The following is a 72,089-nucleotide window of genomic DNA, read 5'->3' on the forward strand; positions in this document are numbered from 1 at the left end:
CTAGGGATGTAGACTAATAGAGGAAAATATCCTCTACACATGAAAAGTTAGAGGATTTAGAGCAAGAGGAGAATTAAGAATCAAGCCCAAAGCCCAAGGAATGGAGACAGCACATCACTGGTTAATAGTGGAGTAGCCTCTTTCCCAATTGTCAGGTGACTGACCAACTGCAATCTTATTGCCATGAGTTCATTGCCATGCTACCTTATGATATGTCCATCCCCTCCAGATGTGATCATTAGAGAGTGTGCTCAACATATGTAGGTTGCCTTCCCATAAACTACTTCCCTCTTCTCACACCAGGAGTATTCTGCCTCTTCCTTCTCAGCCAGGTAGTTTAGGAAGGGTTGAGCATGATGCTACAGAAGTCAATCGGCATCATCCATTGCCAAGAGGCGGTCAGTGGTCCAGAAGTGGAAGGGACAGCCAATCAAAACAAGGGAATCAATAAGAAGATGCAAATTCTAGGAGAAGAAAGCTCCTTCTTTCTGCTTTCTAAAAGTGAATGAGAACATTTGTCAGCCATCTTGAAGATGAGAGGAGGGGCTGAAGCTGCCTCAGACCTGGACCCGACAGTGGGGTCGTTGCCAAAAAGGGTCACAGATTCAGATGGAGAGACCAGGTCCTGTCCACAATGGTTATACCTTGAATCTGCCCTTTCCTGAAGTTTTCCCTACCTCTGGACTTTTTAGTTAAGTGCACCAGCCAGTTTCCTTTATTACTTAAGCCAGTTTATTTTTCTGTTGCTTGAATATATATATATATATATATATATATATATATATATATATACACACACATACATATATGTATATGTATACATATACATGTATACATATGTATGTATATGTATACATATATATGTATATGTATGTATATATATATGTGTATATATATATATGTATATATATACACACACACACATATATATCCAGTAGAGATGGTCTATGCTATTCAAAGTTATCTATAAAATAGAAGCATTTTGACAGAATGCACCTCAATTTTTTATCTACATAAAGACCCCAATTTTTCTTCAGGTTAACTTCAGAACAAGATTCTTTTTCTATAAACTTCACTACAAATTGGACTGATGAATTCCAATACTTGTTTCAGATCTGAGGTATCTCAAAAAAAGAACTTCAAAAGCACATATCTTAAATTCTTAAAATCTAATTTTAATTTCAATTTTCCACCCTTTTATAAGAGTAATATACACACACATTTGGAAATCAGGAATAGAAGAAGGGGAAAAAACTGTCCACATTCCTACCACCTAAAAATAACAACTGCCGATATCTGGTTGTTGTGTTTTGTTTTTTGTTTGTTTGGTTTTTTCTATTCTTTGTGCAATGCTTTTAAAAAATATAATTGGAAGGGTGCCTGGGTGGCTCAGTCAGCTGAACATCTGACTCTTAATTTCAGCTCAGGTAATGATCATAGGGTCTTGGGATCAAGCCCCATGTAAGGCTCCATGCTGAGCATGGCACCTGCTTGAGATTCTCTCTCTCTCTCTCTCTCTCTCTCTCTCTCTCTCCCCCCCCGTCCCTCCCCCACTTGCACTCATGCTCTCTCTCTAAGATAAAATCAATACAAATAATTTTTTAAAATAAATAAAAGAAAAATATAATTGGGTCCATTATGATTTTTAGTATAACCATTTTTCTTGGTTTAAAAAGTGAACTTCAGAGGAAGCCATCAAAATCCTCGAGGAGAAAGCAGGCAAAAACCTCTTTGATCTAGGCTGCAGCAACTTCTTACTCAACACGCCTCTGGAGGCAAGGGAAACAGAAGCAAAAATGAACTACTGGAAACCTCATCAAAATAAAAAGCTTCTGCACAGTGAAGGAAGCAATCAGCAAAACTAAAAGGTAACTGACAGAATTGGAGAAGATATTTGCAAATGACATATCGATAAAAGGTTAGTATCCAAAATGTATAAAGAACTTATCAAACTCAACACCCTACCCCAAAAAAATAATCCAGTGAAGATATGGGCAAAAGACATGAATAAACACTTCTCCAAAGAAGACATCCAGATGGCCAACCGACACATGAAAAAATGCTCAACTTCACTCATCATCAGGGAAATACAAAGCAAAACCACAATGAGATACCACCTCACACCTGTCAGAATGGCTAACATTAACAACTCAGGCAACCACAGATGTTGGCGAGGATGCGGGGAAAGAGGATCTCTTTTGCATTGTTGGTGGGAATGCTAACTGGTGCAGCCACTCTGGAAAACAGTATGGAGGTTCCTCAAAAAACTAAAAATAGAACTACCCTACAACCCAGCAATTGCACTACTAGGCTTTTATCCACGGGATACAGGTGTGCTGTTTCAGAGGGACACATGCACCCCCATGTTTATAGCAGCACTATCCACAATAGCCAAAGTATGGAAAGAGCCCAAATGTCCCTCGATGGATGAACAGATAAAGAAGATGTGGTATATACATATACAATGGGGTATTACTCAGCAATCAAAAAGAATGAAACCTTGCCATTTGCAACTACGTGGATAGAACTGGAGGGTATTATGCTAAGTGAAATTAGTCAGAGAAAGACAAAAATCATATGACTTCATTCATATGGGGACTTGAAGAGACAAAACAGATGAACCTAAGGGAAGGGAAACAAAAATAATATAAAAACAGGGAGGGGGACAAAACAGAAGAGACTCATAAATATGGAGAACAAACTGAGGGTTACTGGAGGGGGTGTGGGAGGGGGGATGGGCTAAATGGGTATTAAGGAATTAAGGAATTAAGGTATTAAGGGGCATTAAGGAATCTACTCCTGAAATCATTGTTTCACTATAAGCTAACTAATTTGGATGTAAATTTAAAAAATAAAAAATAAAACAAGTTATATAAATAAATAAATAAATAAATAAATAAATAAATAAATAAAATTATTTTTAAAAGACTAAAGAAAGTGAACTTCAGGTCAATATGAACATATTTAAATGATGTGGAACATTCTACACACACAGACACAATCTAAACAAGTAGACTTGCTGAAGAAAATATTCCAAAGTAAATATATATGCAGGTTTAAAACCTAGAAAGGGAAATCCCCAGATGTGAAAACAAAGGGAGCATCAAAGTCAGAAACAGTAGGGTAAGGACATAGTGTCTTCCTACCCTCCCTCTGGGGGCAGAGAAGCTCTGTTTCACGAGGCAAACACGGACAACTCTATGAGCATCATTTTGAATAATCTAGCTTTATAAATACCATCAGAAAATCTTTCTGTATTCTGATCACAAGTCGGGCTAATTTAAGTTTTCAAATATGTTTTTTTTTATATTTTTCTCTATGTTCCTAGTAGGAGGAAATCCAGAGAAGCTGCTCAGTGGATGGTTGTCAGAGTTCTGTTAACTAGGAGTTCAGAATTAACTTTAAAATTGTTCCTACATATGTACATGGGCCTTTGCTTTCTTCTATCAAGTAGATCTCTATGTATAAAGTGAAATCTGTATCTCTCTGCTCTTGCTAAGGTTAACAGTGACTTCCATGTTCCTAAATTCAAGGTCTACTCTTCATCCACATCCTGCTTGACACATCGGGAGTATTTAACATAGCTGATCCCCTGCCTCTTCATTTAGCTCCTGACACCACTTTCCCCCACGGTTCCCCCGCCTCTCGGAGTGTTCACCCTCAGGCTTCTTCGCTGTCTCCTCCTCATCTCCCTCACCTCCTAGCATCAGACAGGCTGGTGTGCTGGTCTCAAGGCTTTATACTTGCATGCTAGATGGATGACTCCAAGACTTATATCTTTATATCCTGAATATAATTCTCCAGACCAGACCTCTCTCATAAACTCCAGACTCTTGTTTACTTGACATCTTCCCTTTGTTGTCTAACAGGCATTTTGATGTCTCACGTCCACAAACCGAACCCCTACTCTTCTTCCCATGAGATCTGCTCCCTTGCAATCTTACTCATCTCATTTAAGGGCCACTCAACTGCCTCAATTTCCTAGGCCCAGAAACTTAAAGTCATCTTTGGGTTATTCCTTTTATCACACATTACATCCAGTTTGTAGTGCTCTTAAGTCTACTCTTAAAATTGATCCCTTTCTACCCTGGTCCAAGCTATTGTTACCTCTTCTCTGGATCATTATAGTAACTTCCTAATCAGTAATCCTTCTTCTAATGTTTAGTCTATTTTCCAACTTAGCTGTCAGAGTGATCCTGTTATTCATTCCATGATGATCTTGGTAAAAAATAAATCATGTAGCTCTCCTGCTCAATACTTTGCAAAATCTTCTCTCTCCTAGGACTAGAAGCCAACATCTTTTTTTTTAATTTCAATTCCAATATAGCTAACATACAGTGTTATGTTAGTTTCAGGTGTACAAAATAGTGATTCGACAATTCCATGCACCACCTGGCGCTCATCACAAGTGCCCTCCATAATCCCCACCGCCTATTTCACCCACGCCCATACCACCCTCCCCTCTGATAATCATTGGTTTGTTCTGTATAATTAAGGGTCTGTTTCTTGGTTTACATCTTTCTCTCTCTTTTTTATTCTTGGCTCATTTGTTTCTTAAATTCCGCATATGAGTAAAATCATATGGTGTTTGTCTTTCTCGGACTGATTTATTTCACTTGGCATTATACTTTCTAGCTCCATCTATGTCATTGCAAATGGAAAGATTTCATTCTTTTTACAGCTTTTTACAGCTGAATAATATTCTATTATATACATATACCACTTCCACTTCTTTATCCATTCATCTATCGATGGACACTTGGGCTGTTCCATAACTTGGCTATTGTAAAAAATGCTGCTATACATATAGATGTGCATGTATTGCTTTGAATTAGTGTTTTTGTGTTTTGGGGGTGAATATCCAATAGTGAAATTACTGGGTTGCAGGGTAATTCTATTTTTGACGTTTTGAGGAATCTCCTATACCAGTTTTAGAAGCCCACATCTTTTAAATGACCTACAAAGACCAGCATGACTTGGCTTCTGTGCAGGGAAGTATTAAGCTTGATCAAAGAAAGCATTGGCCCTTTGCCCCCCAGCTCCTGGGAGGTAACCTCTAAGCCCTTGGAATGTTCTACCCAACAAGAGTATCTTTGTTTGCCTGGACGCTTTGGACCCTGCTGAATGGTGTATACTAAATGTATGGTTTATAGTGAGGCCTTGGGCCACTGGGAATCCGCTCATTCTTCACATGGACTGAGCGCCAAGGTCACCCATGCAGGTGGTCGGTGTATCTATAGGGCCCATCTCCAGCGAAAAGTCTGGAGACCAAGTCTTGGGTAAGTTGCCCTGGCTGACAATACTCTGTCCATATTGTCGCACACTGTTTCAGGGGGAAATGTGCTTTCCACATAACTCCACGGGGACAAGACAACTAGAAGCTCTAACTGGTTCTCCTGGACTCCATCCTGGGCCCCTTTTCTCAATGGTGATTTTAATCTGTATCTTTTTGCTGCAATAAACTATAACTGTAAATATAACGCTTTGCTGAATTCTGTGAGTCCTTCTAGTGAAGCATATATATACTCTCATTCTAGGCCTTTACACATACTGTGCCCTCTGCCTGGAGTATTCTTCCCCCAAGAAACTCAGGTGATTGTCCTTTTCACCTCCTTCAGATATTTATTCAAATACTGTCTTCTCAGTGAGGCCTTACCTGACTAAACTGTTTAAAATTGTAACTGTCCACTAACACATACACTCTCCCTTCCTCCATGGTTTGTGTTTCTGCAGAGGTCTTATCTTTTCTAAAATGTTACATACTTTATTTAGTTAGCTCACTGTCTACCTCATCCTGACTAGAATGAAATCTTCAAGAAAACAGGGAACTTACTGCTTCTCTCTGTTTTGTTCATTGCTGTGTCTCCTAGAATAGTGTATAACACAAGTGAGAACTTAGTAATAGCTCTTGAATGAAAGAATGAATCTGTGTATACTGGGGAGGAAGTAAGGTAAATAGTTCAACCAAAAATTGACACAGCACCCAAAACAGCAAGGACTGATTAGTGGCCCTAGAAAAGAACTTCATAAAGAGTGCCACTGATGAATTATAAAATAAGGATTAGTAGATTTGGCTACATGAGCCTGATTTTCTATCTTCTAAGAAACTGTGTTTTGGATCACCCAACATTCTAAACGGGTCATGAGACATAAGAGGGATAATATTTACCCACATAGGACATCCAGAAACCAAGAACTGGTGAAAACAGAGTAAAAAAATGGTAGGTCCTTGGAGAAGAAGTGGTTTTGAGGACCCGTTCATTGTCACTGAGGCCCACTCAGGTTCCCTCAGGCAATGAAACCCCTTGAATGGAAAAGTGTGACCCTACTGTCGCTATTGCCCAGTCCCACCAACACTGAGTAGTATAGGTCTGGGTGTTTCTCAGGATGTAAAGCGTGGCCAGAATAAAGTGAGAAACCCCACAATGACTCAATGACCTAATGATACCACCAAGGTAGCATCCTCTAACTGCTAATCTCCAGCTGAAGAGTTTCTTAGTTACAGGCCAGATTATTCCTGGGAAAGTCTGATCTATACCAAGAATAAGAGGTCTAATCAGAACTCACAATCATCCATAATTACTGTGTAGAGAGAGAATCCTTTAGTGTATTTAGGATAGTGGGTCATCTAGGAATCCCAACAGGATGGCTGACCCTATAGATTTGTCTCCCATCTTTTGGGAGATGACATATAAATGTTATAATGATATGATGAACCTCTTGCAATGAGATAAAAACCAAAAATGATCAGGACAAGAGTAAACCAAAAAGGGCTAGCTGATGGGATTGATGGACAAGGGGTAGAAAGGGGAAGAATTCATGGTGGAAGGGGTGATAAAGAAGAGACCCATGGCTCTGTAACATTGGTTCATAAGAACCACATCTAGGAGAAATGAGGAATATGCCCAGAGGGAAGACCATGAGTATCTTGTCTGGTCTCTGTAACTCAGGACCCCCTTGTGGATAGGGCTGCACAGTGACATCACAGAGAACTTTCTGGAGGAAAGTACAGTGACGCCTTCATGAATGCAGTGAGGTAAATAAATGAATGAAAAGTGAAACAAGATGAATGTCTGAGGAGAAACAAAAATAAAGTGGGCTTATGACATTATGATAGGTATGAAAGGCAACTTCAAGGGTCTTAAAATGCAACCTATTTCCTATGAGAACAATGTTGTCCCCAAGTACCACTATCTCAAAGGAGGACATTGGGAGGCTTTTAGTAAAAAGAGAAAGGTAGGAAGTAAATGGCAGGAGACTATGGGTGGAGAGTCTGGCGGAGCAATTCCTTGTATCGGATAATCCAGCTGATTGTCAGCGAAGAATGAAGGCTTATTTGTTATACTCCTGCCTAATAATTCATTTACTCAGCAAATGTTTACTGAGTTCTACACTAGAGACTAGACTCTAGGGATGAAGCAATTAGCCATACAGATAAGATCCCTGTCTTCCTGGGGCTCACACGCTAGTGGGAGAGACAGACATTACAGAAATAAACAAATCAGAGTGCTAAGAGAAAAAAAAAACAGGCAGAAAGGAAGGAGGTACTAATTTGATGAATCTTAGAAAGAAGTTACAGTGAGGATTCAGCTCTCGGGAAATTATGCATGGAGGTGCCAGTCATGCACAATGGTCATCTCAGGAGCAATGACAGCTCCTTTTTAAAGCCTTAACCACCTTCCAAGTGTATGTGTTGTCATTGTGTGCTGAATTATAGAGTGCTGCAAAATTACAAAAGCAGTGACCTGTTACAAACCCTTTCAATGCTAAAGCAGAGCTTAGATACCTAATGAGCTACACATTCTACACCCACACTCTTCAATTGTCAGAGCCTCTAAAACATTCTGCCTTTACAAATTAAAAGGATTATCATGAGGGAAAAAATAGACCAAAGACAACTGGGTCAAAAACTCCTTGCCTAAAGATAGTCCATATACCCCACTGGGCACCTGAGTTTCCCTGGCTGCTGGGCAGCTCACTACCTCCTCCTCTCCCACAGCGGGCTCATTGGGACCTTGGGCCAGAATCCACGCCATCCCTCTGGAGACTGTTTGTGCCAGGCCCCTCCCTTTGCTGCTGCTCCAGTCTTTTGGAGGTGTCTCTGGGCCCGTTTCCTTGGTACTTGCCTTTGGAGCTGGATAGCACCTGCTTGACCCTCCCAGCCCTCTTCGCTCTGCATGTCTGTGCTCAGAGGGCCTGCCTCCAGTTCCTGGTAACTCAACAGCCCCACCGCCAGCACACTCCCCTCAGCGGATATGCTGAGCAGAAGAACACAGATGACTGAATTTATGTGGGTCAATTAGGTCCGTACGTCTTTGAAATCCACCTCAGCCTTGGACCTAAAGTCCAAGATGAAAAGGTTGTGGCCCTTGTTGGGTAGCTGCGGAAGACATGGGCTTGGACGCGGAACTGGGAGCAGTAACCAGCAGACTGTAGGACAAGCACAGCAATTAGGCGGCACGACAGCACCACCTCCCAACCCCAAGCAGAAATTGCAAAGAGTCACGGCCCTTTTCCCACTGACCTCCTCCCTGAGCTAAATTTAATTCCAGCCTGAACTGCTCCAGATTGACGGAAACTAAAAAGACATGACAACTAAACTGTGATCCTAAACCGGATCTAATACTAGTGGAGAAAAAAAAAAAAATTGCTTGTAAGGGCATTACTGTGTCAGCTGACGAAATTGGAATACAGATGTATACATCATATAAAAGTAGCATACCATGGAAATATAACTGAAGTTGGAAATCGTGTAGGGGTGTATGTAAGGGGTAAAGGGCCATAACATATGTAATTTACTCTCAAACTTACTCTCTTGGAAAAACAAATTGGGAGGTGGGGGGAGGGGTGCAGGGAGCAAGCACGGAAGAAAATGTGCAAAGGTTAACGCAATTGGGGCAAAATCTTCACAATATGTTAAAAAATCAAGTGCCTAAAAATTCTTTGTACTCTTCTTATAAGTTCCTGTGAGACTGAAATTAGTTTCAAAATAATTTTTTTTTTTATAATCTGGTTTTAAGAACTAGGTAGGTTGTCTAAAAATAGCTCCTCTACTACCTGGACTGTCATGATTAGAGGTTCATTTCTTTGGATGTGACATATTTGCAGACCACCGCAATTTCTCCACATCAACTGGGTCCGCTTTGCTTTCTCCTTTTGAAAACAAAATGTCCTTTTGCTTCATAATTGTTTGAAACACAAAGACTTAGAACATATCTTCATCTGAACATTGGCATACATCACAAGATATATAACTGAAATCTTAGGGAGTATCAATTCATAATTAGCTAGGGACAGGCAGAGGAATCACTAGAAAAGAAGCTAAAGCAATAGGTGTGGAGAGGTGTCCCATATAAATGAAAATGAGCCATGAATACAGAGGAGGAAGGGCACCATTATTCCTCCACCTCTTAATTTGGTGCTGAGCCAGACCTGAGGGGTAATGTTCTATGAACTACACCGCGGATTCTAAGCTAGCCTTCTCTCTGACAACGCTGATGACACTCTCCTTCCAGATTCCCTACACCTGCTCCATCTCAACTGTGCAACAAGGTGCCTGCAACCAAGATGGGGCAAAAGACATCAATAGAACATTCTCTAAAGCAAGGCCAAGGAGGTGAGGCGTATGCCTTTCTTTTCTCCACCAGCCATGCCCCAGAGGTTTGTGGTGGGCTTCAGAATCCCCCGTGTTGGAAACTCCCAGACACAGAAATTTGCTCTATCAAATATCTAACTTATATAGGTTATAATAACATAGGTTTGCTATGGATCAGGGCTTCTCAGAGTCCTGAGAATATGCTGGCCATAATTTATTTTTTCTCGCTATAGGACATTTGCCACGTGGTACCAAAAAAGATACTTCTTAATTTCCAGAATCAAGGAAAATATGCAGATTAGAATTTAAATTCTGGTCTAGGATTATCTGGGGAAAGTGTAAAGATTTCTGCGAGCTGTGGTTAAGGAACCCGGGGGCTTCATTTTCTTTATGAAATAGCGCATCCTAGTGGCATTCTCAGAAACTGCAGGGAAATTCAGAATTCTTCCCCCCACCCCTCCCCCACCGTCCCCTCCCCCCCCCTTGAGTGAGTACATATTGGACCTACAGTAGCTCCTTGGTCAGAAAAACCAGGTCTTAGTGCTATTTCTTTTTTTTTTTTTTTTTAAACCGCCATCAGGAATTTCTATATGAGAAAACGTGGGTTCATATAACCCACTCTTGTTCTGGAGCCGTGAATTTCAAATGTTTTTATTCAGTTACATAAACAAAGCAACTTTTCCCTTGGAAAAACACAAGTGGAAATTTCAAAACAGAACAGAAATAATATTTCAACTCCAAGTGGCACGCATCTCTCACTTTTGCTTAAATTTTAAAGCATTTTCTATCTAAACTGACACTTTTAAAACCTACTTATTTTAGAACTTGTGTTACATTCAAAAGGAAATAAACATTCTGCTCCATTCTGAATAGGCCCCTTTCACTAAGCCTTTGAGCCCCTTCACCAGCAGCCTATTCAGATTTCAGGTCATCACACACGTTCTGGGTCTGAACCATCTCCCTGTCACTGAAGTTCCTCCAGAAATGTTGAAGCCAGGAGAGCCACAGAGGGCTCAGAGCAAATTAGCACAGGCCTCGCGACTGACCAAAATTAGGCCAGTCTAAAATAAACCATGTAGGCTTTTTTTTTTTTAATGTAGAAAATATAACCCCCTGCACAGGGAGCATTTATTAGTTTTTATTTATTTATTTATTTTTTAGCCTTTTAATTTTCACGGTCATGGCCATAGCTCCTTCTCAAGCATGTTTGAGTGTGCCAAGCATTTTGTGAAAAAAGTAGGTCACGGGAATGCATTGCAAAGGGATTTTGTTTGGGGGTTAGAAGTGGGGGGCTGGAAAGAAGACAGTGAGTTCAATTTGGGAATAGAAATAATTTTCAGTTTCTACGCTGTACTATGGAAATGATGAAAAGGAGGAAGAGCAAGATGGAGACAGTCTTTCCTGAGTGCCCACTATTTGTGCCTTTACATGAATATTATTATCCCGTGAAGTAGGGTTTGTTTTCATTTTATGGGTAAGGAAGCCAGAGATCAAAGAAAGAGGGAAGAGGGAAGGTGGACTTCAAATCCCGAAGCTGGGACATCATCTTATCACTAGGACAGAACCCAGGAAAAGGTTTTCAGAGTGAAAATAATTCTACTTGTCCTTAGAATCTCCATTGAGAGACCAGTGAAAACTATCAGTTAACGAATGCTCTTAGTCACTTTGCCCCACCTCTTTGAGAAAGCAGTCGAGTGAGTGAGATTTCTCTCTAGCTTTCCTATCCTCTTCTTCAGTTCCTTCCCTCCTATGTCCCCGTACGTCAACTTGTAGCTCCGTACCTGTGCCCTGACACACAAGCTTTCCTCTTGATCTGGTCTAGAAACTTTCTTTCTGCCTTCTCTGTTTTCAGGTCAGGTCTGGCCAATATCTTGTCTTTGCCTCGGTCAGCTGCCTCTTAGCTTGGATTAATATTTCTATTTTAACAGCACTGATGCCTCTAGTTGGAGAACATCTCAGATACTGTGGCAAGCTGATGGGAGAGGTATTGTGGGCTGGTGTGAGTTTTGGGCTTTTAACTGTATTCTGTTTCAAATATTTCTGTTCTGGCCACAATGCTAGGCACTGTAAATACACAGATTGATAAAAGATTATCTATCTTCATATACACCATTTGGAGAGTAATTTATTACAATGCTTCATGAAGCTGTTTTGGGCTATGCGTGAGGTGAAAGGAAAAAACCCCACATTTTCCCAATAGATCCTAAGGACAGCTTCCAACAGAAGAAAAAATTGTAAAAGCAAGTGAGGCAAGGAGGGTGGTAAGCCCAGTGTTTTGCAAAACTCAATTTGTAGGTGTTATTTTTGCCCCCTCTTTGTTAGATACATTGTTACACACATTTCCTTTCAACCCTCTGGAAATTGACTACATCGTGGGTTCCCAAGATTGGCTGAGAAGGAGGTTGGAGCAAGAGAGCTCAGTCTCCCGCTCCCGCAAGGGGTGAGCTAAGCCATGTGTGACTTCATTTTAGTCTTACAACAGTGTTGTAAGGTAACTTCAACTGGGTCCATTTTACAGATGAGGAAACTGAGGATCAGCAAGGTTAGGTAACATACTGCGTCTAAGACACAGGAGCAAATATGAAGTTAGAGCACTATTAGTGGGGGAAGGAGAAGTCCCTACTTCTTGCTCTTTAATGTCTTTCTTTCTGCTCCCCAACTTCTAAATAGATGCACCCCAGTCAAGCAAAACACATGCACTGAGCACTGTCAAAGGGAGGATTGCAAAATATTATAAGCTCTGGTCCTTGGTCCTCAAGGTAACAGCAACATAATTTTGAGAATAAGACATACACACAGATACACACATACACACACACACACACACACACACACACACACACATAACTAACAATCCAAATCTATGTGGAGCAAAGACAGGTCATTCTGTGAGAGAGAAGACTGTGAGTTGGATTTGCCTAGGCAAGGAGGATGTATACGAATATTCTAGTTGCAGCAAGTTATGATGAGTGGAGACCCAGTGGTCCAGGGCAGGGCTGGAGGATCCGTGTGCAGAGCAATAGGACCGAAGCAGGTTGCAGAGCAGAGCAAAAAAGACAGGTGACCAGAAAAGTAGACTAGAGCTTGTGAATGTGACCGGGACTGCAGCATGCCCAGGAAGCAGTGTGGGCACACGGGTGTGTGCACACGTGCATGCATGGATGGGCATGGGCTGGGATGGGAACTAGGGGGCTGGGAATAAATATGGAGAGTGTAGAGAAAGCACTGGACTGGGTCCCGAGGTACAGGGGTTCTCGTCCCAGCTTTGCTGCTGGCTGCAAATGCAACCTCAGGCTAGTCACCCAACATTGCAGCCTTGCTTCTCTTCAGCTGTAAGACCAGAAATTGGAGATCATCTCCAAGATCTGTCAGTAATTTTAAGACGTCCCCCTGCCTCTCCTTTTCTTCTGCTCCTTCTTCACCATCAGCTCCAGAATATGAGAAGTGTTCTCTTTGGTTTGCAAATAGCATAACTTTTTTTTTTCAACTTGAGAAACAATTAGTTCATTGCATGAATCTGGACAAGCCCTGTTACTGTAAAAGAATAGTGAAAGCTGCATCATCATTAATAGGGAATTTTTAAAGTGTAAATAATCTCAAACTGATGTTTCTATTAAGCCAGTGTCATTTCTTCGCTAGCCACCTGCTTGCTTTCGCTGAATTATTTTTTGCGGCAATGCCACTGTTAATGTTAGGGGATCCACAGTAAAGAGCCCTAGGAACCTCACTGCTGTGTTTACTGTAAGGATATTTTTGAGGATGTTACTAATTACATAAAGAAGAACCATGAGAGAAATTTTGCTCTGGTATCCAGATTAAAAAAAAGATGTGCCAACACTGCTCAAGTGGCCTATCCTTACCTGCCTCACGGACTCCATAACTGTTGTAAAGAGCTCCATTTCACTATTCACAATTTGGTGTTGCTGGGAAGCCCAGAGCCAAATCTGGTCCAAGCACATGGCTTGTGCATGGCTTGCTCAACTCACCCCGGGCAAACATGTCTTCCCTGGCTGCTCTTAATCTTTCTTGAACTCATTTCTTCTTCTTTGTTATTTTTATCTTTCTGAATTATATGCATTTGGGTACCTTAAATACCTCTGGAAACAAAGAAGTTTAAAAATAAATATAAATAAATAAATAAATAAATAAATAAATAAATAAATAACTTCATGCAACTGAAAGCTTTGTTTTCCAGACCAGAGGCCAGCAAACTGTGGCCTATTGGCCAAATCCAGCCTGCCAGTTGTTTTTGTATGGTCCTCAAGTTAAGATTGACCTGTACATTTTTTCATCGTTTGGGAGAAAAAAGGAAGATGGTTTATGATGTGCAGAAATTATGTAAAACTCAGTGTCATAATTCAGTGCCCATAAAGTTTTATTGGAACACAGATACACCCACTCGTTCACTTACTGTCAATGATTGGTTTCACCCTCCCACGGCAGAGTTCAGTAGCTATGACAAAGGTGGATGTGGCCCCTGAGCCTAAAATATTTACTACCTGGACTTTTACGGGAAAAAAAATTGCTGATCCCTGAATTAGACTTTCATTTTACATCTGTGTAAGTTCCTCCTGGCTAATTACAAAATTGCTTCAAAGCTGGGTGTTTGCTGCATCCTCACTCCGTCTAGATATTTTTTGTGTTTTGTCCATAAAACTATCTCTCAGTGTACTTTAACCTCGACCTAAGCTCAGGTTTATTATCTGGCTCAGATTTCAATGCTGTGTAATAGAGACAATTGACTTTGCGCCTCTTAGAAATGACTAAAGGACTCTCTTGGGTAACTATAGACACTAATAAAATGAATCCACAAAAACCTTCTATTTTTGCAGAAAATTCTAAGCCAACAGAAGGATCTACACAGCAACTTGGCACTTTTTACACCACGTTCAAACAATTCCCTCCAGTTTCTTTTCAGTTGATACATGTGTTTGCATATTTACTGATTTTTTTCCTCTCCTGGTCACCCTCAGTTAGAAATAAAACAAGTCTCCATGGAAACACAACAGAATGCTCTCTCACAGATGATCGAGGGACCCAAGCAGCTGGTATTGGGCTGAAGGCTGCAGTGGCATCTGACCAAATTAGGAAGAGAAAACAGCTCACCGGCTCCTTCAGACCTCTCAGAATTCTAAAGCTCAGCATGAAAACCTACACAGATTGTGAATTACCGCAGATTTCTTTTTATTCCTTCTTTTCTTTCTGAGAGATGTTCTATCTTATCATGTGATATTCTTATATTCTTATAAAATATTCTGTCTTACCCCTGTGTACATTTCAGCCATAGGGGTTTTCATCCCGTCCCCTAGAATGAATGACAGAGTCTACAAAATAAGCAGGAGAGGAACTTCTATCAATGAGCGCCTGCTGTGTGTCAGGCACTTACATGTCACAGCCAGATTAATGTCACACAGTTTGTAAAGCAGAAGAGCTAGGATTTGAACTCTCTTCTGGTTAACTCTAAAGCCCATTCTCTTTCCAGTACACATGAAATAATATCCTTCAGAAAGAAGAAAATAGAAAAGGCAAGATGAAACAAGGTATTTTGACAAAGCCATGGTTGGAGGGCAGTTGGAAATCGGGATAAGGAAATAAGAATATGAAATTCACCTTCTCACTTAATACTAGGTTTATGAGAAGTCACAGCCAATATGATTTCACTCATATATAGGATTTAAGAAACAAAACAAATGAACAAAGGGGAAAAAACCAAGAAACAGACTCAACTGTAGAGAACAAACTGATGGTTATGGGGGAAGGTGGGTGGGGTGGGTGAGATAGGTGAAGGGGATTAAGAGTACACATATCATGATGAGCACTGAGTCATGTACAGAACTGCTGAATCACTATATTGTACACCTGAAACTAATATAACATTCATTGTGTGTCAACTATACTGGAATTAAAGTAAAACACTTAAGAAGCAAAAAAGAAGTCATGGCCAAAAGCCAAGTTGGGGTTAGAACAGAGAGAACCTGGGTTCTCTTCCCTAAAAATCCCTCCCTAATGTTCAGAGGAGGATGTTTTAAATAAGGGTGATTAATAAGGGTCTTGAAAGAATAGACAAATTACTATGGGAATCTAGAGAAAGGAGACGTGCTTCAGGTTGGAGGGAGGGGGACGGGAGGAATAATGGAGGAAGGGGTGGTAAAGCACAGCAACCCATCATAATACAGAGCTTTGGCTCTTCCCTGGGGCCAAGTATCCATTTAACTGAACTTGTGTGTCCTCAAATTCTGATCCCGGAGCTGCACTCTTCTAGGTCCCACTTGTTCCTAGTGTTGCCGAGTGACACAGAACCTTGCCCAAGAGCCCATCTCTGTGACAGGACCAAGCACCCTCAAGGTCACAGAGCCTTGTTCCCCAAGCCTTATGAAGAGTCCCCTTGGAACCGTATTCTCAAACCATGGGAGTATGGGATTGACAGGGGGGCCTCCAGGGCCAGACTGGGGGATGGCTGCTCCCCTCAAGCAGGTGGGCTCCAGGCCCCCAGCTTCAACAAGGACACCCTTGCTTTTACCTACTTGAGGAGGGATCATTCCTCTGCTTCAGAACCATTTGAAAACATATTCAGAACCTATCTTCGTCTGAACATTGGCACCCGTCACAAGAGGTCTAACTGACATTCAAACCAGGACTCCTGAGAGAAAGATGCATGTCCTCTGAAGGTTTATAAAGAGTTCATGGCTGGGACGCCTGGGTGGCTCAGTCAGTTGGGTGGCTGACTTCGGCTCAGGTCATGATCTCACAGCTCATGAGTTCAAGCACCGCGTAGGGCTCTGTGCTGACAGCTCAGAGCCTGGAGCCTGCTTCAGACTCTGTGTCTCCCTCTCTTTCTTCTGGTCCCCTGCTCGCTCTCTCTCTCTCTCAAAAATAAACATTAACAAAAAAAAAGTCAAGAGTTCGTGGTAAAACCACCCATCCTGTGACAGAGATGCAGAGAGAGATTTTTTTTTAATGAAACAGTTCATCCTCAACTGATCTACATTCAGACATCACCATCCTGCCACCACTGAGGGTCAAGGAACGCGTAGAGAAGAGAATGGGAGGAGATGGAGAGAGAAGACAGCTCCTTCTTGTGGAAGCCAGATTCGGGAAAGGTGATTGAGGAACATCAGCATCTCCTCCATCCTGGTGTATGGAGCCATGAGTTCTCTTGGAAAGGTGGTTAGATTCTTCATAGGTTCCATTTCCAAAGCATGTTGGGGTGGGCTGTGGTATGTTTATAATCTCCATAAACCTAGAAGAGTTCCTCTTCTGCATGAGCCCTTTATTGCATAAAGAGTCTGTGTGAAACACATTGCTCTCCACAGAAAGAAGTCATTTCGTTGCAAATTGCTTTATTAGCCAAATTAGATGATAAAACTAGGGCAGTATCTACTACACTAAAATAGACCTTTAGATTATGGAAAAGTGAAATCATTGGAGACATCGTGTCCATGCAAAAACAATCTTACTCTGGAGAAGGAAAAGCTTTGACTTGAGCTAGGACAGCCATTCTTCACGAATGTTAAATTCTTTTTTCCGTTTTCAACACCCTTGTCCGTCTGAATGGCTTTTGCTCAGTTTCTTGGATATTTAAGACTCTAGGCATTTGTCAGGCAAGCATTAGTGTCGGTGCCCCTGGGTGATTCAGCTAAGCACAGGCATGTCTTAGCGAGGTTTGGACAATAATTGCTCTGACAAAGAATGATACTTCCCATCTCAGAACAATTTATGAAGATTACACACCCAACCCCACACCAGGGGAAAACTTCTCCCTTTTGTTAATCTTTCACAGAATAAATGATGGTGTTTGAAGTTTGGAGAACAGCCAGTAATTTATCTCAGGCTGCAATGATAAAAAGTGCCGTCGTTTCAAGAAGAACTTGTTCATGAGCTACTTTATTAACCATTAGCACAGACCACATGATTCAGACTTAGAAGAAAATAACGGCCTTAACATCCAGGCAGCATATTAAAAAAATCCTACTCTTAATTTATAAATTCCCTTAAGAAGAATAGAGCCCCCATTCTTCATTAAGACCTGCTAAGTCACCTACCTCCTCAAAGCCAAAGATATTATTTCTACAGGCAACACACGGTTAGGATCCTCCACAGAGAGCCTGACTATCCTCTATGTAACCCTTTAAGCAAAGAGAAAGTAGACAATATAGAGCGCAAGAAACTAAGGCAGACCAAAAAGAGGGCTCCCTGCATTCATTTTTCTTTTCCTTTTTCCACACAGTGTTTGCTTTGTTATTTCAGTCCTTATCTCTTTAACAACAAGAACCCTTGACCTCCGTGCAGTGCCCTGGTTGAATAACATTGCAACCGGCCAGTACCTGTAAGCCATGCCCGTCTCTGCTCTGGTGGTTTCCTGCAATGAAATTCCATGGACACGTAAAAACTTCTCCAAATATTTCCGTTCCGCTGCTCCACTAGGCCTCACCGGCCAGCAGGCTGCCTGAGGTGGAGGCTTGGTCACTGCTATGTGCCGTCTACATTTCAGAGCCGATTCACTGGATTTGGGCAGACCCAGCTTGGGGCTGGGGATGTCCGCACAGGCAGGTTTATACAGATGCATGTTTCCAAAACCCAAGAACGCAAAGCTAATTTCACAGTACTTAGCTCTGAGACTGGCTGTATCTTGCTATGATTACTTGGGTTATCTGGCTTTGGTGTGTCCCTAAAAGGGATCAGCTCGTTTGCCTTAGCTGCCCCTTACTATTTTTTGTATGTGAGCAGACTCTGGAGTCCCCGGCAGAGCTCCTAGATACATGTCTCTGTTGAAACCTTAGAAAACAAAACAAAACAAAACAAAACAAAACAAAACAAAACCCTGACAAAGTCCAATCCCTTTTCTTGTCCCCATTAAGTTCCCAAAGTCAAGCTTCAGCAACTATGTATTGGCCCCTGGGGAAAAAATACGGGCACTCTTTCCCATGTCTTTCTATTTAGGTAAAAGGAAATATTTGGGTGGGATATAGGCCAAATGTTCTGTTCTCATAAGGATCATAAGGCCTTGGGGATGATTCATGAGTGTGTAATGAGACCTTTCTAAGTACTTCATAATCAAATAATTTATTATACTAGAGACATGATTCATTTGGGTAGAAGGTCCATCAGTCTTTTTCTTTTTAAGATGTTGCTATCAAGTGATAGGAAATATCAATAGGATGGTTGTAAAAAGCAAAAGGCCTACACAAATAGGACCCAGTGATTTTTGACAGAGATGTAAGAGCGATTCGATAGAAAAAGGATAAGCTTGGGGTGCCTGGGTGGCTCAGTCGGTTGAGCGCCGACTTCGGCTCAGGTCACGATCTCGCGGTCCGTGAGTTCGAGACCCGCATCGGGCCCCCGTGCTGACAGCTCAGAGCCCGGAGCCTGTTTCGGATTCTGTGTCTCCCTCTCTCTGCCCCTCCCCCATTCATGCTCTGTCTCTCTCTGTCTCAAAAATAAATAAACGTTAAAAAAAAAATTAAAAAAAAAAAAAAAGAGAAAGGATAAGCTTTTCAACAAATGGTACTGGAGCAGTTGGACACCCATAAGCAAAAACAAACAAAAACAAATGAGCCCTGACTTAAACTTCATATTTATACAAAAAAATAAATCAAACTGTGTCACAGACATAGATATAAACCATAAAACTTCTAGGAAAAAACAGAGGAGAAAATCTTCAAGACCTAGGGATAAGTGAAGAATTCTTAGAGCCGACACCAAAAACACAGCCCATAAAAGAAAAAATTAGTAAATTAGATGCCATCAACATTCAAAACTTTTTCTCCATGAAAGACCCTGTAAAGAGGATATGAAAACAACTGGGACCGGGAGGAAGTATTTGCAAACCATGTCCAACAAAGGGCTTATATCCAGAACATACAAAGAAGTCTCAAAACTCAACAATAAAAACATAAACACTCCAATTAGCTGATGGACAAAAGACACTAACGGATGTTTCACTGAAGAAAATATACGGATGGAAAATAAGCACGTGAAAATAAGTTCCACATCATTAGCTATTCGGGAAATGCAGATTAAGCCCATGAGATATTACTACACACACCAGACTAGCTAAATAAAAATACCAATAACACCACATGCTGGCAAAGATTCAGAGAAACTGAATGACTCACACATTGTTGGGGGAGATGTACATTGGAAAAGAGTATGGCAATTTCTTATAAAACTACACATACCAAACCTACCACAGGACACAGTAGTTGTACTCTTGGGTTATTTCCCCCAGAGAAATGAGATCTATGTTGACACAGAGAAACTATACACAGATGTCCATAACAGGTTTATTCAAAATAGCCAAAAACTGGAAACAACCCCAATTTCCTATAACAGGTGAATGGTTAAACTGTGGCATATCCACACTATGGAATAGTATTCAGCAATAAAAAGGAATGAACTACTGATATACGCAACGACTTGAATGGATCTCAAGGGAATTTGCTGAGTGGAAAAAAGCCAAATTACACATATCAAATAGGACTTATTTTCTCTCCCTTTCCCCCACCATATCACAAACACTCCCTCCCAGCTTCCCAATTTTCCTGGGGAAAATCATTACTTATCTTGTTTTCTAATTGTTCAATATATGTCTTATCTTGCCAATGTTTCAATAAGGTCCTTAAGAGAAAAAAAAAATCATCATACTGCATGATTCCATCTAGATCATATTCTTTAACTGATAGAATTACACACATGGATAACCAATTAGTGGTTGCCAGGGGTTAGAGAATTGGAAAGAGAGGGAGGTGGCTCAGTCAATAAAAGGGTAGATGAGGGATTCTTGTGCTGGAATTGTTGTGTCTTGAGTATGGTGGTGGCCACATCACTCTACCTGTGTGATAAAATGGCCTGGAGCTAACACACACACACACAGACACACATACACACACACACACACACACACACACGCACAAATGAGTGCATGCAAAACTAGTGAAATCTGAATAAGGTCAGTGGCTTGCATCACCATCAATTTCCTAATTGTAATATTGAACTATAGTTATGTAAGGTATCATCATTGGGAGTAACTGGGTGAAGGAATTTCTCCATATTGTTCCTTACAACTGCATGTGAATCAATAATGATCTCAACAGAAAAAGTCAAAAAGAGAAAACAAAAAGTCCCCTCATATAAGGGTCCTTTCCCTTCGTGATACCAGCTGCGTCTCTCCTCCAGCGACCACTCCTGGGCATAAATGGTTCATCCAATCCAACAGGTTTCCTACTCCCACCCCACCCATCACCATGGCTTTGCTCACATGACCTCCCCCACCCCATGTCCTGTGAGAGCTCACCTCCTCTAGGAATTCTTGTCCCACCTCCTAGACCCTGGTATATGATTACCTCTTGAAATTCCCCTTGCAATTCACTTCTAAACCACTCACTTGACACCTCTAAACTGTTTCCAAACATTTGTACAAACCTGATGATTTCTGTCCTATTTTTGGACCACGTTTACCATTATTTATTTACTATTTGGAATTCACCTGCTTTTTTTTTTTAACCTAAATGAATATATTTAGTGTTATGAGCTGAATGTTTGTATCCCTCCCCCAAATTCACATGTTGAGATCTAATCTATGATGGCACTGGGAAGTGAGACCTTTGGGAGATAACTAGATCATGAGGGTAGAGCCCTCATGAAGGGGATTAGTTCCTTCCTAAGAAGAGGCCAGAGAGCTAGCTAGCTCTCTTTCCACCGTGTGAGGACACAGCAAAAGACGGCTGTCTATAAACCAGGAAGAGGGCTCTGGCCCAAATCCAACCATGCTGTCACCCTGGGCTTGGAGTTCCCAACCACTAGAACTGTGAGAAATAAACGTTTGTTGCTGAAACCACACAGTCTGTAGTAATCTCCTATAGCAGCCCAAACTAAGAAATTTGGTAAGGAAACCTTGTATTACTAGCATTACACATAGAAAACCTTTATCACTTGAAATAAAAGAGAGCGTAGCCTGTAGAAAATAAGTATAATAAAAATGAAGAATATTATTAAACTGCCAGACAGAGTTGGTGTCCAAAGTTTCTGAACCCGAGTCCTACCTCTTTTGGTTTTTTATATCAGAAATTAAAAGGTATTATTAGGTGTTTAGCACAAATCTGAGACTTTTTTTCTCCTTTTTCCTGTTAATGTTTTAAAGGTAATCAGAAGAATTGACAGGAAACTGACACAGGAATACACCACCTTTACAATATGAATCCAAGTTAATGCCCCATCCGTGTCACCTCCTTGTCTGCCAGTGGTACTGGTACCTCCTTTGGGAGACACAGACTCATAACACATTGTCCCAGAGTACTAGATACCTCCTCCTGCAAGTGCACATCTAACTCCCCATCTAAGCTATAAGCTCTTTGAAGAGACGGACAGACTCTATCTGGTATAAGTTTTAACCTCCATCATAACCAGCATGGTATTTTGTGCTCAGTCAACATTTCATAGATATTAAGAGTTTGCCTGCTTGAATTTTAAAATTCCAAAAGCTACCCTTGTCAATCTTTCCATTTTCAAGCTCGCAGCCAAAGCTGAATCTCAGGGGAGAAATAAGAGCTTAGAGAGAGGGGGCCAGGAAAAGTTAGAAGAGGATACAAGCAGCGGGATGGAGTAGGGGAGAAACAGGTGTGCCCAAGTAAAGTTGTACCTACTGTTCCACCACTTACACTAGCCCATGGTTGCATCTGACTTTGTGAGCCGTGGAACTGGCTCCCCAGTGGGAATACCCAACAAGGAAGAAGCAGAGGTGAAGTGAAAGAAGTCATGGAAAATGAGACATGAGCCCTGTTCAACACATCACTCTCTTTTTCTGCCCTCTGAATATGGAGCCAAGCCCAGGAGAGGAGAGAGGGATGAGAAAGCCAAGATTTGTCTGAAACCAACATCTCTTTTCATTAAGTTCTAAAAGCTAATCACTGCCATAAAAGGTCCCAGTTTGAAGGTGGGGAGTAAAATATATATATATTTTTAAGATTTTTTTTTTTAAGTAGTCTCTACACCCAACATGGGGCTCAAACTCACAATCCTAAGATCAAGAGTTGCACACGCTGCTGACTGGGCAGCCCGGTGCCCCAAATAAAAACTATGTTTATAAGAGAACTTTAAGCCCCTTTGGCTGTCAATGCAAATCTTGCAAATGTACAATACTATAAGAAATGCCCCTGAGCAGCTGAGAGGGGCAGTTAATGTCTGCTTTGCTGTCTTTCTCTGTCTCAGGAATGACTATCATATACTGTTCAGAATCTTTAAATACTATGTAATCTCAGTGTGGAGAAAAAATGACAAGACCACTGAGGACAGAGATGTTTCTGGTCATGTTCTGCTGATGGGGTGCTGAGAATCAGAAGTCACAAATAGAAGCTCATATAGCTCTGGGTGGTGAGCAGGCTTTAAACACACCTGTTCAGCATTCATAGGTAACAATGTAACCATGGGCAGGCCTTGACATCTCTGTCCCCTTAGTTTCCTTATTGGCTCAGACTTAGGTAATCTCTTAAGATTCTTCTAGGTCTGGTGTTCCGTGAATCATAAAAACAACTTGGGGGTGCCTGGGTGACTCAGTCGGTTGAGCGTCCAACTTCAGCTCAGGTCATGATCTCGCAGTTCGTGAGTTCGAGCCCCACGTTGGGCTCTGTGCTGACAGCTCGGAGCCTGGAGCCTGCTTCGGATTCTGTGTCTCCCTCTCTCTGCCCCTTCCCCGCTCATGCTCTGTCTCTCTCTGTCTCTCAAAAATGAATAAATGTTAAAAAAAAAAAAAAAACCTACTTAGGCTAGGGGGCACCTGGGTGGTTCAGTCAGTTAAGTGTCTGACTTCAGCTCAGGTCATGATCTCACAGCTCATGGGTTCGAGCCCTGCGTCGGGCTCTGTGCTGACAGCTCAGGGCCTGGAGCCTGCTTCAGATTCTGCGTCTCCTCCTTGCTCTGCCCCTACCCTGCTCACACTCTCAGTCTCTGTCTCTGTCTCTGTCTCTCTCTCTCTCTCTCTCAAAAATAAGTAAACATTAAAAAAAATTTTTTAAGAAGAAAAACTACTTGGACTAGACATTCTACAGTGGTAAGGATCCTGCCTGTGTTGACTGGAGAGGCTTGGAGACTATGAATTATTAGCTAGCTCTCTGACACCGGGACCCAGGAGATTGCTGCTATTATTCTTGGAATATACCAGTCACACATATAGCCTGCTTTAAAATTTTTCTTGGCTAAAGAGATGGCCTGTTAAACACTATATCTTGGATTTATGGGAACATCACAGTCACCTAAAAATTGTCTTGGCCTACAATCGAAAACTGAGGCCAGAGCCAGTGGGCCTGGGACAAGGAGACTGTGTTTCCATGGCTGGGGTGAAGGAGGGCTGGCTCTGCTCAAATGAGTTTGGACAAGGGACACCAGACCACAGATCAGAGCCTGTCTCTATTCCAATCATTTATGGGAACTGTGGCTCTTACTCCCGCTCAGGGGTCTGCTGGCTAGTGCTCTGCAGGCGATGCTGTGATGAGAGCAGTCACCTGACCGAGATGTCTGTCTTGTTCCACTGGGAGTCATCACAGAGCTTTCTCCTCTTGTCATTGCCATCTTCTCTCTACCTTTGCAGAAGCACCTGGGAGTCTAGTTGTGTGTAGTGAGACCACAGTTAAATATGTGTGTGTCATATCAATGCAACACGATGAAGAAAACCTCACCCCTGCCCTTGAGGAGTTCCCAGTAGGGAGAGGAGAGACCAGTAAAGCTTATAAAGCAGTGAGCTATGAGCTAGGGCCAATCCGTCTCACCTCCTTTTAGGACGAAATGTTCCTAATAATAGACAACAGCAGTTCTGATGGGATTGGGGAGAGAACACATGTGACAGTGTGAGGGATGACAGCATGGGACAAATGGAAAGCCCCGCCCAGCCAGCCTCAGCTCTGAAGGCAGAGCCTCCCCTCAGTCCCAGTCTCCTTTACATCTTTTCCTTATCCCTGCTGCTTGTATATTATGTACTTTTGCATTATAACATAAAGCAGCCCCTCCTCAATGTACAATCATATTTCTAATACATACTGAGGCATATACATTATAGCCTTGCTTTACAAAAATGAAGCATACTTATGGATGACCACATGTACAGGTCTCTTCCTTGGCCTATGAAGGGCTTATGGGTGGGGCTGACCCCTGGGATTTCACTAGCATCCTGCATTTATCCCACACTGACCCATATCCACAACCAGAAAGCATCTTTGAGTAGAGTTTGTCATTTGCAGCAAAATCTCCCCTCATCACTTTGAGGGTAACCATCTTGTTCTTTCTGCAAAAGGTCCCCCCCAAAATGCCAAAATGTGGCCTTTAGTCTGGCCACAGGGACCAATGGCCAATGGGACCCAATGTGCAAAAGGGTGCCCTGTGGCCAGAAATACCTTGAAAGGTGGCTGTTGGGGACACAGAGTACCTTGGAAAAGAGGCAGGTGAGGAGGAAGGAAGGGTGAGAGAAGGGGCCACAGTCCTATTATATAGGTTTTACACTTTCTTCTTAAGTAATCTTGGGCCATTAAAGGTTTGAAACCAGGATAGTATTATGGTTATAAGCTGTTGAGTCATTACTGAAGTAATGCTCTCAGGATGCTAAGAACATGCTCCTCCCTTATCCCAGCCTGCATTGGCCATGGAGTGGGGGTGGAATATAGTGGAAAGTGCATGGGCTGCAAAACCAGAAAGACTTAGATTCGAATCCTACCCTTTACAGCACACTAGTGGATTGACCATGGGCACTTGCTGAGCTCCAATTAATTCCTCTGGAAAATACACCTCTCCATATTACCTCATAAGGTTGTTGTGAAGATGAAAGGAAGCACAGTGTTTGGTGTGCCTGGCTCAGAATGCATGGCCCAATAAATTGTGGTTATTGTTATAATATCTGTGGTATTACACAACACCAAGGACTGCCTTGGGCATTGTCGTCGGTGTGGATGGCGCCCCCTAGTGTCACACAGCAGCCAAAGCTTTACGTGGCCGACCTAGTAGATGCAGCAAGCAGTCATTTTCAGGGGACATCGATGCTATGAGTTGCATGACTTCAAAATGATGGGATGGCTTTAAATATATGACTTCCTCTTTTCTAAAGAGAAGGGAAATATTATCTAATAAAGTTGATTTGCTCTTCATCTGGCAAGAAATCCCCCCATCACTCCTTAAGCGTCTACTCAGAAAGCAGATTTGAACGTTGCAGAGAATCCCACACCTCCATGGTCCCTGCTCCATGTGCTCTGCCATAGGCTCACCCATCTTCCACACATTATCCTTTTGGGGTCAGGAACGTATCAGAGACAAGGCTGGGAGTCTGGGACACAGAGCGGCACCATGAAAAGTGAATCCTAGCTATAAAAGCAAGGCCTAATGACGTACACGTTCAGTTTTGTGATACAATGCACTGCTGTGAGGTCTTCTTGGCATCATTCCAGCTGAACCAATCTACCTCTTCATCATCCTCTTCCAGGAATGTAACAATAATCTAAAAAATCTAGGATTCTAACTACAGCTCTAAGAAATCTTAGAAATCACCTGGTTCAGGGCTCCTGGGTGGCTCAGTCGGTTAAGCATCCAACTCTGGATTTCAGCTCAGGTCATGAACCCAGGGTAGCGAAACTGAGCCCCATGTGGGACTCCACACTGAGCATGGAGCCTGGTTAAGATTCTCTCTCCCTCTCTCTCTGCCCCTCCATGGCTCACACTTGCTCGCGTGTGTGCACACATACTCCACGCTCTCTCTCTCTTTCTCTCTCTCTCTCAAAACAAAAAAGGAAATAAAAGATAAGAGAAGAAAAGAAAAAGGAAAAGAAGAAAAAGAAAAAGAAAAGAAAAAAGAAAAGAAATCGACTGGTTCAATTCTCTTGTTTTACAAATAAGGAAAAAAACATCCAGACCAACCGGGCAACATTTAGAATCAGTTATTGTGAGGACTGGAATAAAATGCAAGTTTCCAGGAGCATGGGCTTAGAGGTAGACAGACAGATTTAAATCCTTGGCTGATAATATGCTACTGTGTAATGCAAGTGTCTCTGAGTTTTTAGTTTCTTCCTCAGAAAAACAGGGAAAAAAAACACTACTTCCACAAAGTAAGCTAAATCAGTCTATATTTTTTTTTAATTTTTTTACTGTTTTTAAATTTTTTACTGTTTGAGAGAGAGAGAGAGGGAGAGAGAGAGAGAGACAGAGTGTAAGTGGGGGAGGGGCAGAGAGAGAGGGAGACACAGAATCTGAAGCAGATTCCAGGCTCCGAGCTATCAGCCCAGAGCCCGATGTGGGGCTCGAACCCGCCAATCATGAGTTCCTGACCTAAGCTAGAGTCGGTGCTCAACCAACTGAGCCATCCAGGTACCCCCAGTTTATATATTTTAAATCTCCAAATACACCGCACCGCCTCTTGCAATGTCATTTCACCATGTAATGATTGTGAATGTTTAACCATTGACCGATGTTCCAAGGAATACTGTTGAAAACATGATCCAACTGGACAGCCCTCCGTGTATTTCTGCTGTGGAAGACAAATGAATAGCTTCATTTTGCTTACTTTATTTGTGACAGAATGTTCTGTCTGTGGGGAAATTTATAAAACATAGAGTACAAGGGTCCCATCCACATTTTGAAAAATTGTGTTCTTCATGGTTTGCTCTTCTAAAATCTCTAAGGAGTATTCCAAGATAAACTCCAATGTGAAGCAATTTCAGCATTTGGCATTTTCCCAAACACATTCAAATGCTAGCTCAAATAAAGTAACAACCGAATTTTTTAGAGGTCACCTGTTTAGCAGCCTTGCTAGATAGAACACAACCGAGAATGAACAAATGAACAAATAAGACATCACAAAGCCCCAGTCCCAAACCTCCTGGGAGGGCACTTCAGTTTATACACCATTTACTCTCTCTTGGTCATAATTCAAGCACAACGGAGCTTCTTATTTCCCACTCCCCAGCAGAGTAAGGGTAGCAAATGAGATGAAAAAGCTATTAGAGAGGCAGGCATATTGACAGCAGCAAGAAAAATTTACAGCAAGACGCGGATACAGGAAAAGTAATGGAGGGGGTGAAATACAGAAGACAAAATTTAATAGCAAATAAAGCCTCCGATTTCCAAGGCAAAGAGTTCTATATTCCTTAATCGTCCCCGAGGACAGTTTAACATAGCACAATAGCTGACATTTACTAAGATAAACTAGAGTTGCCGAGTTGTTTCTTCAGGTTTAAAAAGTTAAAAATAGAGCCTTGACTGTGAAATTAGAAAGTTTCAGGTACTGGGAAAATCGCTTGAGTGAAAATTTCCATTCTCTGACAGTGTCAGATGAGCAAGGCCTAATTGTGACTAATCTCCGCATTTAGAAATAGTGTCTTGCCCCTTCTCACAAACTTCTTTCCATCACTAGCAACTTGGTGGTTTAGCTGATGACTAGCCTAAGAAAAGATCAACTTTGTTCTTGAGCTACAGACCACGCATTTTCTTTCCCTTGCCCCTTCCTCCCTGCCTCCTTGCTGGCTCATGGTCTCACGAGCTCCTGCACCTTCCTTGTAAAAATCCGCTGAAACGGTGCATCTTGTGTTTATTTTTTCCTGACATTTCTCTTCCTTGTCTCCTTACCTCCAGGCAGAACTAATTACTCCTTTATTTCCATAGCACTCCATTTCTACTTCTCATACGGCACCAATAAAACTTTATTGTGGTCTTGTCTTTTCTGAAAGGACTCCAAGATTATTCAGAGCAAGGACCCTATCCTATGTGCCCTACAACCCCAGAATTGAACATAATAGATGATCGAAACTCTTGCATGAATTTCTGTTTAATTTTCTAGTTTGCTTGTTAGGAATTCTTTCAATATTACATAAACAGTAATATAAGAGCAATCCTAAATTCTGAATATTGACTTCATCGGATATTCATTTAACTGGAAATACTTTAAAAAACACATTTCAACTTGATACTTCTTTGCCATTTCTTTTGGATAGATGACCATCTGGAACCTAAAGTATTATAAACAGATTTAAGCATTTAATGTTTTGTTCAACAAGCAACTGGTGTTTGGATCACATCATTCAAATTACTGTGCTTGGAGACAGAAAGAGCTGATCTTTCAAATGCATCCCACTTATGGAATAGTTTGCCCTGACTACAACTCCTTAGTCCCTGAGGTAATTAAATAATTCAACAGCCCTTTTGGACAGCTTGTCTCATACTTAATGTTTATTGCTGTAATCAAATTAAATAAGAAGATGAAGCTATAGAATACATGTTGGACTTTGACAAGTGAACTATTATAAATATTTGTAATAATTTGTAATAATTTTTTTAAAAAAGTATATTGAATACAAATCCAAATTCTCTTAACCAATTTTTCCTCAAATTCCTCACCATTCCACACAAAAATATGCACGTATCTTGTGTGAGGCTCTTGTTGAGCCAGGGAAGGAATGCCAGGATATCATAAATGATAAGCCATATTATTTAATAATATTACATTCAAAACCATATTGGATCCTGCTGCTGAGAACAGAGTGACCGGCTTGTCTGTTGTCAAGACTCCTGTAGGTGCCTTCCAGAAAAGCGCGAGTGTTAATTGAGTGAACATGCTGTCATAGAAGCTCTTCTTAAAAACACACCTGACCAGTTCTGAAATAACAGACGAAATTAATGAGCCCTCTTGGCTCTCAACAAGTGCTCTCCGACTTCTGTTTCTGTGTGCCTGATCCCGCCTCATAAGATATCAGTGTGCGTCTGTGGCGCCAGCGCCTTTGGCTGTCACCATGGGAAGAGATGACCTCCTGCCCTGCAGCAACTCCATCTCACAGCCGAGTGGAGGAGGAATAAAACACGAACTGCAGGAAGCTCCTGCTCACCCACCCATCAGTGATCCTTAGGGCAATAAGAAAAATTCTGAGAGGTTCAAAATGGGAGCTGAGCACTCATGGATTGATGTAAGCAAGGCTGTGTTCCAAGTCCTTGCCAAGCTTATAGCAGATCACCATCTACGGGTTTCTGAGGGACGGTAAGCTTCTCAGTAAAACAGGAAAGGAAGTTCCAAGTAGAGAAGCCAAAAGAGACTGACCCACCATGAGGCTATCGCCAGGTGGGTGCGTCAGGCTTTGAACAAAGAGAATGGCCTTGAGGGTAAAGAAATGCCCTTCATCTCTCCCTGTTATAGGAAACAGACTCTGCCTCAGCACTTCCTTTATTCTGCTCTGACCATGGCTTTGTGACAGAGTCTGGCCAGCTGTTCATCATGCTCATTTCTCTCTTCATAGGCATGTATTTGGACTCCATTTCCATCCTCCCTTGAAGTTCAGAACGGTCATGTGATTGAGTGCCAGTCAATGTCACTTCTGCCTACAGGTGCCACTTACAGGCCTGGGCCATAAAGTACCCTTCAAATCAACCTCCAAACTCTCTTCTGTCTGCTGGATCGATGTCAATTCTCAGTCACTAGCCAGCTTAGAAAACAAAAGCAAAAATGACAGAACTTTCATCAGCCTGGATTTCACCTGATGGGACAATCCTACTCTTGCCTGGGCTCCCATGAGTAAGAAATAAACTTTCTTAGGTCAAGTCACTGAACCTGCAGGATTTAGCAGCAGGAGTGTCCCTTAATAAAATCAATGGACTCTATTTAGTGAGGGGCATTCACTTTTAGCCTAACCATAATAAGCATTCAAGAACTCTTCCTAGATTGGGAACCAGAATCAGATATCTGGTCTGGAGCTAAATTTAATTTCCTGGTGAGAAATGTTCGGCAAGTTTCTGTTTGCAATTAGGTTGTGATGTGTGTACCAAGGCACATGAAACCCCCAACCTCTCTTGCCTTGGAATGGAGATTTTTCTTCCAAACTGCAAGACTTGATGCCTGATGACTCAAGAGGCTGCGGGGGGAGGAAACATCACTTCAATCATCATGTCCAGACAGATGTGAGCACGTGTTTCTCAAAACCACATTGCATCCTCCCAGAGAGCAGAAAAGCACATAAAACAACAGCAAAAATCTCTGGCAGCACATTAGCATATGCCATTTAGTGATGACCACAAGCTAAAATTGGAAAGGTCAAGGCAGCTGTTGCTGTGTAATGTTTGCCTCCTCTTGGAGTTGTGTGAGAGGGAGATGGCCAAAGACCCTGACTTAAACCAAAGATCTGAAATTCAGTTCAATTCATCTAATAGAGGATGCCATGTGAGGGCTTCCAGAGCCTCTGCTCTTACACAGCTCTTTTGATGGAAATAACTTCCATGGAGAGAAGTCTGAATAAATACCAAAATTCACAGTCCACTGTATCATGCAGCCCTTTGCTCTCCATCTGAGGGACTTTTTCGCCATCTAAGCTGCTCTCCAGCCCCCACCCCCAGCCCTTGGCTAGACTCATGTAAGGCCAAACTCAAGGACTTCAAACAGGGAGAAGGAGCTGTGACTCCCACATCCCTCATCAAGGAACCTTATACTGTGATGGAAAGTGAAAGGTAAAATTACTCAAGTGATATCTCAGTAGCGATCTATAATCAAGCCAAATGAGGGAAAGGGAGTGTTCTGTGGGGTTAAGAGGTGACATCTGCCACCCAACCACCCAGGTTCAAGTTCTGGCTCTGTCACTTACTTGAGTTGGACCTAGGGCAGGATCTTTTGTAAGACTTCCTCCCATGAAGTGGAGATAACAATAGCCACCTGGTTGATTATTGGTAGGGATTAAACTGAATGGTCAAAGGAAAGTGCCCAGTAGATAATAAGGATTCAATAAGGACTTCCTGATATTAAGAAACAAGGCAAGATTCCTAAACCAGACAGAGACTCAGTAAAAAAAGAGAACTACAGGCCAGTATCTCTGATGAATATGGATGCAAAAATTCTCAATAAGATACTAGCAAATCGAATTCAACAGCATATAAAAAGAATTATTCACCATGATCAAGTGGGATTCATTCCTGGGCTGCAGGGCTGGTTCAACATTCGCAAATCAATCAATGTGATACATCACATTAATAAAAGAAAAGATAAGAACCATATGATCCTGTCAATCAATGCAGAAAAGGCCTTTGACAAAATTCAGCAACCTTTCTTAACAAAAACGCTCGAGAAAGTCGGGATAGAAGGAACATACTTAAAGATCATAAAAGCCATTTATGAAAAGCTCACAGCTAACATCATCCTCAATGGGGAAAAACTGAGAGCTTCTTCCCTGAGATCTGGAACACGACAGGGATGTCCACTCTCACTGCTGTTGTTTAACATAGTGTTGGAAGTTCTAGCATCAGCAATCAGACAACAAAAGGAAATCAAAGGCATCAAAATTGGCAAAGATGAAGTTAAGCTTTCACTTTTTTGCAGATGACATGATATTATACATGGAAAATCTGATAGACTCCACCCGAAGTCTGGTAGAACTGATACATGAATTAGGCAAAGTTGCAGGATACAAAATCAATGTATAGAAATCAGTTGCATTCTTATACACTAATAATGAAGCAACAGAAAGACAAATAAAGAAACTGATCTCATTCACAATTGCACCAAGAAGCATAAAATACCTAGGAATAAATCTAACCAAAGATGTAAAAGATCTGTATGCTGAAAACTATAGAAAGCTTATGAAGGAAATTGAAGAAGATATAAAGAAATGGAAAAACATTCCATGCTCATGGATTGGAAGAATAAATATTGTCAGATGTCAATACTACCCAAAGCTATCTACACATTCAATGCAATCCCAATCAAAATTGCACCAGCATTCTTCTCAAAACTAGAACAAGCAATCCTAAAATTCATATGGAACCACAAAAGGCCCCGAATAGCCAAAGTAATTTTGAAGAAGACCAAAGCAGGAGGCATCACAATCCCAGACTTTAGCCTCTATTACAAAGCTGTCATCATCAAGACAGCATGGTATTGGCACAAAAACAGACACATAGACCAATGGAATAGAATAGAAAGCCCAGAACTAGACCACAAACGTATGGCCAACTCATCTTTGACAAAGCAGGAAAGAATATCCAATGGAAAAAAGACAGTCTCTTTAACAAATGGTGCTGGGAGAACTGGACAGCAACATGCAGAAGGTTGAAACTAGACCACTTTCTCACACCATTCACAAAAATAAACTCAAAATGGATAAAGGACATGAATGTGAGACAGGAAGCCATCAAAACCCTAGAGGAAAAAGCAGGAAAAGACCTCTCTGACCTCAGCCGTAGCAATTTCTTACTTGACACATCCCCAAAGGCAAGGGAATTAAAAGCAAAAATGAACTACTGGGACCTTATGAAGATAAAAATCTTCTGCACTGTAAAGGAAACAACCAACAAAACTAAAAGGCAACCAACGGAATGGGAAAAGATATTTGCAAATGACATATCAGACAAAGGGCTAGTATCCAAAATCTATAAAGAGCTCACCAAACTCCACACCTGAAAAACAAATAACCCAGTGAAGAAATGGGCAGAAAACATGAATAGACACTTCTCTAAAGAAGACATCCAGATGGCCAACAGGCACATGAAAAGATGCTCAACGTCGCGCCTCATCAGGGAAATACAAATCCAAACCACACTGAGATACCACCTCACGCCAGTCAGAGTGGCTAAAATGAACAAATCAGGAGACTATAGATGCTGGAGAGGATGTGGAGAAATGGGAACCCTCTTGCACTGTTGGTGGGAATGCAATTTGGTGCAGCCACTCTGGAAAACAGTGTGGAGGTTCCTCAAAAAATTAAAAATAAACCTACCCTATGACCCAGCAATAGCACTGCTAGGTATTTACCCAAGGGATACAGGAGTACTGATGCATAGGGGCACTTGTACCCCAATGTTTATAGCAGCACTCTCAACAATAGCCAAGTTATGGAAAGAGCCTAAATGTCCATCAACTGATGAATGCATAAAAAAAATTGTGGTTTAGGGATGCCTGGGTGGCTCAGTCAGTTAAGTGTCCGACTTCGGCTCAGGTCATGATCTCACAATCCGTGAGTTCGAGCCCCGCGTCAGGCTCTGTGCTGACAGATCAGAGCCTGGAGCCCATTTCAGATTCTGTGCCTCCCTCTCTCTCTGCCCCTCCCCTGTTCATGCTCTGTCTCTCTCTGTCTCAAAAATAAATAAACGTTAAAAAAAATTTTTTTTAAATTGTGGTTTATATACACAATGGAGTACTATGTGGCAATGAGAAAGAATGAAATATGGCCCTTTGTAGCAACATGGATGGAACTAGAGAGTGTTATGCTAAGTGAAATAAGCCATACAGAGAAAGACAGATACCATATGGTTTCACTCTTATGTGGATCCTGAGAAACTTAACAGAAACCCATGGGGGAGGGGAAGGAAAAAAAAAAAAAAAAGAGGTTAGAGTGGAAGAGAGCCAAAGCATAAGAGACTCTTAAAAACTGAGAACAAACTGAGGGTTGATGGGGGGTGGGAGGGAGGGGAGGGTGGGTGATGGGTATTGAGGAGGGCACCTTTTGGGATGAGCACTGGGTGTTGTATGGAAACCAATTTGACAATAAACTTCATATATTGAAAAAGAAAAGAAAAGAAACAAGGCAAGGGGCACCTGAGTGACTCGGTTGAGCATCTGACTTCGGCTCAGGTCATGATCTCATAGTTCGTGAGTTTAAGCCCCACATCAGGCTCACTTCTGTCAGCACAGAGCCTGCTTTGGATCCTCTGTTCCCTTCTCACTGCCCCTCCCCGATGTGTGCTCTCTCAAAAATAAATAAACATAAAAGAAAAAAAAAACAAGATAGATGGTCTGGTCTTTGTCAGTGTACCCAAGAAACCTGTCCAGGATCTGGGAAAGAAATATGGTGGGATTTACCCCTATGTTTACTAGAAAAGCAGATTAGAGTTAATCATTTTCTCAAGCCATGTTCTAGACTGAATTACAGCCAATGTCTCAGAACAGAAGGTAATAAAAATAATAGCCAACATATAGTTAGTAGTTTATAACATACCATTTCACCTATGCACTTTCATCTAATCTTTAAAATTGTAGACAATAACTCAGATGCTTTTATTTCTGTCCTATAGATGGAGAAATTAAAGCTCAGAGAGGAGAGATGATTTGCTGAAATTGGCACAACTGGCCCGCAAAAGAGCCAGAATTTAAACCCAGGCCTCTCTATTCTAGAGACAAGGGGCCAATCCACTGTACATGGAGAGAGGACATGTCAGAAAGACGTTTGATCCTTGTTAATCAGAAAAGATTTTAAATGAGGGCGTAAGTGAAAATCTTAGAAGAACAGAGTTCTAAATGAAGCAAGGATGGAAGCAGCAAGTCCTGCTGTTCTCTTATGGCTGGGGAATTTTCCCAGGCTAGGGAGCTCACAGAAGGAATCCAACAAAAAGAAGAGTACGGGGATAAAATAACAGAAGGCCCTTTAAAAGGGGGAATGGTAATAATAGCATTTGCTGAAGGGCCCTCTCTCTGCGGTCACCGCTGTGCTAAAACTTTTATAGATGTTCTCCCACTTAATCCTCCCCACCCTATGAATGTGCAGTATTGTTATTCCCATGTACAACGGAGGAGACTGAGATCAAGGTCACGTAGAGAACGTGTAGTAGAATCAGGATTTGGCCTGACATCAGAGCTTATGTTAGCCTGCACACAGTTTATGTAGTCCCTGAAGCTCACAGAGAAGGCAAGATACACAACATCCCTCATTGGCTGATACCAGAGTGCACTGTAAGCTGCAGGGCAAATGTAAAAGATTAATCAATGAAGCTGTATAAAATAAAATTAATCTGTATAAAATGAAAGTGGGGCGCCTGGGTGGCTCAGTCGGTTAAGCGTCCAACTTCAGCTCAGGTCATGATCTCACAGTTAGTGGGTTCAAGCCCCGCGTCGGGCTCTGTGCTGACAGCTCAGAGCCTGGAGCCTGCTTCGGATTCTGTGCCTCCCTCTCTCTCTGCCCCCCCCCCCACTCGCACTCTGTCTCTCTCTCTCTCTCTCTCTCAAAAATAAACATTAAAAAAATAATAATAAAATAAAATGAAACTAAGCCAGAAAACTGAGGCTAAATTTTAAAATCACAGCATGATGTTACCCCAACCCATGGGAAGCAGAACATTCAGTATGTAGAGAAAGAGCTAGGAAGGCTGACCTTAGACAGGGAGTAGCATAGCAATGGCTCAAACAGGTAACCTGGAATAGAGATGAGCATAGCCAACAAAGAAACAGTCCAGGAAATACTCTACCCCCTTCATGGGAAAAGAAGAAAAAATAATCAACACTAGACTGAAAGTGAATAAGCAGAGCCATAGTCTTCACCCCTGAGGGCTGTAGGTTAAAAGTCTGTGGGGCTGCTGTATGAATTAAATGGAAAGATATATATGTGACGTGTCATAGGTGCTTAATAAATGTGAAGGAGATAAAAGTCTTTTGTGTACCATGTTCAGAATTTTTGTCAGATCTGAGTTCTACGTCTACTCATATTCAGTGAATATTTTCCTCTAAGTTGACTCACTTGTTTTAAAACTTAGTCTAGGGGTGCTTGGGTGGCTCAGCTGGCTAAGCATCTGACTCTTGGTTTCGGCTCAGGGTCATGATCTCAAGGTTCACGAATTCAAGCCCCATGTCGGGCTCTGCGCTGACAGTGCAGAGCCTGCTTGGGATTCTCTCTCTCCCTCTGCCCCTCCCCTGCTCATATCTTTTCTTTCAAAATAAGTAAATAAACTTTAAAAACAAAAAAACAAACAAAAAAAAAACCCTTAGCTTTGTTCTCTGCCCTAACAGCCATGAATCTGCAGGTTTGAGGTGTAAGCTATACGTTTCTTCCCAATATTCATGAAAATAAATATAAAACCATTAGCACAGAAGATAATGTATGTGAAAGCATTTCATAAACAGGGACATCACAGATTGAAGGTGTTTGTGTAACTCTGTCTCCTTCTTTCAAAGAAAACTTTAGTGGCGCCTGGCTGGCTCAGTCAGTAGAGCATGCAACTCTCGACCTCAGGGTTGTGAGTTCAAGCCCCATGTCGGGTGTAGAGATTACTTAAAAATAAAATCTTAAAAAAAAAAGAAAAGAAAACTTAAAAATAATCAAACATATCCACGAATGGTCAACCAATCGCTAAAATAATTCACTTTAAAAATCAGAGAATTTTCTACTGCTCCTACACTTCAAAACAAAGCATCAACATGTTTCCTTTTCCTTGCAGAGACAATACAAAGGCACAATCTCTGTGAAGGTCAGTGAGCAGGAAATCAAATGTTACCCCTTTACTCTGGATTATGATATCGTGATACCAAGTAGGCTCAGAGCTCAAAAGAGCCTGAGAGATCATCTTGTCTAGTATTCTCATATTACAGAGGAGACATTGAGTCCTGGGGAATTTTAAAACCTTATTAAAATCAGGGCAAAATGGAATCTGAATCATGGATGCAAGCCCCTCAACGAATGCTGCTGTCGTTACATGAGCCCACTCCCCGGAATGGCAGAAGCTAAGAGGAGCCATTCCTCCTCTTCAGGGGAACCAGGGCTTCTGCGCTCTCCCTAATCCACTGACATCCAGTTGGAAATAAATGTGTGGGCAAGTTAGAAGACCAAGACATAGATACTGCCTTCAGTGTGTCCACAATCCTTCAGAATGAATTGGACACACCCAAACATGACCCAAAATTGAGAAACTGCCTTGACTTTCCCAAGTAACCCAAAAGGCAGTCACAGGGATGCAGAAGGAAGCCAGCACCTATGTATTTGGCTACTACTGTGGAGGTTGGTGTGCCTGCCCAGGGATGCCTACTCGCAACTCACCACCCTGGGGGTACAGCGGCACAGAGCACTGACAGCCTCATGGCCCTTACGTCAAAGGATATCATCGTCACCTTTAGAAACCATAGTAATCCCACCCTTCCCCAAGGGCTGCTGCTGGGATCTTGGGAACTTTCTCTAATTAACCAAATGCCTGTCTTATTGAGGTTCACCCTCCCACTCACCCAGGCATTCAATAGTCTAAGATTTGCACTAACATATAAAACAACAGAACAAAGAACTAGGAAGCAATCTTTCTAGCTCATGGTCTAATTAAGCTACACAAAAACATCCTCATGTTCTAACATGTCCAGAAACGCACCTCTAGGTGACTTCTCATATAAACATTGCATGCTTGCTATAAGAAACATGTATCACCTTTTAGAAAAGAGCTTTTTCTTTAATAACCAAAGAATCTAATCAATGGTATTTTCTAACAAAAATAATATTGGCTTAAAAATTTAGTTATTCCAGGGGCGCCTGGGTGGCTCAGTCAGTTAAGCGTCTGACTTCAGCTCAGGTCATGATCTCACGGTTCGTGAATTGAGGCCCCGCATCAGGCTCTGTGCTGACAGCTCAGAGCCTGGAGCCTGCTTCGGACTCTGTCTCCCTCTCTCTCCGCTCCTGCCCTGCTCACACTCTGTCTCTGTCTCTCAAAAAGTGAATAAACGCTAAAAAAAAAATTTTTTTTAGTTATTCCATTGTAGCACATTTCTATCTCTCTATATTCTGTCCCTGATATCATTTTACTGGTGCTGTCCACTATGCCCTAGGTCATTAGAGGAGGAGTAGGGGGCAGGGGACCAAAACTGATTGAGTGTCCAGTCTTCACCAGATGTTTTTTATAATTTCATGGAATTTGCACAACAGTCTTCTCAGCTAGGTATTCTTACACCCGTTTGCAGAATGAGAGTAGAGTTAGTACCCTCCAGAAAGGGGAGACATCTCTAATAATAGACCCAGTAATAGTCTCATGATAAAAACAAGGCATGGAGCATGTGTCAGGAACCCTGTTAAGGACTTTCATATAACAATGCACTTACTATGTACCAGACTCCATGTTCTTTCCTTATTTAAAAGTCATTTTATCTGTGTAATAACTGTACAGAATTGGTATTCTCGTTATCCACCTTTAACAGCTGAAGAAACTAGGTCACACAGCTGGTCAGTGGCAGAGCCAGGGCTTGAACCCAGCAGCCTGGCTCCTGGACTATGGCCTTAGCCTCCAAACCAACTGTGTCAGGCAAGGGGCCTGCCCAGAGCCTCTGGTCAGTAGGTGACACTACTGGAACGCAGCCTGTAGACCACAGGACTCCAGAGGTATGTTCTTCACCACCAGGCTCCACCAACACTTCCCTTTGCCAAAGCTAACACCTGCCTTTAGTGGCCTTGACCTGTCTTCTTCCTCTTTGGGGTCATGGCTTCATTACTTGCATTACATACTTTACCTCTCCACTGGACTCTTCCTTTCTGCCAAAAAACATCTACAGACCAGCTTTCTCCTACAAACTTCTCCCTGAACCCTGATTGAGACTTCAAATATCATCCACTCTCTTCTTCTCTATCGCCTCTTCTTGAGAAGAGTCTACACACACTGCCTCCCCTCCCTGTCTAGTCTCTGCTTGACTCCCAAGTCTCTGAAAATGATCTCCTCTCCTTCATTGTCCTGGCCACACTCCTGGCTCCAGCCTGCAAGAAACTTTCCGAACAAAAAAAGCAGCTCTCCATTTCCATTTCACACTTTCATACTTCTGTGACCTTGCTCACGCTCTTCCCTCTACACGTATTGCCTTCTCCAGCCCCGACCTCCTCTTGCTCAAGTCCTGCTCACTTTCCAAGGCCAGATCCAAGCACTCCAGCTGAAAGCACTCACTCCTTCTGAGCTTTATGAACTTTATGATCCCTCAAGAATCTTGAGGACAGGATTCTTACCTAATTCATCTTTGTGTCAGCTACAGGGTCTTGTACAAAGAGGAGGCTCAATCAGTGGTTGTTAAATGTTCATTCACTGATCTCAGGCGTGATTCTCAACTCCAGATCTCCCTGCATAAACTCAACCCAGAGGTTACTAAGCTCATGGATCACCTGCTGCCCTATTGGCAGGAAATGAATCCACCAAAACCGACCTTGGAGAACTACTTGTCCTCACACAGAACTACATCTGATCCTCTGGAAGTAGGCAGAAGTAAATGATTTCCAGGAAGTCAAGGAGTTTTGACAGCAGAAAGAGGAAATACTAGAAATGTGGCCCAGTGTAACTCTCTGGTTAAGAAGAAACATTCATTAAGATGATAGAAATCACTGTTGAAATGCTACAGCTAAATGTTCATTTGTGTGTTGACTTGCCCCACTGAATGTCCCCAGTCATTGCAATTTAATAGGTTCACTCAGCTATGGTTTGGAATGTTAATACTGTATTAAAAAGTACTTAAAAGCTCTTTGTATTCTATCCCCAAGTCATTTTTCCCCAGGAGGATGGTGACTGTATGAATCCCCAGAAAGCCTCTATTAAGAACACAGTGGTATCCCATAAATATTAATTGAGCACAACAGGATCCTCTCAGCTGTCAGGTGCCAGGTGAGGTCCCCATTTTTGCCAGGTCTGTTAAGAGTCACCCCATCCTTAATTACCTTCATAAGCTTTCGACACACCATGAACAATATGGGGTCACATCGCAACCTTTTAGAGAATTCGGAAACAAAATATATTACTCTTTTCAAATCATTTGTACATTATCTCATTTAATTTTTACTAACGGTCCCTTATAATGCTATTAGTCCTCTTTTGCAGTCAAAGAAATTGAGACTCAAAAAAGTTAATTAACTTACCCAACAACTTGTTTAACTATAAAAATCAATGCTATAGGACAGGGATTAAAGAGTGCACTTGTGATGAGCACCGAGTAACGTATAGAATTGTTGAAGCACCATATTGTACATATGAAACTAATATAGCACTGTATGTTAATTACATTGGGATCTTAAAAGCTTAATTAAAAAAACCCTCAATGCTATGGATTCCATATAAACACTATGCATATAAAGCAATGAAATAGGTATCCCCAAATATTGCTGGTAGCAGAGCACATTGAGAAAATATTTTCAAAAAGCAATTTATGATGTACATTAAGAATAAATATGTATGTGTTTGTATATATGTGTATGTAATGTAATATGTATAATATTCACCCATTAATTATTCTTCTAGAAGTAGAGCCTAGGAAAATAACCAGAGATATATTTTTCAAATCTGATATAAAGACATTATTATAATATTATTTACGATAATGATAAACACTAAACAAAATAAGAATAGCTAAGCAATAATATAATAAGCTATAGTCCTTAGAAAGAAATTTTTAAGCTGTCTTTAAGATAATAAAATGGACTGGCATAATATTAAGTGAGAAAAAAAAGGTAGAAAGCAGAATGTATAGAATGATTCCAATTCAGAAGGCTGGGGGAAAGCACACCAATTATTAACAGTATTGCCTTTCTTCTTTATATGTGTTTGCTTTCAAATTTTTCTACCTTGTTTAGATGCTACTTTTGTAATCTGAAAAAAAATGCTATTAAAAACAATAAATAAATTCTTTAAAAATCATATCTATAGTTACACAAGAACTTAAAGCCAACTTTTTGCCTCCAACCTCAGGATGCTGGCCCCTGCACCCCTCTTTTTCACTATGGAGAGAAATGAGACCGTCGTATAAAATACACCAGGATCACAGGGTGATCAGTCAACTCTGTAAAGTGGCCAATCAGTATGAAGCAATTATATTAGATTGTTTCATATGTAATCCTATGTAGATACAGATCCCTCCCCGGAAAGGGGGTCAGAACCATTTCCCACAAAACTAATGTGCTTTCTCTGCCCTGCTTCCTGCAATTTTATTTCTTAAATATACCAGGACGGCTGGGCCCCTCTCAATTTCTAATGCTTTCATTTAATCATTTAATAATACTCTTTTTTCAAATATAGGTTATTATTGAATCCGAGGATAAGACAATTCTCAAATCCCTCATGAACTAGAATTAACTTGCTGTAAAACATTGTCACTCCATCCTCTCAGAAAGGAAGTTAGAGTTAGAGCCCTCTAGCATTTTCCTATTGATGGCCATTAACCAACAACCCATAAAATCCTTGCCCGTAGCAAATGTGTATATCTTCAAGGACTCTTCAGCGCATTTCATATTCTGTCCTATAAGTCAGGTTTCACAGATGAATACATTTGTTCTTATTTTAATCATATTTATATTCTACATACAGGTCTCTAATGGAATTATCACTCTTGGGCTATGCTTTTCATCTATAAATGAAAGAAAAACAGGTGGCTGGGGGGAGTGCACATTCTACTACTTACATTACTATTTAAGGGGATGGTACCATTAGTCATGGTCATTATCCTAATGATCTCAAGGACTCAACTGAGGTAGGTAGTCCCAACACTGTGGTATAAAAAGGAAAAGAGCTGACAATGAGAACTCTTTTTCTGAGATATGCATGTACAGAGCTCTGAGATAAATCTAATTTATAAATGGACTTAGTTCCAACCGCACACACTAGTTTCCTCCTAGGAAATCATGTTGCAAAAATAAAGGGGGAGGAGACTCTTTTTGCTGTTTTTGATGGTGTCAGATAGAAATGATTTCCACTGTTCTTGAACATCTCACTAAACAAAGGACACCCAAAGTTACTGCAAATCAACGATTAATAACCCTGACCCACAGATTACCATAGAAACCATTAATTCTGGGTCACATCTTCTGACTAAAGGACAAGTTAGTATTGTTTGAGTAAAGCAAAAAAAGAGTAGATATTTGTTTCTTCCCAAAAGTTGCTGGCTAAATCTGGTTACCTTAATGAATATTCCCCTCTGACCTGATAAATGTTATTCCACCATCAGATAACAGAGTAGGAATTTTATGATCATAAAACAGAACATAAAACCGAATCATAAAATCCCTGTGTAAGACTGCTTTAAGGAGTCTTTACTCCTTTACTCCTTTAAGCTTCTGGTCTACAGTAAGTAAAAGAATGCGTTACGGAAGGAAATCATTATCAGGGCTTTGCCACTTAACTCTCTTTCCAGAAGCTCATTAATGATAGCTTTAAGATTTATAGATGTGAAGTCCAACACTGACAGGTCATTCAAGCTTTCTCTGACTTGAGGCCATTCTCTTTGGTCCTTCCTCCTTGTACCCCAAATGTAAGCACGACAGCTTACAAGAGCTTCAGACAAATCACTCTGGCCATAAATAGTAAATGTATTTCACAGAACATTTCTAGAAACCTTATCTTGTTCTATTTCTTAAATGTTGATTTTTAAATAGTGGCTTAGATTTGGAAATATCTATTTTATTCCTGCCATGAAAAGGGAATGGAAAAAGGGAAATTCGGGCATTTAGAAGTTTGTACTCCAACAAGTGTTTAGTCTACAGGCATCAATTGCTAAATCAATTGATTTCATGGCCAAATAAACTTTTCTATAGTGTCCTTTTGGAATTAGAAACATAAAAATAGGGACAGTGCAGAGCACACTGGGATGCTTTAGTAAGTACATTCCAGAATGTCCATACTACCACACAGTCTCTACAAAAGAAGTTTTCTATACTTTGACCATTTCATTTCTAATTAATTTTTATTACCATCTAATGAAAATAGTTATTTCAGGCTTTATTTTCACAATAACTTTCTTTGCAAAATTATCCTTTTCCTAAGAGATTTTTTTGTAGCAATCGTTGGGAATAAGCACTCTTAAATTTCAGGACTCAGACCACTTTTACTCAGTGCATTTTGCCTTATAACATTAAGATTTGTGAAATTATTTCTGTTCTGCAGTATTTGAAGCTGAGGCTGAGAAAAGAACAGAAATTAAATCTATAGAGATTCCCCACTTTTCTGAAATGTGCCCCTTGTCCTGATGCTGTCTTCCTTACTCAGAGGAGGGTCTCAGACCCCCATATTGGGGTCAGATTGGGTCATATTGCAGATTGCAGGTTGCAGATTGGGTCATATTGGGTGTTCTACTCTGCACTCCGATTGCCAGACTAAGTTGTCATTCAACAAAGTCACACTATTCAACTGTACACTTTGCAAACAAGCAAAACACATTTCCCTCCTTCATCCCCAAGTTCTCAAGGTAAAGGAAGTGCAGAACGACTGCAAAGTCTTTTTTGTTGCTATTGTGGAAAGGGGCATTTTCCTGCAATCTTTGAGCTCCGCTGATTTTCACTTAAAAGAGATCTGAATGCCATACCCTCTGCTCCTGCCAGCCCTTGAGGGTCTTTTGCCTCCTTACACAGGGTGTCTTCTGAGTAACAATCCAGGGAGCATTATTTGCCATTTTCGCCAAGTTCCTGCTCTGTGGTTACGCATTTGGGAGTGTCAATCATCCATGAAACAATTAGAGCCATTAAGATCTCCAGCAGCACGGGAAAAGAAACCCAGCATCCACTCTGAAGAGTGGAGTCTCCCGAAGCACGCGCCGAGAGGGGCGGAGGCTTACCTGTGGGGCATGCCGGTGGTGTGGGCGGTGGTGTGCTCGCTGGACAGGTCGTAGAGTTTTAGGTACCAGTTCATCTCCACTTCGCGCACCAGAGCCAGCTGGTGAGCCCTGAGCTGGGTTTGCCCCGTGGGGCTGAGGCTGCGGTCTTTCCCATTCTCTGAGGCTTTCTTGGGAGATTTGTCTTTGCCCCCCGTGGAAAGCCCAGATTGTCTCCTGAACTTGGGATTCTCTTCTGCGATCTGACTCCCGGCTGCCCCGGTCCGGGCCGCCAGCATCCTGGAGCTTCGTGTCTATCAGAGACGACTCTGAGTCACTGTCGTCAAAGTAATTTGAATTGATTTTTCTGTTTCTGTCTCCCTCGTCCTCTCCGTCCTCCCCCATCCCCTTAACCTTATCCTGCAGCAACGCTGTAATTGAGCCAGGTCTGTGGCTGGGGGATGAAAGGCTATCTCTAACTTTCCTGAGGAAGGGCTAGGGCGGCCACTACCTGTGCTACCTTGGAACGTGGAAATTTAAAAAAAAACAACCCCTAGCAACTTTGTAATGCTGAAGCTGTTACGGTGCTGTTTCTTCTTCAAAGTTTGGACTTGACTCATTTTAAAAATACGGAACCTGAGATCATTAAGGCTGGTAAATTATATTTGGTCATCATGTCAGAGTTATATTTAAAAACAGACGTCTAGAGGTTCATTAGCCATTCTTAATTAGAGTCCCTTTAGAGTTTTAAACGTTTTGGTGTGAATTTCCTCGAATAAGTTTCACAATATCAATGCAAGGGGAGGATCATTCCTCTCATGTAAGCCTTAAAATAATATTTTTAACTTATCTCATGATCCTTTGGGAGAGGAAGGCTTTTTGAACGTCAGTGAACCACATAATATATGTCAAACATTCTTTCGTTCCTAATGAAGAAAGGTAGGGCCACCATCAGGGCTTCAGTAACTGACCCTTTCCATACTTTAGAGGGATGGAAGGCCTGAGAATCACATTACAACTAAATAGACTGAGGCTGAAGCTGCCGTAACCAAACTAGGAGGCTGAAAGGAAGTGGAAAGAGCCAGTGTGTGCACATATAGACATGGGGGTGTATGTGCTCAGAGCCCATGAAAACCAGCCCTGAAGATGGAAAGAAAGTTCGGTTAATGGCCCTTGTACTCAAGACCCATGTGACTGACCCACACATGCCCACCAATCAGTCCTAGCTCAAGGGACGATGACATTAGTGCCCACCTACGTGTCTACCACAAAGTTGTTTGATGAGCCACTAAGCCCAGGCATCCCCCCAGTCAACCTCAGTCCTTCCTATATCAACTATTCAGTGTCAGCTACATCTAAAGAACTTGAGACAGTTTGTGAATTTGTCTATCCAATAAAAATCAGGGGCACCTGGGTGGCTCAGTCAGTTAAGCACCCGACTTCTGCTCAGGTCACGATTTCACGGTTCGTGAGTTCAAGCCCTTCGTCGGGCTCTGTGCTGACAGCTCAGAGCCTGAAGCCTGCTTCAGATTCTGTCCCCCTCTCGCTACCCCTCTCTCTCTCTCTCTCTCTCTCTCTCTCAAAAATAAAGACACAAGAAAAAAAATTTTTAAAATTAGAGAGGGAATGTGAGGTTTTATAGCCTCTGCGAATGACAGGGGAGAAAAGAGGAAAGACAAGGTTCTTCTTAAAAAGTTGACTCCTGTGGAAAGCATTGAGATGTCTTTGAAGATGCCCATGGTTGCTAATTAATCAAAGCTGAGAATGAGAGGACAGCAAATCATATCATGTGGACTCTCCCATATTTAGGCAACAGATGTTTAATATTAATATCTAGAGTAAACTAGGATTAGAACTATGACCATAAAGCAATGTAACACCTGAAACATTGACCAAAGAGCCAGGAGGCAGCTGCTACCAAGTGCTGGGGTCTATCCTACCCAGCACTGAGGAGGCTTATGAATGTTTAGCACCAACAGCTGCAACCTCTCCAATTCCTCACCCTGCCCTCCAACCCTTGAGCCATCAAAGAGCTCTGACAACAATGGTATCCAATAGACTTCTCAAAGTGTGGACTCTGAGGACAGTCTCCCTAGTTTGATATTGTTGGTCATGTGTCAATTGGGGACTCTGTAGTGGAGCTGGGGAGAGGGAACTACGTTCATTCAGCCAAAGGTGCTTCCTAGGTCCCTTGGCTTGCCTTTCTTAGGAGGCAATGCTATTGTGTTAAGGAGCTCTGCTGTAAAGTCAGACTGCTTGAGTCTGAAACCTAACTCCATCACTTACCTGCTCTATGAATTCAGGCAAATTACTTAACCCCACTATGTTTTCCTTTGCTCATCTATAAAGACAGGAATAATTATCTACCTGTGGCAGTTTTAAAACATAGCCCTCATTCTTTTTTATGGATGAATAATATTCCATTGTCTAAACGTACCACAATTTCTTTATCCATTCATCCATCGATGGACACAGGTTGTTTCCGTTATTTTGGCTATTGTAAATTATACTGCAGTGAACAATGGGGTACAGATATCTTTTCAAGTTAATGTTTTTGTTTTCTTTGAATTAATAACTAGAAGTGGGATTGCTAGGTCATATGGTAGTTCTAGTTCAACATTTTTTTAGGAAATAAACTAAGTGTCCACCAATGGATAAAAGGATAAAGAAATTGTGATGGTACACACACAGAGACACATATACAACAGAATATTATTCAGCCATAAAAAAGAAAGCTTGCAATTTGTGACAACATGGATGGACCCCAGAGCATTATGCTAAGTGAATAAGTCAGACAGAGAGAGACGAATACCATATTATCTCTCTTATATGTGGAACCAAAAAAAAAAAAAAAAAAGGAAAGAAAAAGAAAGCTCGTAGATACAGAGATTAGATCGGTGCTCAGGGTGGTGGGGTGAGAGAAATAAATTTTTTTTTAATGTAATCTATATATTTTTTAGCCAATGTGTGTGTGTGTATCTGTATCTGTATAAATCTTGGATTCAGTCTTTTACTTATTCATTATAATTTTTGAAGTTCTACCTAGGAGGTCTCCAACAGTAAGCTAAGCACTATGCAGTACTGAAGGAGAATGAACGAGGCTGAACCTTACAGTATTGAGCTAAGGAAGATTCACATGCTAATTAAAAAAAAAGGGAGAGAAGCCATGTAACTTAAGGAAGGACACTGAAATATAATAGCATAGAGATTTCCCCAGTCCTTCTCCAAAAAGGCTTTTCTCAGGTAATACATACATACTGAAATTATATATGTATTATATATTATATATTACATATTATACATATATATAATATATATAGAAGTTTATATATATAAACTTGTTAAATATATATAGAAGAATAATATATATTATATATAATATAAACTTTAATTTATATATATATTATATATATATATTATATATATATATATATATAATATATATATAGAAGTTTTTGAGGGAAGGAAGGAAGGAAAAGAGAAAAAAAATGAGTAGAACTGAGTCAGGAGGGGAAAATCAGGCATAGCCTGGGCACAGGCTAAAGCTGGTTGTCTACAGGCAGTCAGGAAAGGAAGACAATGGAACTCCAGGGGCACAAAAGGAAAAAAAAATAACAAAATAAAATGAAAAGACAAAAAGGAGACAAACCTCAAGCAGAATGAAGAAAAAAGGTCTTAATTGAGGGGGAAGGCATATTAAAAATTAGAAACAAAAATAAATGTAACTACAGAAACAGCAGTAAAATTAACAAGAAAAACAGAAAAACACATGACCCTCAAATTCTTTGACTCTCCTTCCATTGACAGGTGGGATGTATTTTCCTTCCCCTGACTCTGGGTGGACTTCTGATTGCTTTGATCAGTAAAATATACCAGAAGTGATGCTATGTCAGAAAGGCCAGATGGCTTTCACCCATCATTGTTGGAACGATCATCCTGGGGAAACCAGCTGCCATGTAAGGAACCTGACTACCTTGAGATTGCCATGGTGGACAGTCACGTGAAGGTGCTCTGATCAGTAGCACCCGCTGAGCTCCCAGACAATAGCCAACATCAACCACCAATGCTCTGAGCCAGCCAGCTTGGGTGTCCAGGCACAGCTGGTCCTTCAGATGACCGCAGTCCCAGCCAACACCAGACTACAACTGCATGAGACACCCCAAGTGAGAACGGCCCACCCAAGTCCATCCCCAAACCCTAACCTCCAAAATTGTAAGATAAGTGATTGCTTTATTACCCCCATTAAGTTTTAAGGTTTATTGTACAGCAATAGTAACCAGGGTATTACTCATACCCTTATGATAAACATTTCACAAAATATGTGTGAAACTTAGAACAGTATCTAGCATATATAAACATTTAATAAATATTAATGACTTATTCTCCAAGTTAGATACTATTAAAACACTCTAATTCAAACTTTCTGCTTATGTTTCCCTTTTAAAAATTTGAAAAACTATCAACTTAAACATTTTTAAATATATTTGTCATCATAAAGTTAAAAAATTGGCAAAGACGCCATGTCCAGCATACAAGTATTGCTGTTTTAAAAATAAAGTTGTTATGCCACTATCTCAAATGTATCCAGTGGAATTTAAATCCCATGGCTACTTGATATCTATCACCAAACATTTAAAAAATTCATGAACACTCTCTTCTTTAGCAGTTGGAAATTTTACATTCTTCCTTTTTCTCCCTGAACTTGTTTTTCTAGTCCATTTCTCACCCAGAATTTTATTCTGATGTAAAATATTAGCATGCTTGAAAATATTTTACAGATGATACTATCAAATAATTCTGCAAGGAAAACAAATATAAATAAAACTGTTAAAAATTTTATTTTCTTTTTTTTTTAACATTTATCATTTTTGGGAGACAGAAAGTGAGTGGGTGCAGAGAGTGTGAGGGAGACACAGAATCCAAAGGAGGCTCCAGGCTCTGAGCTGTCAGCACAGAGCCCCATGCGGGGCTCAAACCCATGAAACATGAGATCATGACCTGAGCTGAAGTTGGACACTTAACTGACTGAGCCACCCAGGTGCCCCCAAATTTTTATTTTCTATATCCATAAGACTATATGTGTTATACACCAGTCAGAGTGGCTAAAATGAACAAATCAGGAGACTATAGATGCTGGAGAGGATGTAGAGAAATGGGAACCCTCTTGCACTGTTGGTGGGAATGCAAACTGGTGCAGCCATTCTGGAAAACAGTGTGGAGGTTCCTCAAAAAATTGAAAATGATCTACCCTATGACCCAGCAATAGCACTGCTAGGAATTTACCCAAGGGATACAGGAGTGCTGATGCATAGGGGCACTTGTACCCCAATGTTTATAGCAGCACTTTAAACAATAGCCAAATTATGGAAAGAGCCTAAATGTCCATCAACTGATGAATGGATAAAGAAATTGTGGTTTATATACACAATGGAATACTACGTGACAGTGAGAAAGAATGAAATATGGCCTTTTGTAGCAACGTGGATGGAATTGGAGAGTGTTATGCTAAGTGAAATAAGTCATACAGAGAAAGACAGATACCATATATTTTCACTCCTATGTGGATCCTGAGAAACTTAACAGAAGACCATGGGGGAGGGGAAGGAGAAAAAAAAAAAAAAAGGTTAGAGAGGGAGGGAGCCAAACCATAAGAGACTCTTAAAAATTGAGAATAAACTGCCGGTTGATGGGGGGTGGGAGGGAGGGGAGGGTGGGTGATGGGTACTGAGGAGGGCACCTGTTGGGATGAGCACTGGGTGTTGTATGGAAACCAATTTGACAATAAATTTCATATAAAAAAAAAGACTATACGTGTTATAAAATGTCCTAGGAATTGAATTATCGTGACAATTATTAGACACAACTGATCAAAATTAGATATTCCAAATTTTGAAAAATTACTGCTTACCATAAGAAGTAAAATTATATTTAAAATGTATCTTTATTTTTTTATTTTTAAATTTTATTTATTTAAGTAATATCTATACCAAACATGGGGCTCAAACTCATGATCCCTAGATCAATCATCGCATGTTCCTCCAAATGAACCAGCCAGGTGCCCCAGAAATGTATCTTTTCATGACATGGATAGGGTTGAGGTTTTTTTTTTTCTGAATTAGGTCATGTATCCATAGAGTAATATTCTTCACTGGTAGAATGGGATAAAATTCAACATCAATTCTAGTCTCTCTTTTTTTTTTTTTCTTCATTTTTAAAGATACATGTTCTGAGAACTTTGTTCATATAAATGGAAATGGAAGGCTTTTTTTTATTATAATAAAATTATTTGGTTCTTTAAATGTCTTCTCAGATACATATGAAAATCACAATGCTGTATCATTTAACAATATGTTAAAGATCCATCCAGCAACATCTCTGAGATGGAGAGCTTATGGAAGGAGATGACTGAAGAGTGAAACAAACAGATTTATGTAGTAAAAGGATTGCTCTGGCTGCTTTGCTGGAACAGACTGCAGGCAGGGGCAAGCAGAAGGAAGACTGGTAGAGGTTGTTGCAATGACCTAGGAGAGAGGAGAGAGATGATGGCAGCATAGACATGGTGAATCGTGGCTGTAATGAAAAGGTGTAAAACTGTGTACCTATTTCGAAGGTGACAAGCATAGAATTTCCTGGTGCATTGGTGCCAGGAAAGCAGGTATAAAAGAATGATGGGAAGGTTTTTGGCCTGAGCCACTTGCTGAGACAGGGCAGAGGCAGGTGGATTGAGGTTGCTGGGTGCATGTGGGCATAGTTTTTCTATTCACTCACATATTCACCATTTTTAATGCTCTTGGTGTCTTCCCAAAGATCCACGTTTCCACTCACTTTCATTTCCTACAGTCAGAACTTCCCTGAACAGTTCTTTTAGGCCTGCTAACAAGAAATTCTTTTATCTGAAAATACGTTATTTCAGCTTCTTTCTTGAAAGGTATTCATTCTGAGTTCTTTATCTTCCATCACTTTGAAGATGTTTTTTCATTGTTTTCCGGCCTCCGCATTTTCTGATGAGAAATCAATGGTCAAGACATTTTTCCCTTATCTGCAATCTCCTACACTGTTTTAAATATTTTCTCTTTATCTTTGGGTCTGATTAGTTTGACTATCATGTGCTCCAGTTTTGTACTTGTTCCGCTTCAGTTTGCTTAGCTTCTTGAATCTATAAATTTCTGTCTTTTACTAAATTTAAGAATGTTTTGGCCATTATTTTTACAGTCTCTCTCCTCTTCTCAGGGACAGCAATGACACATATATTAGGTCTTTTGAAATTGTTCCTTGTGTCCCTGAGTCTCCCTTCATTCTTTTCTTTTTTGTTTCTCTCTTCTCTGGATTGTACAGTTTTATCGATTATTCTTCAAGCTCACTTTTTCATTTCTATTTTAAGTGCAGCCTGTAACCCTTTAATTCCAGATAATATATTATTCAGTTCTGGAATTTTCATTTGATTATTTTCTAGATTACTCTGATGAGATTTCTTAGCTTTTCATTCCCTGAAAGCTTATTGTCCTTTACCTCATTGAGCATAGTTATAATAGCTGATTTAAAATACTTATCTGGTCTTTCTTTCTCTCATCATTCCAAAGTTTTAGCCAGTCTACATGCATAACTGACAGGTAAGTTTCTCTAAAACAGGAAAACAGACAGATGGAGAGAGGGGCAAGAGAAACCTGCTCTAATTATATCTCTCTCGTGCTCAAAACCCTTCAGTGTTTTCCTTACACCATAAAATACTGCTGAAACTCATCAAATTGATTTTAAAGGCCAGTCACTATCTCTGTCCAGTCTGCTTTTTCAATTTCATGTGTAGCTGCTTCTCTGCACAAAGTGTATTCCAACTAGATTGCCTCACTCCTGGTTCCCCTAAAGTGCCTGCTGCTTCACACCACATTTTTATCATTCCTTTCCCTTTCTCCCTATCAGTAAAGCTCTCTGCCTACCCCTTTCCCAATTTCTGCATTGAGATTCCAGGCTATCATAAAGCTTCCTCTGATCCCGACAGCCTGCAGGGAGCATTTTCTCTCCTGCTCTTATCATGGCTATGGGCTGAGCTAATTAGGATATGCTGTTCTACATGGCTTTACGACAATTTTACTACTGTCTTGACCATCTGCTCCCTTTACTGTATGTCTTACCCCCTATCACCTGCCCTTAATCCGTCTCCCTTTCACCCCCCTTTTTGAGGTCCCACCTTTCAGGCACACCTTCGGCATCTTACCCACTGGATCTTTTCCCTTCACCATGGGTTCTTGAAGGTCAATGACAGGGAACCTAAAAAAGGTTTTGTTTCGGAGAGTCTGGGTGGCTCAGTCGGTTGAGTGTCCGACTTCAGGTCAGGTCATGATCTCATGGCTCCTGAGTTCCAACCCCAAGTCAGACTGTGCTGACGGCTCACAACCTGGAGCCTGCTTCAGGGTCTCCCTCTCTCTCTGCCCCTCCCCTGCTTGCACTTGGTCTCTCTCTCTCTCTCTCTCAAAAATAAATAACCCTTAAAAAAATTTCTTTAAAGGTTTTGTTTTGCTTTATTTCTAGAAAATCCTATGTAAATAGTAAGAGAGAAAGCTTAGAACATAGTCATGAAGAGGGGAAGGACATTCGATTGCATGATTATTATTTTCTTCCTCTCCCTTCCCTCAGGGCCAAGAAGAAACTAGAGGCCAAATGAGAGTATTGGAGTAGACTTGATTAGGCTTGAGGTGCCACTGGCCCTACTTGCTCTGTGTGCAAGAAGGTATCTGAGTGACAAGAAAGCAATGGCTGATGGAGGTGTTTGGCCAGGTAGACTGAAGGGGGGCCTCCCTGAGTCCTGCACACCAAGGTAACCCAATATGTTGTGAAACTTGGCCACTTTGGGGAGGGAAGAGAGTGCTGTTAATAATAGTCACATAGAAACAACAGGCAAAAACGGTAATGTCCTTCCAAACAGGAGGTATACACATCCCACACATACCCTGAGCGTGATGTAGAACAGCAACCTAAAGGTTTCTCTAGCAGTGGTCCCTCCCACATAAGGCACGCAGAAATGACAGACAGAAGCCAGCATCCAGGAAAGCTGGGCTCAAGAAAAGGGAACCGCAAAGTGCCCTGCTGTGGGCCCTGGTGCGAGGGAAGGTGTCTCGCCCCTGGGGGACTGGCAGCCTCAAGAGCAGGCATGTCAGGACGAGGACGGCACCGGCACCAGACGCACCTCCCACGGTCAAGAAAATATGTAAGGTCCCTAGAAACCTAGAATTACCCCAAGAAGGGAGGTAAGGAGACAATCTGAAACTGACTGAGTTGCCATTCAAAAGTGACTACCTGGAATTGGCAGCATTTCTGCTCTGCTCTCAAAGGAAATGAAGATTTTTATGAGCTAGACACTGAGGGATGAGTGATGTTCTTGTATCCTTGCCATGAATTCAAATGTTTATTATTTTTTAAAGTTCATTTATTTATTTTGAGAGAGAACACAAGTGTGAGCAGTAGGGGAGGGAGAGAGAAAGGGAGAGAGAGAGAAAGAGAAAGAGAGAGAGAGAGAGAGAGAGAGGGAGAGAGAATCCCAAGCAGTCTCCACATTGTCAGAGTAGAGCCCAACACAAGGCTTAAACTCACGAACCATGAGATCATGACCTGAGCCGAAGTCAAGAGTCGAATGCTTAATAGACTAAGCCACCCAGGCACTGTCCCACCCACCCCCCCCGCCACTGCCCCACTGTGTTTTCAGTTGTTTTCCATTCTCATCCGACGATGATCGATATACTTTTATTACTTTCAAGTTTCCTCTGTCTTCTGAACTTGGTAGAACCCAGTAGAAGCTATGAGGCCATTTCCGGATAAGTGAAACACATCGGCAGACCGGCAGGGCTGCATTTATAGGCTATCATGGGCAGAGCACGAGGGTTCTAACCTCCAACTCTCAGCAAGGAGAAGCTTGAGCCAGAGCCTTTTCCAAATGAGGGCTGCTACTTCTGGTCAGAATATCAACATCTATCACAACAACCCATAGCCATGTAGTTACAGATCTGAATGGTTGTCATGTATTCTCACCGCAGGTTCCATTCTTAGATGAGGAGATGTCGGCCCAGAAAGGTTCCGTGACGTGCTCTACTTTCAGCTCCTTTGAAAGAATCAAAGCCGGATGCTGTGTTTCACCAGTAATGTGGATTCATTCCAGGAACAAACTCTCTGTGCACTGAATTTAAGAGGTCAGTTCCTGTCACTCCTGCTTTATGATGTTAATAAACGCACACTGCTCCACTAAAGTTTTGGGTTTTATTCTTTACCTGCCTGTTGCAAGGTTGGTTTCTTCTTTCCTGTTAATTTGCTAACCATGAATTACTATGGGTCATCTTTATTACCTTTTAAATACTTAACACTGTATAGTGAGTCACTTTGTATTCCTACTGCATTTCTGCTGCTTTAATATGCTACACATTTCTCTTTTTTTAAGTTTATGTATTTATTTTGAGAGAGAGAGAGAGAGAGAGAGAGAGAGAGAGAGAATGAGTGGGGGAGGGACAGAGAGAGAGCGTGAATCCCAAGCAGGCTTCGCACTGTCAGCATGGAGCCGGATGCGGGGTTCTAACTCACAAACCAGGAGATCATGACCTGATCCAAAATCAGGAGTTGGATGCTTAACTCACTGAGCCCTAATATGCTACACATTTCTTTTAGAACGTCGTCATTGAAAGAAAATACAATTCCTCTTTATAGATTTTAGAACATTGCTACTTATAAAGCAAGGAGCGATCTCTGAAAATAAAGTGTTTGGCAAACAAAGAAAACACATTGAAGCTGTCAATGAAATGTGTGCTGAAGGCTATGCCATCTCTGTAATCACTGCTTTAAGGAAATTTGAAGAAAAAAAAAAAACTATTCTGTATAAGCCTTCAGCAGCCTCTTATAGAATCTAGAGACAGAGAGGTAGAAATCATCTACATTTTCTCCATCTCCTTCCCTTTAAAGGAGAAGGACTGAGCATAATCCCAAAAAGGAAAAGTAACGAGCATGCAAAATGGGAGGTAATTATTTCCTTGTTTTCAAAAGCAGACAAGTCTGGGGCACCTGGGTGACTCAGTCAGTTAAGTGTCCGACTTCAGCTCAGGTCATGATCTCATGGTTCGTGAGTTCGAGCCCTGGGTCCGGCTCTGTGCTGACAGCTCAAAGCCAGGATCCTACTTAGGATTCTGTGTCTCCCTTTCTCTCTGCACCTCCCCTGCTTGTGCTCTGTCTCTCTCTCTCTCTCAAAAATAAATAAAACATTAAAAAAATTTTAATAATAAAAAACATGTAGACAAGTTCTAATGATGGTTAGGCAACCAGAATCAATGACATTCTGTGATCTTACAGGAAACATTTAAACGTCAGGCCAAAGTAACCTGTCCCAACTATTGCCCAGTAATCCTGTAATTTACTCAGACTTGTTTCTTTAAAGCTTGAAAGATGACTCCACAGACTTAGAGGGTCTTCTAGCTCATGAACACTATTCGAGGAGCCCAATATTTAAGTCACTCCTCCCTTGTTGGAGCATTGCTGCAGTGATGACTTTGGCCCAGTTCCTATAAAGGTCTCATTGCCTCAATTCCCATCCTGGGGCCTGAGCCCAGTTCAGTCACTCGCAACAGAAATAATATACCAGGGTCTTAGCGTGTGGTTCGGTATGAACTCAAGTATTCTGTCAGCCCTACATTGGAAATGCAAATAACGGCCCACATTTCTGATGCATTCACACCTTCATAGACAGACACTGCCTCACTATCTGGGATAAACAGTGACTCCATTTCCTACCCATTCTGGATCCTCAGGATTACATTTGTGTAAGATTAAACTCAACTAGGGGAGCCTGGGTGGCTCAGTCGGTTAAGTGTCTCAGGTCACGATCTCATGGTTTGTGAGACCCCCCACTTGCACTCTCTCTCTCAAAAATAAATAACAAACATTAAGCTTTATGCTGACAGCTCAGAGCCTGGAGCCTGCTTTGGATTCTGTGTGTCCCTCTCTCTGTCCCTCCCCTGCTTGCACTCTCCCTCTCTCAAAAATAAATAATAAACATTAAAAAAATGTTTTAAATGGCTTCAATTCAACCAAATATTTTGAGGAAGCCCCTCACTGATATTTCCCATTGTGATGATCACATTGCTTCAAGTTAAGGGGAGCCTCATTAATGAAATCCACAAATATTATTGATGAGAAAGTAAATGGCAAAAGTAAAACACGACATGTATTTAAGGAAGTGGCTGTCTACTGGAAAGACAGCATGAAGAGCAGAAGTGGTTTAGCAGGATTTCACCTGAGACACAGGTGGTGGATCCAAGCTCTCCTGAATAGGAGCGATGTGACCCGGGGACATTGTCTAACCTCTCTGAGTCCCAGTATCCCCATTGGCACCAGAAGGAAATACAGATGACCATGTTTCTATGAAGATTACAGATATTAAATGTATAGCACCTGGGACATAGAAAGTGCTCTAGTAAAACCACAGATATTGTTATGATGACATCTGATCATTTATTGTGATATTATTTGCATTTTAACACCTAGAGTATTTTTCAAGTGTGTCAAAGTATACTTGCTTTATTTGACTGTAATAAATACACATGGAAGAGCTTGGCCCAATACTTTTTTGGGCCCAATTTTTTCTCAGAGTCTAAAAGCTGATTTATACTATTATGGCCCAATACTCACAAAGTTTAAGGCATGTCAGCAGGGAATATTTCATTACAAAATGTCCGGACCTTATTTAGGAACCAGTCCACAAAGGCTAGTTAATGGAGGGGAGACTGGAAAAAAAGAGGTTGCCCTATAAATATCTGAAGTGCCTGAAAAGGGCTAAGGACATGAACTGGGAGAATACAGAAGTCAGAACCAGTAGGGCAAGCAGACCTGGCCACACCAACATCGAAGTGACAAGAGTTCCAGCCATTTGCAGGGCTGCGGACTCCCCAGAGCTACTCAGAACACTCCCATCATCCCTATAAAAGATCTTGAAAAAGGCTAAGGGACATTGTGAAACTTTCAGTTACTGTAAGAGACGGTAACTCATTTTGTTTTTTCATAGTCATATGATCAATGCTCGGAGAAGTTTTTGCTACTCAAAGTGCAGTCCAAGGATCAGTAGTTTGGGTAGCACTTGAGAACTTCTTAGAAGTGCAGAATTACTCCAGACCCACTGAACCAGGACGTATATTTTAACAAGATCCCCCAGGTGATTCATATGCATATAGAAGTTTGAGAAGCACGAATCTGCATGTACTGGGAGATTGTGTATATGAAAAGGTTGAACAGGGAGAAGGCATTTTGACTAATACAGAAGAAACTGAGACCTAGAGAGTTCAATAACTTTCCTAAGATCACCCAAGCCTATCTGATTCTAAAATTCATGTTCTTTCATTATTGAGTAGCTGCTCTTTAAACATGAGTTGGATGTCTGTTGAAGAATATGCTTTGTATACAAAACTTCCTTCTGATTATTGGAGGTCAGCAGGATTAACACAGATGTTCCCAGGTGGAGATGAAGGAGAATAAAGATTAAATTCAAGAAGAATTTAGGACTCTCTCCTAAAGCACCACAGACTCTGCCATCTACAGGTGAGAACTATGTGTGAATGCACTTTGCCTCAAACCCTCAGACCCCACTCCTGGCTTTGAGCTCCTCTGGTGGCCATAGTTTTTGCTTCCTGCCTCACAGAAACTGATACATGCCTCCCCTTGCCCTGATGCCCAGTGCTGAGGTACTTTTACATTTTCCCAAGGATTCTTTCGTGAGTTATAACTGAAAAGTAAGTATGAAATGCTGGTATTAACATTTAACAAATATTTCAGACTTATAACCCATTTTCTTTTTTAAACATAATTTTTAAAAGAGAGGCAAGTAAATTCCTCCTAAAGATAATAAGCCAGATTCAGCAAAGGATGGTATGATCCTTTAAACAGATAAGCTTCCCATTAGGGGCTAGAGAGGCCACCCTCAGCAAATGGGAGGTGACAATATGGAGATTGCACATGATTGCTGTGATGTGGAAGAGAGAAATATGGTGGCTAAAGAGAAGGAGGTGTTGAGGGGGGTGTTTTAAAGATAGGAAAGCCCAGGGCACCTGGGTGGCTCAGTCAGTTAAGCGTCCAACTTTGGCTCAGGTCATGATCTCATAGTCTATGGGTTCGAGCCCCACATCGGGCTCTGTGCTGACAGCTCAGAGCCTAGAGCCTGCAGCCTGCTTCAGATTCTGTGTCTCCCTCTCTCTCTGTCCCTCCCCTGCTCACACTCTGTCTCTCTCTTTCTCTCAAAAATAAACAAACATTTTTAAAAAATAAAATAAAGATAGGAAAGTCTTAGGCAACTTTGACTGATGGAAGGAAGGGAGAATCCAGTGTGAGGGACAGTCTGAAGACTATAGAGAGAGACAACAACAGACACAACAAGGTCCCCAGGTGGATAGGATCATAAAATCCAGAGTGCCAGTAGACAAACTGGTCTCAGGCAGGGGCTGGAAAACTTGTTAATATAAGAGGAGAAATGGGGAGAGGATAGAAGCAGATGCTGGAAGGTTTTAGGCTTAATGGAAGGAGGTGAAGTGGTTCCCTTCTAGTGGCCTCTGTTCTCTCTGTGTTGTAGGAATGAAGGAATCACTTCATTCTGGAGGTGAAGGAATCATTGGAGAGTCCATGTGTTTGAGGAGAGTGAATGTGCACAATCACTTTTCAGCAGGAAACCAATGGCATGCTCAAAGAGTATCATTATAGGCCTGGATAATGTGGCCACCAATATGAACAGGACTGTCACTAAAGAGGGTCAGTTATGGGGCAAGTCAGTTAGATGTGGGTTGGGTTGGGGGGGGGGGGTGGGCGAAGCACCCAGGAGCTAGCAATAATGGGCAAGAAAAGGGAAGTGCAACCTTGAGAGCTGGAGCCATGAAGGGGGAATTGCCCAGCAGAGACATTAGTCAGACTTATGGTGAGGCAGAGAAGAAACAGGGAAATAGAGGACCCAACTTCTCTGTCCTCTTTCCATCTGGTTCTTCTGCTAGTGCCTCCCTTGACAAAACCCAACAGGAAGCCAGAGGGCAAGGAGCCCGATGATCTTGCCTGTTGAGGTCCATCAGTGTCCAGAAAAGATATAGGTGGAGAATCTATCCACAGTAGAAACAGCAAATAACCAGCAAGTGGAGAATGTTTGAAATGGCCACTGGTGGAGGATGGATGAAATTACTGCCAAGGAACAGGGCTTGCCTGAAGTTGGGAGCCGTGAATGGATAGTGGCCTTTATCAGTGCAGGCCCATGGTTATCTCCTGGAGTGCTCAGGAGTACAGGTGTAAGCACAGAGAAATGGGATGTTTTGGTTGACCCAGGGTTGGGATTTTTCAGGCAGGTGGGGGAGTGCAATGGGAGTGAGGAAGTTGGCACTGGGAAAATATGTGATGGATAATTACGTGTGAGATGTGAGAACAAGATCAAAAAGAGGAAACTGCTGATGAAAAAAGGAGAAGTTCAAGTCCTTGAAGGCCAGCCCAGGGGTATATTGCTGTGCTTCTTGGTAATCTCAGAAGGGTCAATGCATCTCTGGGCAGACAAGAGGCTGAGACCAATACTGGGATTTAGTTCTGCTCACTGTACCTGCCCTCATGGATATCTCTTTGGGTTGTGTTTGTTTTTGCCTGGCACGTCTTTTTTTGTTGGTAAACTGCAAGTCCTCTGTTCCACATAGATATCATTGGACTATAAATCACAAGGCCCACCTGGTTCCTGTTCCTATTGGTGGCCACATCATCCAGGCCTATATATTCTGAGAACTGTGGTATGCTACTTACATGCTACTGTGTTCTCACCCAAGGAATGAACACATATCCTAATAAAATCCAATCAGAGTCCTTCCATAGGATGTGAAATATGGACATGGGGGGGAGAACAGGTCTCTTTCTATTGGATTGTAAGCCTAAACTTGCCAGGGTCCAACTTGGCTCTCAGGTAGAGAAACCCTATCAGAAGCAGGAGGAAAACTAAAAGGCTAATATTCAAAAAAACAGAGCAGAAGAGCTGAAAGATGTGGAGGAAAAGGCCTGAGGACACCATGTGAGCCCCTTGTCCAGCCATGTGTGGATCTATCTTTTGGACATCCTGCTTTCATGGGACTAGGACATCTCTTTTGTGCATTAGCTGGTCTTTACTAGATTCCAGCTGGTTTTTATTGGGTTTCTGCTGTTTTGCACCAAAAAAGTGCTGAGTAATATAATAGTCTGAACATGTCAGAAATGCCCCACTTGCCCCTGGAATTGGTTGGTCATTCAGAAATCCAAGCAGGATTTGGGATAAACATCCCTGGACTCTTTGAATCCCCTGAAGGGTTCCGGCTGTTTTCCACCCTGAGGCCCCACTGCTCTTTTACTTTCCTCAGGCCGAGCTTAAGGGTCATGGTGACACATAGGCCAGCAGCTACCTGGATTTATTCCATCTTTCACCTTGGAGCTGATTCAATCCAGTGTTGGAGCAGCTTGTCAGGGAATGATAACAATACAAAGAATCGCCGAATCATAGGCTTTTCAGGCCCCCCGGTGTGTTGAGCTGGCCAAGCCCCTTAATTTTACAGATGGGTAAACTGATACCAAGAGGGCCTAGGAGACTTGCCCATGATTGCCTAACTATAAACCAGTAGAGGAGGTGAGGGAAAGGACATAGTATTTATTGAACTGTATTGAGTGCTTACCATATGCCACACATTGTGAGCTTTATATAAGCTTCTTTGTCCTCAAACCGTCCTGCAATATGGATTTATGGCTACCATTTTCCAGATGAGGACACTGAGGGTTATAGGTTTTCAATAACATGCCAGGGGCAAGTTAATGGCTGGGCTGGAATCCATGCCTTGGTCTCTCTGCCCCAAGACCTCCCAGACTTTTTTAAATTCCACAGGGCCAGCTCCCTATTGCAAAGAGAATAAAAATCTGAAGAAGAGTTATAATATAGCTTTACTTTGAAAACTTCTCAACTTGCTGGGATACATAGAAAGTTGGCCTTTTCCATTGTCTTTCCACCATAAAATATTTCTAGTTGTGACCTTTGGAGAAAATCTTAGAATATAATGTGGCCTTAAAGAACAAAATATGTTACAAAAACTCCAGGCTTCCAAATAGCTTTTGCCATTATTACAATGGAATAGGAAGAAAAAAATAGAAGAGTCTTTCACTGTCAGAATAAAATGTAGCTGACTTCTGCCAAAGCAGTTATTCCTGGAATGTCTAATTATTAAACCAGAGGCTATTATCGAGAAGTCAAGCATTTCATTCTCTTCATTCTGGCAAGAAGTCCTTAGGAAGCTCAATTCACAAACAGAGGAAAATCTCTTTCTGAGAACTGTGCAAAATTCAGCTTTATTTGAAAGAAAATCCTGCCATCTCCTTGGCAAGAGCTGTATAACATGCACAGTATATAAAACAAGATGACTCAAAGGGCCCAAATTTCTTCCTGGGGCCTCCAGGCTTCCTTGAAGGCCTGGGCCTGCCCCAACTCAACTTTAAAGGGCATGCCAGCGACAGCAAAAAAAAAAAAAAAAAAAAAAAAAAAATCAAAGAAGTACAGGGCTTACCAGCTCACCGTTCCTGTGACTCCAACAACCCTAGATTCTTAAATGTTCCCATTTCTATTATTATTAATTATAGTTCATATTTATTGAGCACTGACCACGTGCTGTGTGTTATGCTAAGCATTTGACACGCATTTTCTCGTTTAAATACCACAACTTTATATCTCCACTTTGGAAATGAGGAAATTGAGGCTTGAGAAGATTGTGTAACTTGCTTGAGAGAAAACCTCTGTTTTGTGCCTCCTGGTGAATCAGAGTGAAGCTGTTAGGCTTAGGTCCCTCGGAGGGAAAAGAGAAGGGAAGGAAAGAAGCCAACCTTCTTAGCATCTACTATGTGCCCAACACCATGCTAGGCACTTTGTTTCTTGTCTCTCTCTTCCTCACAAAAAGCCTGGTTTATATAAACAACCTAATTTTCTATAAGAGTTCGTGGAGAGAGAGATTAAGTAACCAGACCATAGTTAGCAGATAGTTGAGTAATTATTATACAGATCACGTATTCTAAACATCCCTTTCTACATTTGCCCTAAGTGTGTAGAGGATTTAAGTCCTGGCTCTGTGATGCAAGCTGTCGGATCTTGGGCAAGTCCCGAATAATCCTGTTAAGTCAACAAGGTCAACTAAGATAATGTATGGGGATCCTTACTACATTCCACTTTTCCACACACAGCTCCCTCCTCTCGTTTCTGGCACTTCTGTCAGAGCCCTCCTTGCTTGGCAATGCTCCTTAGTGGCTTATGTGGGGTGGGGGTGGGGGGGTGGGCACCAGACTGTCTTGAGAGCCCCAAGGGATGACACATTCCATAGAACCCACATCTTGGAGCGGAGTTGGCACTAATCTATTTAGTAAATGTTGACTATTGAAGATTTCCTGCTGTTTTCAGTCATAGGACCTAGAGATGTCTTTGCAAAGTCCTGAATCCCTTAAGAGGTCATTTGACCTGCTGGTCACTTTTGGGTGACTTTAGTCTCTGTTGCTTCAGAAACCCTGGCCACAAACATAACGGCCTCTTTAAAATTCAAGCTACTAAAGCAATGACCCCCCCCCCACCTCAGATATCCATTATAATATTCCTTTGCAAAGCTACCTCCTCCAGCAAACATTGATTAGATTTTATTTTTTGACATCTCATCTTCAGCAAAAATTTGGGAAGATATAAAGGAAGGCACACTCATACCCAATCATGAGGCATTCAGTCACAGTAAGAATGAGGTGGTCCCAGAGCTAAAGATTTGCCTTTCTGATCCTCAAGTCAAGTAAACATGGCCTATCATGTATCACGTTCAGGTGACCCCCACAGATGAGAACCCCACTGCACTGACTGAGCAGGGATCAACAGTGCAGGTCAGTCAGGGAGAACATGTACAGAGGGCCATTTTATAGGGTGATGCCTGAGTCAGTATCATTGGGTGAGGAAATTTAGACCTACACTGCTCTTGAGCTAGGCATTTTACTAATACCACAGAGTATAAGAACAAAAGTTCTCAAAGGATTAAAAAGAATATAACACAGTTCACTCACAAGACATACAGTTTCACACTAATTCTCCAAGTGCAGTTGCTTGACCGGAAGCATTAACATCACCTGGAAACTTGTTCGAAATTTAAATTCTCAGGCCTCAGAATTAGTGTGTCAGCACCAATCTGGCAGCCCAATTTCGTGTCCTCCTACAAGAGAAATACCATGCTAGCCAATAGAGGCTATCTGCTCACTGGATGCACTTCTAGAATCAGGGCCCTACCACAAAGCCCTGAAACAACCCTGTAGTCCTGAGTCCTGAAGCTTCTGGACATCTAGTCAACTCCATGCACAAGGAGGTGGGGTTACAGAAGGCATCATGAAGGTGAGAATGGGAGACCAGAGCCTATACCAGACCTGGTCCAAGCTCAGAGCACCCTTCTCAGATGGCGCTAGAGGCCCTGACTAAAACTAATCTCACCAGAGAGTCACTTACAAAATTTTGAGGAAGTGACTCAGTTGGTTGAGCGTCCGACTCTTGGTTTCAGCTCAGGTCATGATCTCACGGTTTCATGAGTTCAAGCCCCACATCAGGCTCTGTGCTGGCTGCACTGAGCCTGCTTGGGACTCTCTCTCTCTCCCTCTCTCTCTGTCCCTCCCCCACTTGCGCTGTTTCTGTCTCTCTCAAAATAAATAAATAAATTAAAAAAAAAAAAAAGAAAGAAAGAAACTTTTGAGGAAGAGATTTCAAAGTACAAAAGCCCTTGGGACCATGGGGACAGAGAAGAGAGGAGTAGTAGATGGCATGGGGAGCCCCGCTTGCCCAGGCCTTGGGACAGTAATGCTGTTGGCTTCTGTCTGCACAGGCTGCCCCCACTTATTAATTAGAACCAGACTCTACTGCTCCTAGGCCAGTCTTTGCAGCCTCCACAGAGCCCAGGATAGCACTTCTCATGTGAGAAAAACTCAGTAAAGTTTGCTAATTGCTCCACACATAAATCTTACTGTTGTTTTTAACTAAAGGAAAAAACATGTTATTTGTGGTCTAAATCAACCACCTCCACTCACCGTGGGAAGCTTGTCTAAGTCACAAGGCAATCACAGCAAATCAGTAGCACACCTGAGACTGGGGGATTATTAATCAGGTCTTTCTGACTCTGGACACCTGCTCCTTCTACTATATCGTGTTGCTTTGGGACCATCAGAAGTTTCAGAGAACTGAACTTGGGAAGGTTGGGTTAGGAACCCATATACAGTATAGGAGGAGTCAAAAATTTCTCTGGTAAGAATCCCTGAAACAAAAGAGTCTACAAAACTATAAGCTATAGCAGTAGGTTTCCTCTCCCCTCATTTAGATGGCAGTGTGTTTTTTTTTAAGTTTTATTTATTTATTGAGAGAGAGAGAGAGAGAGAGAGAGAGAGAATCCCAAGGAGGACCCATGCTGTTAGCACAGAGCCCTACAGGGGCTCTATCTTATGAACAGTGAGATCATGACCTGAGCTGAAACCCAGAGTCCAGACCCTTAACTGACTGAGCCACCCAGGCACCCCAACTGCAGTTTGTTTTAAAACAAATTATTTGACCCTCCCCCTACAGAAGGTGCAGTCTAATTCCTCTCCCCTGAGTATGGGCTGGCTTTAAGCAATTCATTTCTAATAACTTGAATGTAGCAAAAGAGACACTTGCTGTCTTCCAATCTTCCAAGGTAGGTTAGAGAAGGCAATAGAGCTCCTTCCTGGTTCTCTCTCTCTCTCTCTCTCTCTCTCTCTCTCTCTCTCTCTCTCCATGTCTTGCAAGCCCTCCACCAACATATGAAAGAAGTCTGGATTTCCTGAAGCCACTTTACTGAAGAGATCCCATAGAAATGGTGACACATGGCCATGGAGCTCCAGTTGTTCCAGACCCCGCCTTTCTGAGTCTCCCCAGCATCAACCACCAGACATGAATAGGCAGCATTCAGATAATTCCATGCCTCTGCCTTCAATCTGCCAAAGCTGACATCAAATGGATTAGAGACAGACTGCCCCAGACAAGCTCTGGCTAAGTTACCGACTTACAAGCAAAATACTGTTGTTGTTTTAAGCTACTAAGTTTTTAAATGGTTTGTTAACACAGAATTCCATAACTAGAACATGGCCCCAATCAAAAGAGGTGAATGGTACCAAGGGAAAAATAGAGGAAAACTGGCAAATGTTAACACTTAGAGAGGGTGATTTTCAGTATCTATAACTGACTTATTTTTGCCTTTTTACCCCAGTAAACATATGGACAATTATGCAAAAATCCTCCCTGTCAGGGTTTCAAAGAAGCCAATAAAATCAGGAAGGTAAGTATTGATACCTATTAGAGTTGCCCACGACATTTGAATATTTTATTCTAAATGAGATTTTCATATTCAGATCAAAATTACTGTGAAATCAATTCGGGATTTTTTCCCCCAAAGACTTCTCTTTTGCTGGTATTTTACAGACTTTTGGGGTGGAGGAAAAGTTTACTTTGTGGTCTATTTATGGATATCCTTGTTGATGATTTTTGCTTGTTCTGCTTAGAGAATCCATTGATTTTACACTCTGGGATATCTTCTGGTTTTCCCAGAGCCCAAACTGTTGTATCTCAATTGGCTTCTTCTCTCTACCCAAACTTTTCCTGCTGATTCCTCTTTTAGAATGAGTGGCTCCCAATTTTGGTTTCCCCACTGAAGCCTCCTGAATCAGTCAACCACTCTTCCCTGTCTTTAAAGTCCTAAGTGTGATACCCATTCAAGCCTCCTAGGCCCTGGCTTGGTCCAGAACCCTTGGCCTCTTGCTTTTCTACCATGATCACGCTCCTGTCCCAATACTTCCCTCGTTTCTTTTGTGGATAATTATAATCCTCTCCTAAATGGTTTTCTTGTTTCCAGTACCTTTCATCTGAAATCCAGGTACCGTGTTAGAATCTGGCACATCTTTCTCAAACAACAATTTCACCAAGTCACCAGTGCCTCTAGAGTCCGGACCAAGCACATGATAGCACAAGGCCATTCACGTTCTGGCCATTGTCCCCTCAAGCCTCATAACACACACTTTCCTCTTTCCATAGCATTTTTCCCCAATAATACCACCATATGTATGGTTTTCTAAACACACCATATTGTTTTAGGCCCCTTTGTGTTTAGAAACATTGTTCTCTCTTTTCTCGCCTCATGACACAACCACATGTGGAACTCCTATTTATCCTCCAAAATACATTTCACCTGTCACCTCTTTTAAGAAGCCTTCCCTGACCCTCCATAAAGAGTTGCCATCTCTTCTACCTTGTACACGCTTCTGTGGCTGCACAGGCTACAGTGAGGGAATCTAGGTATTTACACGTCAGCCTCCCCTACTGGACCTTGAGCAACTTGGGGGAGACTGCCCTACTCATCACTGTGCCTCAGAGCCTCACATAGAGTCACCTACCAAAGGGACTCAATAAATGTTTTTTTCAATTAAGTAGGGCAGAATAAAATGAACAACCATTCAGTGGTGGATTCTTAAATGATGGACCAAGTGCCCTTGAAAAAACAGCCTCTGGTAGCTAGCCAGGCACACCTTAACTTACAAAGTTTATATCACAATAACAAAACTCCAACTTCATCAACAGCACGGAGGTGAGTGACTGAGCTGATTCAGAGATGAGAGGAATAGGGGCGCCACATGAACATAAACCATTTTGGGAGTAAGTTTTGTTAGGTTCACAGCTCATGTAATTCTGGTTGGAATTAACAAGACTTATAAACTATAAGAGCCAGAGAATCATCTCTATCTTGTCCATAGCTCCGGTCTGATCTGGTCTTAGATTAATAGTTCTGAGTTTAATCTTCACATTTTAATAAAAATATAAACAAGTTGAATTGGATCAAAAGAAGAAAAATAATCATTATTAAGATTTGGAAAATAGAAATTATAGGAAAACATTAAAGATGTTCAAGAACCAATTTCACTTATAGAAATTAACCATAAGAAATTAACTAAGAACTTGCACAAAATATTTGCTACAATATAGTTTGTAAGGACATTTTTTTAATCATGAAAAAAAATGAAAACACTTAAGTGACCAAACGAAGAGATCAGATAATTAAACATCCATAAATTTGATAGCCAAGAGATGGAAATATAGAAATGGAGTTATATTCAATGATATAGTTATTGAAGCAATTAGATTATAATCCAGTAAAATTCCATTTTATAAGTTTACATATGGCAGAAAACACTCTGAAGGAAAATGCAGCAAAATTTTGGAAGTAATTATCTCTGAGAGTTTGAATTTAGATTTTTTTTATTTTGCTTATCTGTATATTCTATGTTTTCTAAAATCACCATGCACTACTATGTGGAATTTTTTAAATTAAAGTGAAATAATGGTAGAAATTAGCTTGATTTAGCACCACATGTAATTAGGAAACCTCTATAAACTTGGTTTCTCATGAACATAAAATAGACAAATGGGTAAATTAGACATAAGGCCAAAACTAAGCTGGAATAAAGACAAGGAGATTCTATAACACCAGGTTGAGGAATTTAATCTTTATTTTGTAAGAAATACAGAACATTGAATCTTTTTGTTCAGAAGAGTGACTCAAACAAAACTGTTATTTAGAAAAATATTTCACAGGTGGAATTGGGCTTTGTGGCTAATTGGATTGGAAGGAAAAGGGGAAAGTAGAAGCCAGTGTTTCCAACTATAAAAGGTTTGAAGCCTAAGACATGGGACAGACAATAATGGCTTGGACAAGTCCAGAGAAAGACAGGGAAGAATTTGGAAATGCAGAAGAAAGGTAATGAATAAGCTGGACTTGAATCGTGCTCTAGTAATCAGGCAACTGCTACTATCCACTCCTGGAAACTTGAAGTGGATGTTCCTCAGAGGAAAGAATAGGAAGGAAGGAAGGAAGGAAGGAAGGAAGGAAGGAAGGAAGGAAGGAAGAAAGGAGGGAGGGAGGGTTTGTACATGTGGAGTTGACACAATTCTTATAAGTTTCAGACTTCCTAGGCCAAGATTAGATTTTGGAGGCTGGACTTAATAGAAAGTTAAGTTTGGAAAAAGATTAAACTGAGTCTCTGAAGAAAGACCTATCAGAGAATCAGAATACACTACACAAAAAGTAATTCCTTTAATCCTGAGCAACTAAAGCTGAAAATATATTAAAGGATCACAAAACCTGAAAAAAAAAAGAGCAAAGGAAAGAAGAAGCACAATATTTGTAAAATCTCTTCACTGATATTTTAATAATTCTTTATAATTTATCCTTTGCCTTTTTCCAAAGAGGTGGCTTGTTTTATCCCTTTAATGTATTCATAGTCATTTATAATTTCAGATAAGCCCTTTTGGTTCATTCCAAACCGGGTTTTAGTGAAAAATAACTGAAATGAATGCTGATGTGATTTCTCATTGACTCCATGATCTCCACTCCAGGCTGGAAACTTGGTACAATGAAACAACATTCTGTATAATCATTAACCTCAAAGGGCATGTTATTAATTAAAGGATGTAAGACTCGTCTGCATCCTGAGTATTAGAAGAGAGATAAATGTTTAAATAGAAGAGCCTGCCCATTTATAAGAACTGTGGGAAAATTTACTTGACCAAGAAGTAATTGCTTGGTGTTCTGTTGGAAAACCATTTTACACTGATTACCTGTGAGCAAATGACTTACCCACCCCCAACAGTATGAGGACAGACTGATTTAAAACTTTACATAAATCTGAATTCATTTCCTCTAATTTTTCTGGAAAGAGAGAAGCCTGCAGACCCATGCAGATTTCTAAGCTTTGATTGCGAATACCATCCAGCTCCCTTTACATAAGCCAGACAGATGTTTTGGGAGAATGGATCTAGTCATCTGGATTTGAATAGAGGCATTTTCTTAAATGACAGCAATGAGCCCACCCAACATATGTCATCAAAGTGTTGGTCTCCAACTGAGATGTCAGAGAGAAGATCTGACAATCATAACCCCCAAGTGATGGGGAAAGTATCTTAAGAGACATTACCAAATACATTCTAGAAAGTCTGCAGTGCTGGGCAGATTGCAGAGCTTGTGGTTCATATGACTCAGAAGCTACTTTTTTTGAAGTTATTTCTTAACAGAACCACAGTGAGGACAGCATGTGGCCCATGTCTGTGAGGCAAGGGGCATAATTACATAGACTCCAGTGTTTCATGTAAAGCTCTTTTTAAATGTTTTTTTTTTTAATTTTATTTCCAGATTTAATGAGCTATAATTGACAAAGAAAAATTGTATATATTTAAGGTGTGATGTTTTGATATATTAATACATTGTGAAATGATTACCACAGTCAAGCTAATTAACACATCATCACCTCATATACTTGCCATTTATGTGTACGTGTGGTGAGAAAACTTATGATCTACTCTCATAGCACATTTCAATAACACAATGCAGTATCATTAACTAAAGTCATCATGCTGTGCCTTACATCCCCAGAACGAATTCATCCTGTACAACAACCTTTGTACCCTTTGAACAACATCTCTGGGCTGCCGCACTGTCTGTTTAGCCATACCACTTTTCTAAAAACTTTTATAACCACTTCCCCACACTAAATTCCCTCTATTGAACTATCCAATGAGGACTCTGTTTTCCTGGTTAGATGCTGACTCATACAATGTACTATCCCACTGGTCTGGAGACAGAGTGGGAGGGAAGTGTGGTAAGGAAGAGTAGAAATGCTGAGTAGCCCTTCCGTGAGAGGGGTCTGGAGTGGCCACAGGAAAGGAGCCTGGTGCCATAGGGAGCCAGTTGGCTCCAGTGTGGGAGTCCAAGCTCATTTTGTGACCACCTCTGGCATCTGTACATCTTTTCCACTTTGGCGATCTCAGCTAAGAGGCTTAGAGGTGCTAGATACTCCACTGCCCCAAGTGAACAGCCAACATTTGGCCTGCCTGCCTCTTCAGGGCTGTGTCACCCCTGGTTTCCATGTCTGAGCACAGGTCAGGATACATCCTGTGGGTTCCTCCTGTAGGTGAGAAAAAATTTTCCCTCTAACTCTTAGGTTCAGCGGCTGGGGACCCTGTTAAATAAACTGACAAAAGACAGGTTAACGAGATAAAAACAGTTTATTAACAAGTACAGTACATACACATGCAAAGGAAACTCAGTGATGAGTAACTCAAAGAGATGGTCTAGAACTTGGGCTTATATAGCATCTAAACAAAGAACAAGAAGTTTGTAGAGAAATGACAAGACAAAGGAAAAGGGTGCAGGCTTCTAGAGTTAGCAAACTTTGAGAAGATAAATATATGGAGGGAAACTAATAGAAGATAAGGTTCAAGTCTGTAAGGTTTGTTGGGTAGATTCATCTCAGTGCCATCTCTGCGCTGTTAAGAGTCTAGAGTTGTCTCTAATGATTAAGACTCTATCTCCGATTTTAAGCAATGGTAGGAAAGGTACAGAACTTTTTTGGCAACTGTTTCTCAATTATCTTCAGCTCAAAATAATCCTTATGCCAAAGTGCCATATTTGCAGTGGCATATTCTGACCCCCCAAACTCTCCTTACGGTTCTCTGTTGCCTCAACTTTCCCCATTTCCCCCCCAACACACTTCATTAACTGTGACAAAAGGTAGAATTTTCAGGATCCTCAGACCAATTCTGCAGCTGGAAAAGAGAATCCCCACAAGTGGATGTCACCTTGTGGTGACACATCCAGTCCATTACATGTTCCACGGCCCCTTCTCCACTGCCTATCAGGATAATTTCCCTCATGTCATCATTAACCAGAAAACTTCATCCTGTCTCTTCTAGGTGATAAAAATGCTGCTGTACTTCCTACCATCCCAATAATTTGCTTTAAACCAGCCTAAGTAAGGCACTACAAAGAGTGGGTTTGGATCTTAAATATGTGACCTCTTGTGGATGGAGTCTTAAAATTCTCCATAACCTATAACCCACATGTAGTCTGTCTCTGAGACATTTCATTCTTGTAATATTTTCTCAATATGTTCTACCCTCTATGGACACCTTATCTGAGGTTCCCACGTGCCATAAAATCTTTGTTTTTGATTGCCTGGTAACATGAACACAGGTCACACTGCTTGTCTTCCTGTCGGTTCAAGGCCATCTGGCCAGGGTCCAACTAGAGTCCACAGATCCAGTGCTGCTTGAGTCATTTGACCAACTTTGCCATATCCCTTTGATAACTGACGATTCAGGACATGTACCTCTCTCCAAAGGTTGGCCTTCTGGCATCTCCTCCTGGAATTCTCTGCAGAAACCAGTCTGGTACCTTACCTAGCAAGGCAGAGTCCCCCACTTTCTGGCTGAAACACTGTCACAGTGTTTCTTGCTGAAAATCTAGTCCCAAGACTACAGCTATTTTCCTTTCATTCCTCCCCTTCTGAAAGTATTCAGAACCCTTTTGTCATTCACAATGGATCCAGTGGTGTATTCAACACCTCCCTCCTAAGAGTTCAGATACCATGATGACCACTCCTTTCGATTCAGATACACTGGACGCCACAGCACAGTTCAACATCTCTAACACTGGCCCAACCAAAAGCAATCAGGTATTCTCTCCTTATGGGGTGATTATCTACAAGCCCCGTGAAGGGGGGCAATGGAGGAAAATTCTACATGGCCATATCGGCAAAGCAACTGGGTAAGCACATGCATGTTCATGGAGTTTCGATTTTATTCAAAGACATGGAGAAACAAAGTGAGGTGTCTGATCATTTAAAACAACTGTATAAAGGGGCTCCTGGGTGGCTCAGTCGGTTGAGCGTCCGACTTCAGCTCAGGTCACGATCTCGAGGTCCGTGGGTTCGAGCCCCGCGTCGGGCTCTGGGCTGATGGCTCAGAGCCTGGAGCCTGCTTCCCATTCTGTGTCTCCCTCTCTGTCTGCCCCTCCCCCATTCATGCTCTGTCTCTCTGTCTCAAAAATAAATAAATGTTAAAAAAAATTAAAATATATAAAAATTAATATGGATATTAAGAGTAGAAAAATATTTACATGTATTTTTAAGACAAAATGAGAGAATTCAAAAGTATATCAATGGTCAGCTTCAGGCTAAGTCCTTCATTCCCTTAGAGGTGTGCATTCTTTCTTTTCCACTTATAAGGATCCAAGGATCAAAGCAGTAAGAGCTCTCAGGGGGTGCTCATAATCCATGCCTTCTTGCACTGTGAGGGATTTTCCAACCATGTACTTCCTCCCACCAAAAGAAATCTTTCACACCACTACGGCACCAAAACTTACGGGGAAATAGGGCCATGGATAAGTGGTTCAGGAAAACTCT

This window comes from Panthera uncia, chromosome C2 (genome assembly GCF_023721935.1).
Source record: "Panthera uncia isolate 11264 chromosome C2, Puncia_PCG_1.0, whole genome shotgun sequence".
NCBI lineage: Eukaryota > Metazoa > Chordata > Mammalia > Carnivora > Felidae > Panthera > Panthera uncia.